At 43.0% G+C, this 61,337-nt stretch overlaps 1 protein-coding gene and 1 long non-coding RNA gene across 2 annotated transcripts; both read right to left on the bottom strand.

Moving 5' to 3' along the window:
• Positions 1 to 827: 827 nt before the first annotated feature.
• CDX1 (caudal type homeobox 1) lies at positions 828 to 41,958 on the bottom strand. The gene is made up of 3 exons (XM_084832427.1): positions 41,376 to 41,958; positions 4,069 to 4,214; positions 828 to 2,949 (listed from the first exon to the last, which is right to left on the bottom strand). Exons 1-3 carry the CDS (start codon positions 41,803 to 41,805, stop codon positions 2,746 to 2,748), a joined length of 780 nt encoding a protein of 259 aa, XP_084688553.1. The 5' UTR covers positions 41,806 to 41,958; the 3' UTR covers positions 828 to 2,745.
• A 16,622-nt stretch (positions 41,959 to 58,580) lies between these two features.
• On the bottom strand, positions 58,581 to 61,251 carry LOC146354520 (uncharacterized). The gene is made up of 3 exons (XR_014787426.1): positions 60,932 to 61,251; positions 59,577 to 59,690; positions 58,581 to 58,801 (listed from the first exon to the last, which is right to left on the bottom strand). It is a non-coding gene; the product is annotated as an uncharacterized LOC146354520 (long non-coding RNA).
• Between the last annotated feature and the right edge of the window lie 86 nt (positions 61,252 to 61,337).

Genomic DNA, 61,337 nt, shown 5'->3' with positions numbered 1-61,337 from the left:
TTGTGCAAAAGCTGGGAAACCACCAAATGACTGGTTGTCAGGCGAAAGGGGGTGGGGCCAGCAGGAGGGCGCATGGCATGGGGAACCCAAGAAGGCCAGATTTGGCCCCCAGGCCTGATATTCTTGACGCTTATCCTATGAGAACAGGGCATACTTGTTTTCTTGTGACTAGGGATGTATAGACTGTGTAAAATCTGCTCTGTCTCTGTTTTGCGGATTATCAGGTGCCTTTTGTTCCGTTGTCCCATCACAGACCGATGTGAAAAAATCTTTTTCATCATGTGGAAAAATACGCAAATAATTGCGTAAGAGGTTTCAAAACAATTTATATAATTTACCTTAGTACGTAACATTTAGCATATTGTCCCCCATTCCATTCAACGTTTCCTTGGCAGAAACTTGTGTATTTTCCTACGAATAAATATGCGTACCTTTGGAAAAGTAAAACTCCACAGATTCTGCACGGCCTGAGGGAGTCGCTCCGCAGTGGATTCCACAGGTCAGATTCTTAGAAATCCTAGCTCATTTTAGTCCATCTCGAATTTCTCCAGCATCCCTATTTGTGACTACTGAGATATGTGATGTTGGCATGCCCTCTGCCTGTTAAAAATGCAGGCATGGCCTATCCAAGGCAATTCAGTGGATCAGGCCTTTGTTTGCTATTGTACAACCAACCATCAGTTCTTCCCTGCCTTGCCACCAAGAGATCATATCTGTTATTCTGCATGCCAAACATTTCCCTATATCTCCTTGTCCCCCAACTTCAAACTGAGGAATTGACAAACGCACCACTTTGTAGGAAGTGAGGGAAGAACAATAACAACAAATACCTAAAACATAACTTTTATTTTTAAAGAGGCTTTACAAAAAATTACTTTATATACAAAACCCCCAAACCTAAGCCATTGTAATGAAGAAATATAAACATCAGTGGTTTTGCCACTAAGTATTGCAGCCACTGGCACCAGGATGGAGTAGTTGGAGTAGTTCAGTACCTTATTATAAAGAGGGAAGAATGACTAGTTCAAAGCCAAATATATGTCAGAGGCAGGGGCTGAAATAATGTAGGTCTGACCAAGTCAGCTGTTGAAGATCTTCATTGGGGAGCAATTGGTGTCATCTACACCAATTACTTTGGCTTTCTAGATGAGAACATCGCATTTACTCCAAGTGATATTATGTGAGTATACTATATTCAAATAGGAGAAGGTAAGGAAAAGTCTCATAAAGCTTTCTGTCAAGGGAGGAAAAGTAGTGGAAAAACTAAAACAGAGTCCCTTCAACTTCCCCAGAATGTTATATTTTTATTTGCTCCTATTGGTGCACCAAATAAACAGGACATACATGCTCCAAGGTCCTTTCCGGTTACTACTGGGTCCTTAAAATAAGTCAGGAGGCAATAACAAACAAACCCCATGGTGGGCTAGATGGCAATCCCAACCATGTTCCTCAGCATCCCAAACATCAAGGACCTAGTAGGAGGAAATAGGACAGACACGAGTCTGCAACTTGCTGGGGTGCTGTCTCAAATTCTGTTGCTTGAGTCCTACCAGGAACAGGAAGTGAACCAGGGTCTATCGCTGGTGCTCGCTAAAACATACAACTCTATGATCCTGATTTGGCATAGATGGACTACTAAAATCACAAGAAAAAAATCTTAGCATTTGATCCTTGATATACTAAGAGACCACACTGTGCATAAGCCAACTACTGGACCCCTTTCCTTTATACTTTGTTGCCTGACTCAAGGCTTCCTGCTTCTTTCTTTATACCATAGGGTGGTCAGATGTCCTCTTTTACAGAAGGCAGTCCTCTATTTGAAGGGCTGTCTGGTCCACATCTGGTTTAAAGATAAAGAACCATAAGAAACCTTAAGAAGGGAGAGGAGGGACCTTGAAGTTGGCCGTCCACAGTGAGCTCCTTGGCAGCAGACTGAGCAGGCAGGCACAGAGGTTATCTGGTCACAGTCTCCATCACTATGGTGCAATGTATTCTGTTTCTATTTAAATTAGAGTATTTCTGAATGTGTGTCCATACATATAAATTAGCATATGCAATTTTGTGCAAACCTGTGTGCTCTTTTGCCCTCTTTTTTTTTTTTTTGTAATGTGTAACCAGCCACCCTACTTGTACACGGTCAGCTTTTAGCCCTCTCTGTTTTATCTTGCTCTTACCTATGTGGCTTGTCTATATAGACTTTCTGAATGATTTTAGCTCCTAGTGCTACAAATATCAACTGGAACTCAGGCCTGGCCACTGATATCTGACCTGAACCACCTTCTGTCATGGCTTGGGCCTGGCTTTGGGTAGCTGACCTGACAAACCCAGCCCTGGCTCATCCTTCTGACCCTGGGCATCGAGGCCGTAATACCTGAGGCTGAGCACTGATTTGTCAGGCCTGGTGCTGACAAAATCATCCTCCCTGAGCACCCTTGTTCTCTGTTTCTTTTCCCCCAAGCACCCGTGCTTTTGTTTTTTCTCTTTAAATATTTTGAGATAAGAGCAAGTCCTTTCTCTGAGGAAAGTAATAACAACAAGGCCATTTCTTTTATTCCTAGGAATGAGTCCATGACATCAGTCCAGTGCTATCATTTGAATTACACAGTGGGTGTAGAGGACGTGGCACCATTGGTGACAGCATTGCCTATGTGTAAGTCACGAGAGTCTGCCAGCTAGTTTGAGTCTTGTGGTTACTCCAAATATTTCTGTATAAGTTTAAATGCAGTTCCAATGGAAGGTCTGGATCTAAGGCATAAATTCTTCCTTGATAGTCATTGGTGATGAAGAAACCAGGTTGGTGGTACTGCTGCAGATGCCTCCAATTGGGCCAGGGGTGCCAACTGCTGGCGGGGTGGGTGTGGTTGTGCTGGCAGGCTGTGTCTGCTGCTGCATCTTTTTCTTATTCACCTTCCTCTCCTTCGCTCTCCGATTCTGGAACCAGATTTTCACCTGCAGAGACAATTGCAGAAGGCATTAGAGACCAAGCAGGGAGAATGGGCAGCCAGGGTGGGGGGGGCAGAGAGTAAGGAAATAAAAGAAACAGAGATGGATGTACAGTGTGAGTTTGTTAAAGTGACAGGAAGCAGACGAATGTGGAGAGAGACAAAGCAAAATAAAATAGAGTGGCCAAGAAAAGGCAGAGATGAAAAGGGATTCAGGTGAGATAGAGCACAGCACGATTCATAACACGAGTGGGTGCGATTGAGGACAGGATAGGGACAGATGGCAAAACAGATACAGTAACTATCGAAGTTCATTAGGATGCTCCCCCCCCCCCCCGCCACCCTGTTTTCTCTAAGCTGCCTTTCCAGGCACAATGAGTTTTTATACTTCTTCTCTCCCATTACAAGTTTTCTATTCCACTAGCATTAAAATTTTGTTTCTGAGAACTAATAGATATGAACATAGGAAGCTGCCTTATACTGAGTCAGCCCCTTGGTTTATTTAGCCCAGTCAACACTTACTGGCAGCACTTCTCCAGGGTTTCAGGCAGGATTCTTTCCTAGCCCTACTGGAGAAGCCGGGGATTGATCCTGGGAGCTACAGTCCCGCCCTTTACAGTCAGATAATGCATGCAATGCTATAAATCACTCATCACCTGCCCATTTCTTTTCCCAGCCCTGTTACCCACTATTTGGTTAATTAGGTGACCCATCAGCACACCATAAAGTTATCTATCACACGGGTGGGCAGAAAATTTCCAGATGTTTTGGACTTCAAGTCCCAACATTCCTGACCATTGGCCATGATGGCAGGGGCTTCTGGGAGTTGAAGTCCAAAACATCTGGAGATCTACCTTCTGCCCAGACCTGATCTATCCTAGACAAGGATAACCAGCCTTGACACACATTGACAGCTTCATCCTATGCATATTTACAGCAGAGTAAGTCCACAATGTTCAGCGGGACTTATTCACAAATAAGTATGTGTAAGGCTGCACTCTTTAGCCTTAACATTTGCACTGGCATCCCTCCCTGAGATACCTGCATAAGAACCATTTTACATTGTGCGATGGTTTGCGATCCCGCAACACCAAGAGATTGTGCACGGCCACGCAGCAGCACCAACCTGCCGCTCGGTGAGTCCTAGCGTTGCCGCCAGCTCTGCTTTCCGCCGGATGGTGATGTAGCGGCTGTAGTGGAATTCCTTCTCTAGCTCCAAGCGCTGATGGTCTGTATACACAACACGATACTTGTCTTTTGTTCTGGTCTTGCCTAATAAACAGCAAGCAGTAAGATACTGAATTAAACACCTCGGTGAAAAATACCTGGCACTGGTAGTGCAATGGACCACCATAATAACGTGGAAGAACGAGTGATGGGAAAAGTAGGATGAAAATAGGGGGGACGTCTGCTGCTATCCATATTAGAACTAGGCCTTCTCTTTTTCAAGACCCTCCAGCCCAATTCAGAAGTTCACCCCACATGTGATTAGAAGTGTGGGAGAGGGACAGTGGGAGTGGGTCAGTGCCAACTCCAGGTTTTTGAAGGCCCTTGAGCAAGGCACCCTCCATGGGCCCCCTTCCACAGTAAATCTACCTTCTCACTGCCATTGTCACCAGCTTCCATTGCTCCTCATCCTCCTCTTTCTCATCATTGCTCTCATTTGCTTGCTCGATGGAGCGCTAGGAGCAGGTAGACAGCAGGATGCATTGCTCGCCCTTCTCACCACCATCACTGTCTGGGCCAGAGCAAGAGGTGGGTGAACAAGCTGGTTGCAAGGGTGAAGAGCAGGTGCAACTCCAAGATGCTCTTGTCAGTAGGCCCCTACTGGGCTGTGGGGCTTTGGCAGGTGCCTGGCAATACCCACCCTTGATTCTGGTCCTGGAGTGGGTGCAAGGCCACTGGCCCCACCCTCCTGCATTGCACCCTTCTTGCCCATCCCTGCAGCCCTCCACATGCAGGGGGTTAAATGTCTGCAGCAGGCAACCTTTATTCATATAGGCTCCCTGCACGATTTAAAACCCCAATCCCCTAAAATCCTCTAATCCTCTAAAACAAAACAAGAAACTGTGTTGAATACCAAATTATTTTTTTCTCCTGCTCCAATGGCTTTTCATTTCATAGACAATTTCCTTTTTCACTGAGGTGCAATTAAGCCAAAATTAAGCAATTCTAAGTACTATTGATTTTAATGTAAAATTCAATGGGACTTAAAATTGCTTAACTTTGGCAGATCTTTTTTAATTACTATTGTTAAGAATGGCCCTGTGAATTCAGAAATAATCCGGAATTAATGCAGGCTTATTATCTCACTCTCTTTGAGATAGGCTGCTGGTTCTCTGTGTGAAAGTTGTACTTCTATATTAGGAAAAAAAAAGAGAAACTGAACAGGATTCCATCTGCATTCCATTATTTACCAGTCCCATTTCTGTTTTTGTTTTTTTTTTTCTGCCCTGGATTCTGTTTAGAGACACATATTGCATGGGATGCAATACACAATTTCTGCAGTACCAACACAGCAACAGTTGTCATCAATTTTGTCACCAATGTGTACTGTAAATTTAACTTAATGCACAGGCTGCAGTGTCACATCCCACTTTTCTCAGAACTGTTGAGTAGCCTTCAGGCTCTTATTAGAACCCCAGTTTTTCATTTATATTTAAATTTGTTTATAGTTCTTATATTACAAAGATATACATGGTGATGATCTGCAGATCAGAAGACAAGCATTGTGTTTATTGAATTTAATGATTTCATCCCAGCACTAAGCCCATTACCTGGAGATTCAGCCAGGATAGTCAGGTGCCCAGGTGCCCACCTCTCTTTGTGCCCACAAGGCTAAGGTTTTTTTTTCAAACTGGGAGGCTGGCATATTGCAAAGGGCTGCTCTTCACTGTCATCCTTATTTGAGGTTATTTGTGTTTTGGTGCTCAGACCACACGTCTGTCTTGGACTTAGGTTCTTGTGCAAGTTCCTTTGCTATTAGTCTCACCAGTTGCCCTTATGGACAACAAGTGTTTTCTGACCAGCCGTGCCCACCATGGCAGCCATTTTATGAATGAACAAGCCCCCCACCCCCGGCAGTTATTGTGAGAGTGCCATGATGACACCCTGTCAAGATTCCAAATGTGCCCACCAATCCAAAAAGGTAGAGGACCCTTGGTCAGATGGTTATATACTCAGGGTGTATTTAGGTATTCATACATTTAACCCATTGTCTAGTTTAGCCCCATGTCCTATTGATATCAGTGGAACATTTTTTTTCAATGTTCAGTGCTTATCAGGTACTGATTTGTTAGCATGTAAGACAAAATTCAGTTTAAATGCCCCCAAAATAAATTGAACAGAGTTCTCTATGTGCAACCTGACATTCACATTAGCTATCCAACTTGGGTCCCTGAAGACTTAATTATAAGTCATGCTCAGTGGAAAACCTGTGAATGGCAGAGCAGGAGACAAAAATTAAAATGAAGCAGTACAAACATATGACAGAAGTCCTTGCATTTAAAAGTTTATACCCCTTCATTCTTATATTTGCATCTTCCTATTCAAGAACCTTTGAACCCACATGAAGGAACTAGGGGCTCATATTATTTATGGTGACCCACTGTGTGAATACCATAAGACCAGTTGACTCATCTCTATAAAATAAATATTTTCCAGAAAGCTGGGCAGGAGAGTTAAGATGTCAGACAGTCAATGTCCTTTTGATTAGAAATCAGTCCATTGAATAGGGACCAATCTGAAACAGAGTCAAGATCTGTGAGCTGTCTTTTCCTCAACTTTTGCCAATCAATGTAGAATTGAAACAGAAACCCAGTGGGGAGAAACCCAGAGTATTGACTCATTGATTTTTAGTGCTCTGGATCAACATCAGTTGTCAGTGAGAATTTGGTTTGGCCATGCAGTTGTTGAACTCCAGCTGCTCACCAGATGTTGAGACAACAGTAACATATATCTGGGTCCTAGTGCTGTTCAAAGTACACTATGGTGAAACCAGACCAAATTCTGATCTTAATACAAATATTTCTGAACTGGATATCTGAACATGTCTACTCCAAACCAAGTCCCATTGAGGTCAATGGAGTTTACTCCCAGGTAAGTGGGTATAGAATTGCAGCCCAAGAATGATAATGTAGTATGAATAACTATGTTATTATTACTACTTTGTGAATAAAATGTCTAGAGGAACAGAACGTTTCTTAGCAGGAGCCAAGAACCCAGACAATGGAGGAAAGGGGATCATGACACAGGGCTTCTCCACACAGAGGCTTTTTATCCTGTGATTTTACCGGAGCTTCTGCTTCTGGATTCTTTGCGGGATTGAGATTTGCTCTTTACATGCACTTCCCTTTCCCCTGCCTTTTCACCCTTCATCTGCAAGTTCTATATGTTTCATTATACAGCCACTAGATGGTGCTGTTGTTATAGCACCACTGCCTCTTCACATGGACAAATTCATATCGATTCAAACCACTCCTTTTTATTAGCTTATTATTTCCGTTTCAAATTAAGCCGCAGAAATGGTCAAAATTCAAACCACTCCTTTTATTAGCTCATTATTTCCGTTTCAAATTAAGCCGCAGAAATGGTCAAAATCTATGGGAGAGGTGCTGAAGGTTGACAACGTCATGTAAAGGAGCCACAATCTTCCATGAGTAACCAATCTCAATCGAAGGAGAAAAGTCCCATGTGGAGAAGCCCACAGTTCTACTGCTGAAGCTAACCAGGTCTAAGCTACCTGGATTGAAGACCACCTAGGAACTATATGCAAGGTGCTCTAAGTACTTGCTAAGAAGGGCAGATTATATGTGAAAAAGAAAGGAAAAGGATTACAAGTTTCTACTCAGAACTCTTGCTCTGTAATTCTATTTCTGTCCTATTACACAAGTTGGTCCTTACAGGCACTAGAGAACAGCCAATCCAAACAGCTTAGCAGGAAAATCATCCTGATAAACCTTATGTGTCAGGACATCCTGACACTTTCCAAGCAAATCCTTTGCGACCATTCCAAGATACAGGAGAAGTGTTGTGTGAAACAGAGCGCGGTGGATATACTCCTGCTGTGATGACTGAAATCATAGCAAGAGTTTTTCTAAGAAGTGCCTTTTCATACACAGACGATTTGTGATGCCTGTACCCTGATCACCTGCATGGAGGCCACTTGGCTGTGTGAACAGCCTGATATTGAGACTAGCACTGGTTACGCTGGTCTCCACAACTCCAAGGGAAGCAAGTGGTTCATAGAGTGGCCATGTATGGCCCTACCTTTACCCGCTGTGTTTCTCACAGGAAGGTAGAAGAATCTGACACAAGAACTGGGGAAATTTAAAGTGAGACAGAACAAGTAACTGAAACAATGTAGACCTTAAGCAAGGAGGAGGAATAGAAGGCACCAAAGAGGGGGGAAAGTGCAAAAGATATTCACAATAACATTGCAACTAAAATAATAATTAATACAATTAAGAACAACATGCATTTATTTGTTTACTAGATTTTTATACTGCTCTTCCACAGTGCATCTAGGGCAGTTTGCAGAAATACATATAAAATAATATCATCTTCACAAAATATAGTTCAAGCATAAAATCAAAGATAAAATAGCAATTAACACAACAATAAAACCAGCTTTAAAGGCCAGAGGAAATAAAAAGATTGTTACCTGCTTGGCTTTGAAAAGATAACAACCTTGGCAAACCTACCTGGGGAGAGACTTCCACAAACACAATGCCACAACCAAAAAGTATGTCTCCCAAGTTGCCACCCGCCTTATCTCAGATGGGAGGGGCACCCAGAGAAGAGATTGACGGTTGATATGGGAGAAGTAGCCAGGTCCCAAGCCATGGAGGGCTTGAAAAGTAAGCCTTTGAATTGTGCTTGGAAACAAACTAGGACCACTGGATCTCTTTAAGCACCAGCAAGGTATGTTGATCCCAACACTGGTCTCGGGTTCCTAGCAATTGTAGTTTTCCAACAGTCAATGCCATATACAATGCAATACAGTAGTAGTCTAACCAGATGTTACTACAGCATGCATAACTGTAGCCAGACCTCTCTATCCAGGAGAGGCCACTTTTTACATACCAATCTAAGCTGGTGGAAGGTGCTTCATGCCACTGAGGTAACTTGAACCTCTAGTGACAAGGTACTCTATGAGTAACCCCAAATGACAAACCTGATATCACAGGGGGAATTTGGCTCTGTCTACAATGGGTTGAACACCATTTCCTTGAACAGATGAACAACCTACTCACAAAACCTGCTTCTTCTCCAGACTGAGGGTCAGTTCTATCAGTTCTCATCCTGCGTGCAGAAGATCCCAGGTTCAATAACCAGCATTCCAAGATTAAAAGATCAGGTAACAGGTGACCTCTGTCCAAAACCCGGAGAGCTGCCACCAGTCATAACTGACAACAATGAACTATATGGACCTATGGTCTTACTCATATGCCGTTACTTGATTTGTATGACGTTACCTGCCTTCCTTTAAGCTGCTTACTTCTTCTTTCTATGCTAAGAATGCATAATCTACCATCAGATAGCCTAGTAATTCATGAGATGCAATGGAGACCTGTATAATTTGCTGCCCTACTGCTGGGCTTAACTGCAAGTCAGGAAGTGAAACTATATTATTATAAGTCAGGAAAGCTTAGAGAGAGTTAATAATAGGGCAATCGAGGCTCATAATATGCTCTTACACCCACACCTTTTTGTGAGCATACATAAAGGATAGCAGTGGTGGCAGCAGGGAAACAATCCACATTCTTGTTATTAGATTCAGCTAGACAGCTAGCAGGGCAATTGCAATGGAGCCTGAGCAACTTCACACACCCTGGAGGTCACTTGACCTACATAGAACATTGAGTTCCACTAACTGAAGCTGGTGATACTGTTACATTTTGGGCTCTGTATTTCACTGAACAGAGATGTCTCTTTTTTTCAGGGAGGCAGGATCTTCCAAGAACAGGTGGCCAACCATGCCTACCCTTGACACCAACCCTGCAGTGGGTGCATTTGCAATGCCCTCCTGCATCGCATCCTCGTTGCCCATCCCTGCAGCCCTATACCCACTTACCTGGGAGCAAGCCCGACTGAACTCAGTGGGACTTACTTCTTCATAGATATGAATAGCAGTCCTCCCCAACCTGGATCCACTAGATCCAAAGCCGCTCCGTTCCCCCAAGAAGGGCCCAATTCAGCCCTCTCACTTACGCTAGCCAGGAGCTGGTGTTCAACAGGAGGGAACATTTAAAAAGGCCGCTGGGGGTGGGGAGTTTTCCCCACACTATCTGCCCTTGCTATGCAAGCTGGCAGGGCAGTGGATGAGGAAGCAGATCTATCTCATTACTCCCTCCCTCCCTTCTTCTTAGGATTGCTCTGCCCAAATCTAGGAGATGGCTATTTGGACTCTTATCAGTGCAATCCTATACATCAGCCTTCCCTGACCTGCTGCCCTCCAGGTGTCTTGGATTGCAACTCCCACCAACCTCAACTAGCATGGCCTATGGTCAGGAATGCTGGGAGTTGTGATCCAAAATATCTCAAGGGCACCAGGTTGGGGGAAATTACTATACGTATCTATGCAGAAATAAGTCCCATTGAGTTCAGTGAGGCTTGCTCCCAGGTAAGAATAAATGTTGTGGTAAATGTCAGAAAATTAGTGAATTGTGACAGTAACTCTTTAGTTTTTAAGAGGATACCAAGTAATGTTAGAAAATTCTTAAATCTCAAGGCTAGGTGAGTGATTATGAAAAATGATTGAATTTCATCTTATTGTCTGTCATTTACGATTACCACAACACAACTGTAAAAGTTAAAAACAAACCTTGCTATGCAATTAATTCATTCTGATATTAACCAGCACATCTCAAGAAATATCTAGTAACTTCAAACAACTGATCAACTTCACTTTGATTATTTAATGGTGAATGTCAGCATTTAAGCTGGAACATGCCCAGAACTGGGGGGGGGGGGGAATTTGCTTTTTAGACATTTTATTGCATACATTCTGGTTTTATTTTACATCTTTAAAAGAATTTTCAGTTGGTTTGAAGGATATTGTACTCCAGATATGTGAGAGTTTAATGAAAAATGTCCTTTGACTATGGTTTTATGCCCTAAAAGCCTACCTTTGACCATACTTATTTGCCCTTAGCATATAATTGTGGACTTCTCCAGTCTCTTCCTCACAGTAGGGATTTACGAAAATCACTTACCTTTTTGATGAGGTGATTCATGGCAGTGGGGAGGCGCTCCGCACCTCCCCCCGAAATCCTTCTCCGGCCAGCTCCGCACTGCAGACATTCCGCAGAGCCGCCAGCCGGGGCCGCCCGCAGCTGGAAATCCGGCCACTGGGCAGCCTTCCTTCCGGAAGAAAAAAACAAAAAACCCCGCGTACGCAAATGGCGGCAGCTACGGCGGTGCTTAGGGTTAAACCACACATTATGTTATTTATTTATATATTCTATTTCTATACCACCCAACAGCCTAAGCTTGCTACATTACGTAGTGTGTAGTTGAGCCCTCTCGTGCTTTCTTACTCGAGAGTAAATGCGCACTGCCCTGATTCAGATTGGGACCAGCGCACTCCAGGGGCTTCTTCACAAGGAGCTTTTACCTTGCTATTGAGATTGGTTACTCATGGACAATTGCAGGCCCTTTAGATGACGTCATCGTCTGCCTCTACACTAAAGAAAAAGCCCTCCGTCCTCCCGTTGTGGAGCCTTTCTGCATTTACAGAGGGGTCCCAGATGGGGACCACAATTGCTGAGAGGGGAACTTTTTAATTTTCAAGGTTCCATAGAGATCAATGAAACAGCGCCATCTAGTGGCTGTTTTAATAGCGTAACAACCCAAATTAAGTAGTTCATTATTTCCAGATCTGTTTGAGATGGAATAACCAGGAAATAGGGGTGTACGGATTACCCACCCCATTCCGGTCTGGGGTGTCCACGGTGTGGGGGAGGCGATCCGTCCCTCCTGTCGAAATCCTCCCTGGCCGGCTCTGCTCCGCAGCGAGTCTGCGGAGCCATCCGCCAGGGCCACCTGCAGCCGGACCTCCATCCACTGCCGGGCTGCGGCTGCAAATGGCGGCCACCATAGCGGCTGCCATTTGCATCCCTGCATTAGCCATGATAGGCTAGATATATATTTATGTAGCCTATCACAGCAAAAGGCAGGGATGCAAATGGCAAAGCTGATGCTATTTGCATCCCTGCTCTTTGCTGTGATAGGCTACATAAATACTTAGGTAGCCTATCACAGCTAAAGTGGGGAGGGAAATGGCGGCCGCAGGCTGGGGCAGCCATTCGTGGCCGCAGACCAGGGCAGTGGATGGACCAGACAGCCGACAAAAAGTAGGGTCCATCCCGGGGAAATTTCATGGGGTGGCAGGGGGGATTGCTCCGTTCCGCCACAGACTCCGGGGGACTTCTTCTTCTTCTTTAGAATCCGGCCTCATTGGAGTCCATGGCGGAATTCTCTAACATCCCTACCAGGAAATACCTCTGGATGTACCCTGGAGGTTGACAACATCATGAAAAGGACCTGCAAAGTTCCGTGAGTGAGCAATCTCAATAGCAGGATAAAAGCTCCATGTGAAGAAGCCCGTTGTTAACCTCCAGGGTGTCTTCTGCACTAAATTACCTTTATTCTGTTTTTAAATAGATTGGAGATAATGTGGTATCAAATTACCCCGCTTGTGTTCCACTTGAGTTTCCTCCATGTAAAAGGAAAAGCCGCAAGAAGAGGAGCTAGATCAATGAAACATATGGAACACTCCAGTAAGGAGGGAAAGGAGGGGGAGGGGGAAAGGAAGCACACGTACAGGGAGTCCATTGTGATCCTGCATTTAAAATGGAAGCAGAAAGCCCGTTTCAAATGCGCAATTTTAGGCTGGTGTAGAGATGCTCCAGAAGGGAAGGACTAAACATCCCCTGCAGCCCTTTGCTTCCCCAAACCCCCCACACCTATGCAGAAGGGGTTAAACAAAGAAAGAAGTATCCATTGGCTTCATTAGAGTTGCAGATTAAAGCCACTAAAATGCAAGACCGGTCATGGAAAAGATGAGCTCTGCAATTTCTGTCTCACTTGCTGCACCAAATTGATATGGAGCAGCACACCTGGCATTCATCTTGATTCTGTTCACAGCACAATATACTTGGAAACTACATGGAGTTTCACTTCTATTCCTCCACCCTGCAGCTCTATAATACAAAGGTTTTTGTATTGTAAAGCATAAAGCTTTTTCCCTTTTGGGATTTCGCAAGGGGAAAACAAGAACAAACAAGGGAGGGGGGTGTCATTAAATTGAAGAATGTCAATGACCCAGCTCTTCATGCTATCATGTGCCCTGGTACAGAACTCCTGACTGGGAGACTGTGTGCCTACAGAGAGATGGTGCCATGTGGCCTACCGAGTGATTTATGAGGGATCAGCCCATTAATGATAAAACCGCGGCAACAGCAGGTGGTATGTGAACATCCCACGAAAAAAGTAAGTTTCTAATTAACAACCAAGCACAAACGCATACGTTCCTGTTTTCTATTATCATCAAGGAAAGTGTATGTATTTAACTATGCATAAATATGTACAGATTTATGGTTGCATGTGCGATTCGGGTATATGCGTTGTGCACGAGTATAAGGCAGTTTCCCTGCTCCCCTGCCCACGCTGCATTAAGACTTTTAAAAGCCTCCATTAGTACCAATAAAGGTTTTTAAAAAGCCTAATTCCAGCAAGGGGGGCATTTGGGAGGGGGGGTGGATGCTGGGAAGGGTGACTCTACTCCCAAAATTCACCCACCCCCAATGCATTTAAGCTTTTAAAAAAGCCTCCATTGGTACCAATGGACTGGAGGTTTTTTAAAAGCCTGATTGTATGAGTGTGTGTGTGTGTGTTTGTGTGCATGTATGTGTGTGGACAATCACATTGTGGGGCCCCAATTTGGGATGTGGCCCTGCCCACTATGGGCATGTGGCCCCCGACATGCTTTCCTGGAACCAATTTGGCCCCCAAGCCAAAAACTTCCCCACTCCTGCTCTAGCAAATAAAACTATTGATGAATATACGTTGCAAGCAAGCAAAGGAATGTGTGGATCAGCATGGAAAATATACATATATGCTTGAATAAATGTACACTTAGTTTTATATATGTTGTCTGTGTATATGCCTATGGGAATGCAGACTAATGTACTTAAGTGGGTAGACAAGGTAACAGAATCCATTAGTATCTTCATTCTGTAATGACACTTCCCTTGTATACAGACTTTTACATAAAACAATCTCATAGCCATTTGCAAGTATCTGTCATCCACCCACCCCCATACTGTGAAGGGTGGGGGTGGGGGAAGATTGCAGGGAGGGAAGATTTAAACCACCCCTGCTGTACTGCTCAGCTTAGTAGAATGGCCACTTCAAGGCACTCCACTGACCTAGAATCATAGAATAGTAGGGTTGGAAGGGGCCTAGTGCCAGACTCCAAGTCAGAGCATCCCTGACAGGTGCCTGTCCAACCTCATCTTGAATGCCTCCAGTGTGGGAGAGCCCACCACCTCCCTAGGTCATTGCCATTGGTTCCATTATCGTGTTGCTCTAACACTCAGGAAGTTTCTCCTGATGTTCAGCCGGAATCTGGCTTCCTGTACCTTGAGCCCATTATTCCGTGCCCTGCATTCTGGGATGATCAAGAAGAGATCCTGGCCTTCCTCTCTGTGACAACCTTTCAAGTACTTGAAGAGTGCTATCATATCTCCCTTCAGTCTTTTCTTCTCAAGGCTAAACATGCCCAGTTCTTTCAGTCTCTCCTCGATAGGGATGGCGGAGAATTTCTCCCCGAAACTTCGGGGGGCCGAGCGCCAACGTGTTCAGCCCCCCGAACAGGTTTCGGGGAGAAATCCTCCGAACCCCCCCCCCGAACCCCCCCCCGGGACGGGACTTACCTTCACCGAATGTCCCTCCTGGTGGCGGGTCCGGCCGGCGGTTCGGCGGGTGTTCGAGCGGGGCGGGAGCGGCAGCCGGTCTTTTGACCGGCTGCCGCCGCCGCCATTGCAATCAAAGAAAAAAAAAACGCCCCCTGATAGGCTACGTGACGATTCACGTAGCCTATCATGGCTAGATTTGCAAAGTCAGCCGTGATAGGCTACGTCAATCGTCACGTAGCCTATCACGGGTGACTTAAAAAAAAAAAAGCGCATACGGATAATGGCGGCCCCCATAGGGAGCCGCCATTCCCGTTCCTTATTTGGTCGCTGTAGTCTACGTAAATGTTTACGTAGACTACGGCGAAAATAAGGGCAACACTATTTGTGTTGCCCTTATTTTCGCCGTAGTCTACGTAAACATTTACGTAGACTACAGCGACTAAATAAGGAACGGGAATGGCGGCTCCCTATGGGGGCCGCCATTAGCGTACACGCTTTTTTTTTTTTAAGTCACCCGTGATAGGCTACGTGACGATTCACGTAGCCTATCACGGCTGACTTTGCAGATCTAGCCGTGACAGGCTACGTGAATCGTCACGTAGCCTATCAGGGGGCGTTGTTTTTTTTAAAAAAAAACTTTCGCATTCACGGCCGGGGCGAGGCGGGAAGCCTCCCCCCCGGCCTGAACTTCACGGGGGGAGCAGCGAAGCGCCTCCCCCCCACCGCGAACGTCCTTCGACAACAGGTAAGGGACTTTCGTCCACGCCTACTCCTCGACTTAGGGATGTCGGAGAATTTCTCCACGAATCTTCAGGAGGCCGAATGCCAATGTATTCGGCCCCCGAAATTGGTGGAGAAATGGTCTGCCCCCCCGCCTCCCCCCCAGGATGGGACTTACCTTCGGCGAATGTCCCTGGCGGCAGTGGCTCCCAGTGACGGTTCGGTGGCGGCGGCGGCCGGTCTTCCGACCAGCTGCCGCCGCCGCCATTTCCAAATTTAAAAACAAAACAAAACGTGATAGGCTACGTAAAGATTTACGTAGCCTATCATGGCTAGATTTTCAAAAAACACTGTGATAGGCTACATAAATGTTTACGTAGCCTATCTAGGGATGGTGGAGAATTTCTCCCCGAAACTTCGGGGGGCCGAGCGCCAACGTGTTCGGCCCCCCGAACAAGTTTCGGGGAGAAATTCTCCGCACCCCCCCGCACCCCGCACCCCCCCCCCCGGGACGGGACTTACCTTTGCCGAATGTCCCTCCCGGCGGCGGGTCCGGCCGGCGGTTCAGCGGGTGTTCGTGCGGGGCGGGAGCGGCAGCCGGTCTTTCGACCGGCTGCCGCCACCGCCATTCTAATAAAAGAAAAAAAAACGCCCCCGTGATAGGCTACGTGACGATTAACGTAGCCTATCATGGCTAGATTTGCAAAGTCAGCTGTGATAGGCTACGTAAATCGTCACGTAGCCTATCACGGGTGACTTAAAAAAAATAATAAAAAAGCACGTACGGATAATGGCGGCCCCCATAGGGAGCCGCCATTCCCGTTCCTTATTTGGTCGCTGTAGTCTACGTAAAGATTTATGTAGACTACAGCGAAAATAAGGGCAACGCTATTTGCGTTGCCCTTATTTTCGCCGTAGTCTACTCTACGTAAATCTTTACGTAGACTACAGCGACCAAATAAGGAACGCGAATGGCGGCTCCCTATGGGGGCCGCCATTAGCATACGCGCTTTTTTTTTTTAAGTCACCCGTGATAAGCTACATGACGATTAACGTAGCCTATCACGGCTGACTTTGCAGATCTAGCCGTGATAGGCTACATTAATCGTCATGTAGCCTATCACGGGGGCGTTTTTTTTAAAAAAAAAAACTTTGGAGTTCGCGGCCGGGCGAGGCGGGAAGCCTCCTCCCCGGCCTGAATTTTGGCCGGGCGAGGCGGGAAGCCTCCCCCCCCGGCCTGAACTTCGCGGGGGGAGCAGCGAAGCGCCTCCCCCCCACTGCGAACAAGCTTCGACGACAGGTAAGTGACTTTCGTCCACCCCTAAGCCTATCACGGCTGACTTTGAAAAAAAAAAAAAGTGCATACGCAAATGGCGGCGCCCATGGGCGCCGCCATTTGCATTCCTTATTTTGGCACGGGTAGTCTATGTAAAGATTTACGTAGACTACGGCGAAAATAAGGGCAACGCTATTTGCGTTGCCCTTATTTTCGCCGTAGTCTACATAAATATTTACATAGACTACCCGTGCCAAAATAAGGAACGCAAATGGCGGCGCCCATGGGCGCCGCCATTTCTATACACGTTTTTTTTTTTTCCAAAGTCAGCCGTGATAGGCTACGTAAAGATTTACGTAGCCTATCACGGCTGACTGAAGGCCGGGGACTCAAACGGCGGCGGCTATGGCCACCGCCATTTGCGTCCCAACAGGAGAAGAACTTTCGCGGCCGGAGAGGCGAGGCGCTCCCCCCCCGGCCAGAATTTCGGCGGGGAGGGATGGGGCACCTCCCCCCCGGCCAGAATTTTGGGGGGAGGGACAGAGTGCCTCCCTCCCACCACGAAGCAAGCTTCACGATAAGGTAAGTGACTTTCGTCCATCCCTACTCCTCGTAGGGCTTTGTTTCCAGTCCCCGATCATCTTCATTGTCTGGATTGCTTGTCCTTGTCTTTCCCAACATGAAAGGGCAGGGGCAACCAGAGCCTTGGAAACCGCTGTTTGTTCAGCAAGCACCTAAGACAGCAGCTCTTCTCTGGCTTCTCACAGAGGGCAGGACTTTGGGGAGGGGTCTCAATGGGCTGGATGGGGCCAAATTCAGCCTGAGGGGGGCAGAGGTTTCCCATCCCTGATCTTCAAAGCTCCTCAATATATCTATGGAGCAGTAAAGAACATGTATACATCAAGCTGAACTTGAAAGCCTGACTTATCTATGCTGAACTCACTAGGGCTATTTCTAAATCAGTTCTTTTTAGTCCAAGGAAGTCATGTGGATCCATCTACCACATGATCCACAGGTATTTTCTCCTTATTGCACCATCATAATGTGCACACATAAGATACAAGAGCACACTTTGAAAGAATCTAATGCATCCACTGTGCTCTTAGCCCTCAACCCTATTATGTTTGTATGTTAGGAAGCTGCTGATGTTGGATATACTGCTCCTGCATGATCATATAGAAAGGTGGAATTGCATCCACGCCCTATGATCCCATTATATGACAAGTAGAATGCGCCATTTGCTACCAAGGAGAGCCCAACAACTGGAACCACTTTCCCATAGACCCTTTCCAACCCTACTATTCTATGATTCTATGATTCCTCATGGGAAATATCTTTTTCCTTGGGGAAGGGTATGTGTGTGTGGGGGGGGGGATGAGAACTGGTGGGAGGGGAGGGGTATGAATGAATCTTGGAGAAGCAGCAGGGGAATTGGACTGCCTGACCATCCATGTTGAACAGTCATAAAAACCTATCAAGGTTTCAGCCTTCGAACCTGAATCTTTAAGCAGCCTTTTGGCTTTTGGGCTGAGTGAGCAGGTGTTCTCACATTCCTAGGGCCAGCGTCAAGGGTTGGCATGGTCGGGCACTTGCCAAGGGCCCACACTCCAGTACGGGGCCCACTGACAAGAGCCCCCTGGACCTGCTGCTCCTCTTCACCATTGTAACCTGCTTGTTCGCCCACCTCACACCTTGACCCAGACAACTATGGTGGCATGAAGGAGGACTGGTAGATGCCACCCCCTGCTTGCTCACTGGCACTCTGCCTGGCAAGCAAGCAGGTGATGGCAATAATGAGAAAGAGGATGAGGAGGAGCAGCTGGTGACAAAGGTAGACTCACTGAGGGAGGGGGGCGCTGAGGGTGTCTTGTTGAAGTCCCCCCCCAACCTGGAGCTGGCACTGCCTTGTATAGATCCATCCTCTTCCCCCTTCTCTGTAAGAGCAGCAGCTTTTCATAGAATAAGCGTGCAGAGATGGGAAGAGTGCTGGCTATGCAGTTTTTTAAAGCACAGAAACCCTGCCACACAAAAAGGTGACAACCCTGGAAGAAACGAAAGAAAAGAAATGTGCGGAAAGGCCAGCTGAGAACAGGAAAACTGAGTTGAGGCTGACACTCACACACACACCTACCTACTCACTACCATCCATCTGTATGGTCTCTTTTTGAAACATTTTCCTCGCAGCTCTTCCATTTGATGGGCAACTCACTAATACGTTTATAAGGACATCATGACCATGTCTTTACATTTCAAAAGTTTCATGAATATAAGAAGGATTCCCCCCTCCCCCACCAATTATCTGGAAATTCAGATTTTGTTTTTCTAACAACTTAGTTTGTCATCAATGACTCATAATTAGCAATGCTTTTCCTCTGTTTTTTCTGTTTTATCAGCCAGCCAGTCAAGAAGATTAAGACTAGAGCACCATCCCTTGCAGATTTATGCACAACTAACTGTATTGAATTCAATGGGATTAGACATGCCTAACTCAGCCAAAGATCAGGTTGTAAGAAGTATTAAGTAATTTGAATAACCAATCATTTGATTAAACCATAGAAGCAAATAGGAAAGCATCAAATTGTCCACAAACTAGCTTTAACATTGTTTAGCTGCATTACTCATCCAATACAGACCCTTAGCAAATATATGCATAGAAATCAGAAGTGTGTATGATTCATAATGCAGAAGAAAAAAACTAACATCTGAGTGGACAGTGTCCACAGTTACTTTACCAGTCTCATGTATCTTTTTATATATTTCACAGGAAGGTTATTGTGTTTTGTAGGGAGGCTACTTGAAAGAAAAGAAATGGGAAATGTAATACATGGAAGCTTAATCCCTGATATTTAAGTATTCTCACATACTGGCAGAACATGTATATTGATCAGAAAGAATGGCAGATAGGTAATGTTTGGATACAAAAGACAGCAGTGGGTGGTATCCAGTTTACCCTCCTGTGGATGGAACAGCTTCCATCAGCAAAATGGGGAGGAAGAAAATTCCCTCTCCCTCCTGCATGCCCTCAAAATCTGCTTGGGAGAGATGGAAGACCCCTTAGATTTTTGGAGGGGGGATCAAGCAGCTGCAGCAGGGAGGAGAAGAGGGGGAAGTGCTGTTGTGCAAGAAGTGCACTTTCGTGGCATTGGATTTCACTCTGTCACCACTGGCCACAGCATCTTACACAACAAGTATCTCTGTATTTGCTTCAAAGACAACATATTAAAAGAGAAAGAAAAAATAACCCTTTTCATTGATCCTCATCTGTCCTTCATGTTCATGTGAAGAAATTGTCAAAGAGAATGGTAGAGATTGGGGCATCTGAATATCTGATATGGGCATGATGTCTTCAGTTTGCAACATGGGCTGCAATGTTCTGAAGGCTTGCAATGCAAAATCACTCTTAAATGTGATTTTGCTGCATGGTGATATTTCATTCCATATTAGATTTGAGCACTTCGTCCATTTTTGTTTGAGCACCACGATGCTCTATTGTCCATTAACAGGAAGTTGTGCTGACACGACACAATAAACATAGGAATGAGCTACCAGTCAAGCTTAACAGGTTCATTATGGTCCCAGCAAACCTACTATATGTAAGCATTCACAAGATCCCCACTAAAGTTAACTGATGAGTATGAACCTGGAAGTCTTCTTTTCTCTTCTTTTAACTAAATAAATAAATCTGGAATTTTAAAAGTGCTCAACATTTTATATGCAAATATTGTAAATATATAGTTATTTGAACACAATATCTCATTTTGTCATTTACTTCTTCCTGTGATGCAGGGAAAAGAGAAGAAGGTTAACCACTCACAAAATTTTGCTGTCACAATTTCAGGGCCTTGAGTGTCATAGGGAGCAATCCTATGCATGTTTAGACAGGGAAAAGTCCTACAACTTCCAGCATATGCTGGCTGAGGAATGCTGGGAGTTGTAGGACTTTTTCCCATCTAAAGGTGCATAGGATTGTGCCTTTAAATATTAAAATTTTAAAGGAAGCAGATTTTAACTAGTAATTCCTATAGTTTTAGTATTTATTATTTATTTTTCAAATGTTTGTAAATGTTTAAAAATCACCCTGGAAATTGAATTACTTACTCAAGTTTTTTTTTTTAACAAACTGGTCCTTCATTTGAGACTACCTGTTCAAGCAGAAACCTAGATCTACATACCTAAGAACATAAATTACCTCATGATCCCTAACTTCAAAGCCAGCCCCCTGCTATCTTTGTTTTCCAATTAACTCCTATTCTTTATTCATTAAGCCACTCTTTCCTGATAGCAGGCCTTGAGCCTAATTGTTCATTTTTTTAATATTTGAAAACTTCATTGCCAGCAGCTGACTATCTTCAGATAAGTCAGGCTCACTTATTTTGACTTTTTCCCCCAGTCTTGTCACAATTATAGAAGATAAATGACCTCCTTGATCAGCCCAAATAAGCCTGTTAATGAGGCCAGAGGCAAGGAGTTCAAAATGGGGATCAAGGGGAGGCTAATGTCTGTAGGTAGAGAAGGTATCGTTACCTTTGTTAATGTGTAACCCCTAATAGTGCTCCACTTAGCTATCATTAGATAAGGGAGCTGCTTTAATATGCTGTACAAACCATAAAAGGAATCACCTCCGAGTGTATGCACAGTCATAAGCACATTGATACCTGTGTTCAGGTTCTTTTTCCTAGGGCAATTCATGCCAAGGTACTGATTATAGTCAAGATCAAGGGTGTATTCTGCATTTATCTTCTATTCTGAGACCAGGACTTATCCCACTTAACCAACGTAAAATAATCTAGCCCTTGCTGTCTAGCTACCCACAAAGAAAACGAAAGGACTGCATTCATGGCTCTGGGCAACATCAGGGCATAAGCTCAATACCAAAATAGATCGTGGGAGGTCCAAATAAATCAATCTGTAGCGCTAACTCTAGTTAAATGCTCCCTTTTGTTAATTTATTGCACTTATTTATTACAGGGTCAACACAGGATCCTCTTACCAGCAGTTATCTCTTACCAAACTCAAACCCAAGAGGGACTTTTAACTAGAATGAAAATATCTGGCTTAGCAGTGTTATAAATCCATGTATTGGGGCCACTGTGATCAGGTATCGAGATTACTGGTGTCAAGAAGATGATCACGGAACACATCCCTGTTGCTCTCTCACCCCAATCCAGTTGTACGTAGTTGACGAGTTGAGGCAGAATGTGGATGGATATGCACATCTGGATGCTTCAAATGTACATCCCACTGAGAGCAATGTCGTGCGGATGAATGATATCCACAGTTGGATGAACATTCTGCATAACTATTAAATGATGCATGCATTCGGATGACCATCTAGGTGCATATACCCATTCACATGTACATTCTGCCCTATCTAGTCATACACGATGCACTACTAGAACTACTAGATCAGGACAAATGTCATCCTGCATAGCACTGGTAGGCAATGAAAGTGACAGCAAAGCCTGTCAAGGCAGGGAGCAATACAGATATATTCCCTCCCATTCCTCCAAAGTAGCAGCAGATGATTTTTTTTATTATTAAATTTATTAATTGCCCATCTAGCTGGTCACCCAGCCACTCTGGGCAATGTACAGAGTGTATAATAGAACAGTTTAAAACAATAAAATTCTACATTAAAAAAATCATTTTCTAAAATTACCCTAAACCACCCCAAATGTCTGCCTGAACAACCATGTTTTTAATGCGCGGCGGAAGCTCATTAAAGAGGTGACTGAATGAGAAAATGCAGGAGAAAATGCATAAAGGAGTGGAACGGTTTTTTGTGAAGATTTTTGTTCCCTTTCTAATATTAACTTTCACACCAAAAACCAACCCTCATGAAATTTGACACAGTTTATATTATTCAAGTCAGGAATAAAACAGACCAGAAATGGGAAGGGTAATGAAGTTTGCTAAACTGCCTGAAGAGTCTGCGGTTCTTGGTAAATAGGAACCCATGGCAACAAAATGAAAATGAGTGCACATCAGACAGCTAAAGCACATCTCAAAAGCACAGCAGCAGATAGCAATGTGATATAAATATGCTGGCTAGGATCTCCAGAGCCACTTTAAGCATACTGAAGGGCTTGCATCGTATCCCATGTAGTGTGTTTTTCTTTTCTTTGAACAGCGCACACACACACGCACACGCACACACACAACGTCCATATCTAAAAAAGCACCTTGTAATTCCCATTTCAAGAGTCATTTGCCATGTGGCATGGGACTAGGCAGACAGATAAGGAATCACTTTTCTTCTAGATCTCTTACTTAGTTCTGGATAGTTGAGGAAACAATGTCATGCGCATGCAATTTCATCACCTCTGAAAATAAAAAAGAAGCTGTGTTTCCTTAAACACTGTCTCAAAGTAATCCTTAGGGGGAAAATAATCTCCATATTTGTTTCAGAAGTATTTTCTCAAGTGAGGGGATTATTTCAAACCTGTGTGTGCTTGACAGCACAGAAACCAACTATGAAATGATTAGGCAGGCAATGCCACGCTTTTAGTCAAGTGCTAAAGGGAAAGTCAAGTGAGAGCCAGTATGGTGTAGTGGTTAGAGTGTTGGGACTGGGACTCAGGAGTTCTGGGTTCCAGTCCCCACTTGGACTTGGCCATGGGACCAGTTGCTGACTCTCTGCTTAACCTCTTTCACAGAGTTGTTGTGAAGGCAAAAATGGAGAGGAGGACCGTGTAAGCTGCCCTAGGTTCCTTCCAAGCGGAAAAAAGGTGGGATATAAATGTAATAATAAGTAAAAATAAAATCCAACCACAAAATCCTAAATGCTAAAAAATACTAAAGAACAAACTGCAAACAAATCCAGTGTTTCTACTGAAATATATTTAGGCTTCCTACAGAAGGGCAACCAGAGTAGGGCAACATATGGCCAGCATGCAGCAAACATTGACCAGGGCTGGATTATCAAACAAACTAACAAGGCCCTGGGCTAGGTCTCGTGATTTTCACAATATGGCGCTGATGTAGTCTACTAATTTTTCCCTAAAAACGTACCAGTTTAAGAGGTCCTTCTCAGTGGGCTGGCCTACGGCCTGTGTTTTTCATAATACGATGCTGGTTTTGATGATGAACCTGGCGCTGAAGTTGTTGTTGTTGTTGTTGTTTTTTAAAGTATTAGAATACCAACTATGAAGTGTGAACCGCTCAGAGAGTTTTGGCTATTGGGTAGTATAGAAAAATAATAAATAAATGTTTTAATTTGCAGAACAAAAACAAGTTTAAGTGGTGCGCTGAGACCCCCCCCAAAATTTTCAGCTGGCCTGTGAAAAGAAGCATTTGAAAATGCATGGTGTAGATTGATTACACAGGTGGAGAGAGAGGTAGCATGTGTTTGAGCACAGAATGTTCTTTAATCCAGCATCTACTGTATAGGGCAAAACTACCAGGATTTATTTATTTATTTATTTATTTATTACATTTTTATCCTGTCCACCCCCAGTCAAAGCTCTCTGGGCGGTTCACAAAAATTAATGAATTTATGAAATGATTGATGTGGATTAGAAGAAAAGAGCCTTTTCACAAGATTAACAGCAGAAGCATTTGATAACACTAAGGCCAGATCTACACCTTATGTCATATCATTATGATCCCATCATGGTGACGCTATATCCCTTTTGCATATTTACACCTTGTAGGACACACAATGAGATTTGTTGCGGTATATTGGGTAACGTGGAATAAAAAGCAGGAAATAACACTACAAAACTGGTACATTGAATGTGTAATGTGCCCCAACAGTTAGAAATGCATTTCAATACCGCTAGAAAGCAGTAGTGTAGGTCTAGCCTAAGGGCATCTCTACACCAGCCTAAAATCCTACATTTAAAACGGGGCTTTCTGCTTCTGTTTTAAATGCAGGATCACAACGACGCCCTTTTTCACGTGCTTCCTTTCCCTTCCCCCTCCTTCTCCCCGTATTTGAGTCTTCCATTATCTTTCATTGATCTCGCTCCTCTTCTTGCCGCTTTTACTCTTTTCACAGAGGAAACTGAAGTGGAACACAATGGGGTGATTTGATAGCTCATTATCTGCGATCTATTTAAAAATGGAACAAAGGGCATTTATTGTAGGAGACACCCTGGAGGGTCACAGCATGATGTAAAGAGCCTGCAAACTTCTGTGAAGGAGCAATCTCAATCGCAGGATAAAAGCTCCGTGTGATGGAGCCCTAAGTAAACTCAGGGCCAAACTAGACATAAAATGAGAAATGTCTCCCAAATAGGTTTCATTTTTCTTTGATGGCGCTGGTGAGGATGGGGGAGAGTGCTTAACACTTTTTCTGTTTCCTGATCAAAATGTTCCTCTCTCAAGCACCTTTTCTCTACGCAGGGGGAAAGACTGTCTTTTGGCCCACAGGTGAGAAAGCAGTTGTGGGAATGGCAAAAAGGTTAAGCCCCTCTGCTCAAATCAAATTATAACCCCCCCAGCCCTTGCAGCTACATTAAAGTAAAAATGAAAAATATTGGGAGACACCCCACATATTACATCTAGATTAGTTATCATAGTCTTCTACACCACAGGTGGGAAGACTTCAGGCTGTGGGATCCACTATTTATTACAACCCCAAGATCCACCAACCAGAGCCAAATGCAAAAGAAGGCATACCTGCTGAACTGAAGAATTCTGAGCCCAGGAATTTATTTTGAATGCAATTAATGGACGCAATGAATGGAGGCCATAGTGCTTCAACACAAAATCCACTCCTGGCTACCACTGGGTCTCCAAGCTTTCTTCATTTCAGCAGTACAATTTGGGGAGGGAGTAATTTTGCTGTTGCTACTGTTAAACAACTGGGAATCAGAAATCCTTGCTGATGTACTGCAAATCACTCAGAGATCTACTAGTAGATCCCAATCTACCTTCTGCTGACCTGTGGTCTGGAAAACCAAGAGCTCACGATATGCAGTGGTACATCCATGTTATGTATCCCAAACTATAGGAAGTAATGACAAAATCTAACCTGGAATACATTAAAAATTAGGAGCTCTTGGTGTCTCTGGATTTAAAACGATGCTTTAATTTTATTGAACACCTGGCCTTTTAACCTAGCTCCATTATCAACAACTGCTCCAAAATTCTGAATGGCCAGTGAGCCTTAATATGAGATTAATTCAGTGTGCCAGGAGAGCTAACATTTCGAGCACAAATCCAGTGTGGTGCCTGCTGAATACATAAAATTGAGGATACACACATGGCATGAGCAAGGTAAACTGAACAAGTTCATTAACTAAGGATTTTTACACAGCTTCTTTGACAGGGCCACATTGCCTGAAAAAAAAGGACATATATGGCCAGCAAAATCCCAAAAACACAAGTTTAAGAAACACTGTGGCGGGGGGGGGGGGGGCGGTGTTCCCTCCACATTTTTTTCTACTTACAACATTATTTTGGTTAGCTGATTGCTTTATATAAATCGCTGAACCTCTCTTATTCAACCACATAAACAGAATTGCTGGGAATGATCTAGTCAGTAAAGTACTACATTTTGTTGGTTTTAATGGGAGAATGAAACACTTGTTCCTTGGTAACCTTGCCATTAATAGCAATGAAGCTCAAAATATTTAACGTTCACTGAAACATGTCCAGTGTCAGGTCCAGTTAAACTTGTGGTAATCTGTATCTAAATCCATGTTACTGTCTATATTTTTACCTAGGAAACACAGTCCGTATCGCTTAACTCACAGCACAGTCCTATACATGTCAGCTCAGAAGTAATTCCCATGGAACTCAGTCAGTCTTACTGCCAGGTAAGTGGGTACAAGATTGCAGCATTAGTAACTTTTCTTACATCTGGAACCCAAGTTTAGCACCAACCTTGCAATGGAACCAACTTTTTAAAAGATTAACCATATATCATGTCTTTCTGTATGTCTCATTCTCTTCCCTCTCCTCTTGTTTTCTTAGGATACTTCCAGACAGATGGCTCCTAGTGCTAACAGTCAAAAGACACTGTGCAGCTATTCCATTTTATCCTCCTTAAGGAAGTTTTTGTAGAAATAAAAACGACAGAAGCAGCAGTGGGAAAACACAGGAGATTTACAAGTGAAAGACAAAAGCTGTCTTTACACGAGGCATCTATTGTGCACTTGTGATTGGTCACTCATGGACATTTGTGGGTCATTTACATGATGCCATCAGCCTCCAGGGCACATCCAACTGTTTTTGATCTATATCCTGCCAAAAAAAAAAAACCTGGGCTGGGAGAAGAGTTTTCTTGGCTGCATTAGGAAAGGCTCAAAGTGAGCACGGAGCTGGCTGGGGAGGAAGAAGATGGCGACCCGCCGACGTAAACAGCTGACAGCAACAAAGCCACATGCACCCCACGCTGCTCTGCAGCAACAGAAAGTCTCCCTTGAATCCCTTCAGAGACCCACTGATTCATGGCTTGCTGTCCTCCCTGAGGCTGCAAAGAACTTGCCTGTGTAAAGCTGATCTTTATCTCACTTAGAATGCAGAAACAGAAGCCCCGGTAAACTGCGAAATAAAAAGCCTCATGTACATCACCACCACCATAACATTCTGTGAATGAGATATGGTAATTGCACGATAAAAGCCTCATCTGGAAGCACCTTTACTTCCTCCTTCTTGCTCGATTTCTCAGTCTCTTTTTCTTTACTTCTTATAAAACAATTGAATGAGATAGAAATTGTGGCATTGGTGCAACTCAGGTTGGGGAACAGCATGGTTGTGGATCCTGACCCATCAGTTGAAGACGTGTGCCCAGAATCTAGATTAGGCTGCTGCTATTTTGTTTTAGGAGTTGGAGCTCATTTGAATAACAGGCTTCTGTGGCATGAATAGTGGTAGAAACAGCTCAGGATAAGCTTACCTCAGAAGCCACCTGCTCCCATATGAACCTCCCCAACTTTTTCTCAGTCCCATCTTTACATGAGAACAACAGGTGGGTCGGTGTGAGAGACAGGATCTCTGCAGTGGCAATGCCAAGACTGTGGATGCTCCTCTGGGTGAAGATCCACTAGTTTCCCTCTCTGCCTGTCTTTAGACCATTAGTAAATACCTTATTATTCCAGTCAGCTTCTAATCTAAGATCTGCTGCTTAGTATTTTCTTTCGAAATCTGCCATCTGTATAGTTTTAGGTTTTGTATTGCTGTCTTTTAAATTGTTTTAAGTGCTGCCATTTTCATTCTGTGTAATGGCTTTATTGTTCTAACTTGGTTGTGTTAACTTTTTAACGTAAGCCAGTCTGATTGTCTTTGAACAAAGAGGCAGCATATAAACAATAATCTATACTAAAATCAAACTATCTCTGAAAAATATACAGATATATGTAGTTGTCCATTATATTACAATGCAGTGCATAACTTCATTTTTAAAAATCTAATTTTTAAAAGATTACATGGACATCATGGGCAGAGATTGCACTGCCAGTTTTAAGGGTAAAATCTGCAATCATCTTCACACTTACTTGAGAGCATGCCCTCTGGAACTCAGTGGAACTTGGTTCCAAGAAAACACACATGAGGAATGGACTAGAACAGTCTAGTTCTTGCTGATGCAATTATGCAAGTCATGAAATTAATATGTGCATATGTAAAAGAAAAATTAGACCTGCTCTGCCTATCATCCATAATGTTAATACTGTTACAATATGACTGCTTAAAGCAGCTTTCTCCCAGCATCCCCCAGCTATGCTGGCTGGGGGATGCTGGGACTTATGGTCCAACACATCTGAAGGGCACCAGTTTGGAAAAGGCTGTCTTAAAGGGCTTCTCTGGCTTTTATCTGTCACCACTGGAATCCCTTATTGTCCATTCAGATCTTTAATTTTGGTACATTTAATGTACAGTGAACATTAGATACATATGTTAAAAACAGAGGGATATTTAAAGTTAAAGGGAGGCTACTTTCTTCTAAAACCTGAAACAAAGTATACTTCAAAGAAAATTTAAAAGGCTATACCTTGCACAAAGTGCTGCTGGCTGCTCAACACATCTCATATGAGGTCATACTGTGGTTAATAATTTAAGGAAGAGTTGTGTGTGTACGTGCATAGTTGTGTGTACATATAGTATACCTCTATATGTATCTCTGTATGCAAAGGAGAAGCTATCAGTGTTCAGGGCTTTGGCAGCGATGTGTTCCACACTGAAAACAAACATCAAAGTTTATCATGCTAGAAAATCCACAATAAACTAACATAAGAATTACATACAAAAATTAAAAGTCAGTCTGTTAAAGAATCTATTAAGACATTGAAATGAACCTTGCAGCAGTATTTTGAGACTAAAATTGTCCATCTGACAGGATTTTAATTTGAATTCATAGTCTTACCATAACAGAAACTTGGCAAGAAAATATTTCTGACAATATTAATTTAGATTATAATCAATTGGTTTCTGCAACATGTGAACATCAGCTTATCACTGGCATTCAAATACGCCTTTGTCATCACCACTGTTTGCTTAGCCCAGAGTGATAATAGCCAAACTTGAATCTTCTCTAGCAACAAAATATTGGAAACTCATTGCTTTTGAAAAATTACCTAAACCAGAGGACAGAAATTATGCTACATTACTTATATAACTAAACAAAGAAGGGTGAGTTTCAAAGCTTAGATATAAAACTTGTGCAGCAAACTACAAATGGGCCATTTATAAAGGTGGGGAGACAATGAAATCACAAGGAAATCTGTGAAAAATTGCAATTAAGAAGTGCAAGACATTCACACATAGTTTGTGAACACTCTGCACAGGAAAAGAGGCAACAATTAACAATAACTGCAGAAACCTATTTTGCTTTACTTCTGCTTAGCACTTGTTTTGTAGCCCAAATATATTCCAACAATATTAATATGGCTAGAAATCAACAAATCGCAACAAAGTCCCATTAATTTTTATGAACATTAGTTATTACTAAGTTTTTCTGGAATGTGCTTCATATCTCTGCAGTGAAATTCTAAGCATGTTTACTCAGAAAGAAGTAAGTCTCTCTGGGTTCAGTGGGACTTATATGGTAGTAAATATGTTTAGAATTGCAGTCCTTGTTTCTCACCTTACATATAAATTTGAAGCCTTATATGTTCTGTTACTTAGAGTCTTACGTGCAGCAAATTTCTCAGCATTCAGAAATAACTGTAAAGAACATCGGCCCTGCCATTGCCAGTGGAGTCTGGTGGCTCCTGTTTTGGAGGGGTGGTGATTCCATTCTGGGTTTTAGCTAGAACCAGCCAGAGCTCTAAAGTTGCTTTCCCAGCTGCTGAACACATTTTGAGGATAGGGTGCAGCACCCTGGATAGCACCTTTAGAGTTCCGGCTGGTTCTAACTAAAACCCAGAATGGAACCACCGCCCCTCTGAAACTGAAGCCATCAGCCTCCACTGGCCGTTTCCCCACATAAAATTCTCCCCTGAAGTTGATAATTGTCCTGTGTATGACAAGCAGCTTGGGGATGGAAGAGGTGATTTCAACTGGGAAAACAGAAGGGTTATAATACAGAGAAGGGTTATAATCTCTAAATCTCCCTTCTGTAGTACCACAGTCCCAATCTGAATCATTATTAACATTTTTTAAACAGTGAGAGATTATTTTCATGGATCTTCCACACTGTGTCTATTTTAGCCCTGAGGTGTAATACTATTTTTTAGGTGTGAAAAATAACATAGGCATTTTCAAAAGAGGATTCTTACTTACTTCATTTACTTCTAAAGTAAATTAATTGGCAAGTACTTAATGCCCTCTAAAAAGGGGTTCTCCTTGAAGGAATATGTGTAGTCTCAGACTGGTGGATCCAGCATTGCTCTTAAAGTCAATGGCATGAGTGGCTTGTAGCAACTTTTACCACCTTTGTCAACAAGTTGGCTGCAGTCCTTTCTCTCTGGCCAGGATCTTACTTCAGCCACCCAAGCTTTGGTAAACTCTCATCTAGATTATTGAAAACTGTCATACATGGGACCACTGGTAATGTTGGTCTTACAAGGCCTTCTCTTTAGATTAGGGGTACTGAACCTCTTTTACAAGGCCTTCTCTTTAGATTAGGGGTACTGAACCTCTCTTACAAGGCCTTCTCTTTAGATTAGGGGTACTGAACCTCTCTTACAAGGCCTTCTCTTTAGATTAGGGGTACTGAACCTCTCTTACAAGGCCTTCTCTTTAGATTAGGGGTACTGAACCTCTCTTACAAGGCCTTCTCTTTAGATTAGGGGTACTGAACCTCTCTTACAAGGCCTTCTCTTTAGATTAGGGGTACTGAACCTCTCTTACAAGGCCTTCTCTTTAGATTAGGGGTACTGAACCTCTCTTACGAGGCCTTCTCTTTAGATTAGGGGTACTGAACCTCTCTTACGAGGCCTTCTCTTTAGATTAGGGGTACTGAACCTCTCTTACGAGGCCTTCTCTTTAGATTAGGGGTACTGAACCTCTCTTACGAGGCCTTCTCTTTAGATTAGGGGTACTGAACCTCTCTTACGAGGCCTTCTCTTTAGATTAGGGGTACTGAACCTCAGGCCTAGAGGCCAAATCCGGCCAACCTAGGGGCCAAGTCTGGGTCTCTGGGGTTCCCCCTATAGTCACACACCCTTCCCCTTTCCCCCCAGCCGCTTGGTGTTTTCCTGGCTTTTGTTCAGTCCCCCCCCCACACACACACTTCTAAATGGTTGAAATGCCACTCCTAAGACTCAGTTACTGGCAGAAAGAGCTTTAAGCTGCAATACGCTGGCATTTTGGGCCCACAATTTTGCCTCTGCTGCATTTTGCCTTCAGCCCTGTATACCACAGGAACGTAGCCCCTGAGAGCTTCTCTGAAATGGAATCCAGCCCTCAGGCTGAAAGAGGTTCAGCACCCGAACTTTAGATGGTAATGTGTATTACTTCTTATACTTCAAAATATGGTAAGCCAGTCCTGCTGAGTTTGCCCTGCCCCCCCCCCCAATTACTCTGCTGAATAGAACTCTGTTTTTTTGCCCCCAAATCCTGCCATCGCAGCACCACTTCATAGGTTTTTCCTTGAAGGAGCTGTTACTTGTGTAGAACGTGGTAGCTTGCTTACTAAAGAGAACAAGCCCTTGAGCACATTACACCGATTTTGGCTCAAATATGCTGGCTGCTAATAAACTCTGGGACCTAGTTCAAAGTGCTACTATTGGCTTTTAAAACCCCCAAACATTCTGGGTTTATCTTTACGAGGGAATGCCTTGACCTGTATGTTCTTCCCCATTCTTTAAGATCTGAGGTTACAGCCCTTCTCTTTGTCCCTACACAGTATTTGCTCTGTAAGAGCATGAGGCAGGGAGTTTTCGGTAGTTGTACCCATACACTAGAACTCTCTTCTTAGTGAAACCCTTAAGGCTTCCTCTCTCAGGTTTCTTTGTTGTTGTTGTTTGCAACAAGGGAACTTGTTATTGAAGAAAGCATCTCCTGACTGCTGAGTCTTTTTAGAATTCCTGCTGCTGCAATGCTGATTGACAATGCATTTTGTTTATGCTGAATTTCAATGTATTTTCATATTGTTATTATTCTGGTTTTAAGTTTAGTATAATTTGATAAGAAGTTTTAGATTGCATTTTATATTGCATGTTATTCATCACCTCAGATGCTCTTCCTTTTGGCAGAGAGTGTGGTCTATAAATGCCAGAAACAATAAAATTTAAAATTATTCCATTTCCTATATATAGCAGTGATGCATAAACTACACAAGCCAGTATATCTGTTTAGTTTAGAAATCAAGGTGTTCAAACTGGTTCAGATCAGCTGCTCCTGTTTTAGGAGTTAGTAGACAAAATTTTGCAAGTTAAGCAATTGTGTTTATCCTTGTTTTTAAGAAATTTAAATGACTGACCCTGTCCTAAGCATGTGGAAATAAGTTCCATTACTATCAGTGCAACTAAATATCATATAGGATCATGGTGCTTTATGCTTTTAATAATGCCATCCTGGGTATCTTGAAAATTAAATAATCTCTAGAGTTCCCCCTTTCTCCCTAGTTAAGATTTGATAATACCAACACATTATTTTCCAGCAGTCCTCAGAATATATCCTAGTAGCTGTTTATTCAAGAAGGGACTGAGCAGGAGCCTTCAATTTACAGCCTTCTGGTGTTAGAATTTATAACTTGCATAATTAAACTGTTGATATTTGTTGGGGAAATGCTAATTTTCTACTCCAGTTGCACCAAGATACCAACCATTAATCTATCCAGGCTGATTAATTATGTGCTTATATAGTTTCATTTAAAAATGTTATCTGTTATCTATGCTATCCATACCCCTAAGCAGATTACTTTTTTATTTTTGTTATGGAAAGCATTTTTAAAGGTTTAAGGCTTTGAAATAATAGCATATACCTAGGGCCAACCATTCACAGAACAGCTCCTGTTTACGAAGTGCTTTACCAGCATTGACCCAACTGAAATGAAAGTGGCTTGCGTTAGCAGAAGAGTTCAATTATGCCAACCTATAAGCATTAAAAGTTTCATATCTGCACAGATGTTCTTCTGACTATGGATCAGTTATACAACTTACACATCCAAACTCTCTCAGTAGTTAAAGATCTCCTCCTCAGACTGTTTTACTCTAATTGTACCACACACACTCCTACACATTGTATACTAAGGACTGCAGTCAGTGAGTTTCATTTTTTCATCATTTCCTTTTTTCTTAATTAGCAATCGTGTTGTAATTGTATATGGTGTTTTTTCTCATTGTTGCCTTATTTTCTATTTTTATTTCAAAGTAAACTTTTATGTTAAAAAAACCCTTCGCATTTTCTGAATGTGCATCTGGTGCCATTGGTTTGTAACAAATTCCTCCTAGTTCCCTGGTTCTGTGATATTCCCCTTGAAACCATGCATTCTGCAGTTGTTTACACAACCACAAAAGGCTTCCTATTAATGTCAATAAGAGAATCAAATTGGAAAGGTTTTTGCCTGGGCAAAGGGTATAAAGTTGGATCCATGAATAAAGTAGCTTATTTTAAAAGTCTAGTCATGTAAGCATTGAGTAGACTAATAAATATTTGTTCTGTTAAACAAAATCTATGACTTACTTAATATTAAACTGAGAGAATCCATCTAGCACTTTTAAAAAATAAATGGGACAAAGTGAATGTAACTCACCTCATATAAATGTATGCATGTTTTTTTTAGAAATGTCTATTTATTCAGAAATGTAGAGAAAGAATTTTGGAAAAGAAAGATCTATGAAATCACAGGATACCACATCTCTCCTGATTCTAGGAAAATATTACTAGGTTATCTGAAGGATAAGATCATGTTGAAATAGTTCATTTATTTATTTTATTTGTGACACTTATATACCGCTAAATATAATAATATCCCTCACTGTTTCACAATAAATATTGAAATCACATTTAAAATACAATATTAAAATACAACATTAAAACATTTTCAATTACAATAATCTTAGATTAGATTTGATTGTAAGATTAAGATTACAATTAGATTTGATACTGAATTTATCTATAGAAGCCAGAATCTGTATAGCAACTAACTGGGGAAAAACACAAGTGCTGTGAATCTTGAAATGGCTCAAGAATATTTTTAAAGCATTACTTTATTAACTAAATTTATTCTTCACGAAGTTATTTTAGGAATAAAACCACCTTGTTTCTTGAAAAAGTATACTTCTTATGTCTTAGAACAATAATTTTCAAAATATGTGCAACTGTTTGCTTTATTTTCAGTGTTATAAGTTAAATATCCTTATTTATTTTTATATTATTATAATAATATATTTTAAATTATTATGTGTATAGTGCCATCTATGTACATGGCACTTTACAAGGAACAGGTCAATTGCATTCAAGGAGACAATAACTTCCTTGTCCTTAATCTAACAGTTATGAGCCAAGCAAATCATGTTATTTTTATTTATTTATTTATTATCTAATCAAATTAGATTATCATTTAACTTAATTAGAGTTGTTTTGAGAGTGCATTTTATCTTAATGCACTTAAGTAAAATGTGGTGACAATGGTTTTTCTTCTTTTGTTTTCCACCACCACAAAATAAAGGACCTCCTTTTCGCTGCGCAAAGACCTCAAAATATCACCTGGCTTAAGGTGATATCATGTCTTTGATGAATTCTAATGAGAACTGGATTTTAATCCTTTCCTGATTAAAATGGCTCTTAAGTTAAACACATAGATAACAAAAGTGTGAGTCTTTCTTTATGTGTTCCCCAGATACTATCCATCCTGCAGTCTCTTAAGTGAAGTAAATGAAATCAATGAAATGAAAAGATCAAGGTCCAAAACATAATAGATCAGCATAACCAATGTGAAAACCAGCAAAAAGTCTGCATAGCTGTGGTTAATGAAATCTATGGCTTTATACCATAAAAACCATGAAAGATTTTATCTAACAACTTCATACTTTATTACTATACTTTAAACTGCTATTGTTGTTATAAACATTTAATCATAGTATGTTAGCGCCGCCAAGGCAGTAGGGGCTTCCACCCAATTTGGGGGGATCCCCCTCTTCCTCCTTATCTCCCAATACCACTGCCCACCCTCTTCAGGAGGATCCCCCGACCCTCTGTATAGTATTCTCAGGGGGCTATGAGGGCTGCCAGGGGAACCAGAGGGCAGGGAAGTCAGCTTCTGCAAATTCCCTTCTGCCTGTACAACACTGGATGTCACCTTCTATCAGGGATGAGCAATTTCTGGCCCTCCAGATTTTTTTTTGTCCTACAACTCACATCATCCCTTACTACTGGCTATGCTGGCTAGGGGTGATGGGAATTGTAGGCCAAAAAAATCTAAAAGGCCACAAGTTGCCCACCCTGCCCAATATCATAACCTGCCCAACTCCCAGTGACTCAATATCTACTTTGGTATGGGTATATGTGCTATATTATCACTTACCACAAATAAGGCTGAAGCCACATAAGTGAAACATTCTGGGGACATCCTATTACAAAGCCTAGGCTTCAGGGGGTATATGACAGGACGGTGATTACATTTCTTATTAATGAATTTGCTAAATACAGTACAAGACACAGAAGGTAGTGGAGTAGTTATGATTGGTCAAGATGTTGCTCCAGGCTCTCCCCCACTGTTTTACAGGTCAATCCACATTATGCCAAACTGGAGATAATTTTGTGATGGGTTTAAACATTTACTTGGAAAAAAGACAGCGAGTAAAAACAGGGCTTGAATTTTAAAAGGACACACAATCCAGCCCAAGTTGAGCATTTTAGAGTCAATCCTATGCGTGTTCAGACAGAAAAAACTCCTACAACTCCCAGCATCCCCAGGCAGCCATGCTGGCTGGGACATGCTGGGAGTTGTAGGACTTTTTTTTCGGTCTAAACATGCATAGGATTGCACCCTTAAAGTCCTATTGATTTCAATGGGAAAGTTAAGCACACGCCTAAATCTCTCTCATTGAAACCAATGGAACTTTTAAATGCTTAACTTTGGCTAGACGAGGCCCACAGTATTTTGAATGTATAGTTCGAGACGAATTAATTGACTTACTTCTAACTAGACATGCATGCTGTAAAAGGAGTGTTTTCGATGACATTTATGTATCCACGTTCCAAACGATATGGATTTTCAAAAGCCATTTTCCCAGTTGAAGCTGGATTTCCGGAAAACCTTTCGTCTAGATAGCCAGCACCTATGTATATGAGTAAATGCTGAATCTTATATCACACACACTCCGGACACCAAACTCGCGCGGACATATCCGAGGAAAGGGCGGGCGGGCAAAAGCTTCCACCTTGCGTGAGCGCCAGAACTGAAGCCAGAAAAAGAAAGGGCTAGCCCAAGCCAAGGCCTGTTGCGCGCGGCTAGGCGCCATCGGTGGCCTTGTTTGGTCGGCCCAAACTCGAGTTATGCAGGAAACTGAAAACGCCTCGAGGTGCCCCAACTTCAAAGGGCGCCAAGAGTCCCGTTTCCCAGCCCCTGAAGGTGAGGACAATGAGGCCGCTGGGCGTCCCGCCGCACGCAGGACCGCGGCCTCTCCGCATGACAAAGGGGCACGCTTGTAAATTTGCACTCGACTTGAGGGAGGCGCTTGCAGCCCCTTTCATTAGCCAGCTCTCCGCCCTGCCGCCTTTGAACTGGGCAGCCCTGCGGGGTCTTTCCAGCTGCATGTTCATTTGCGTTTCCCTACGGAGAAACTTCCACTTTCCCACCGAGCAGCCCGCTTCAAAACTCCCTTCCCGCGCAGAGTTGAAGAGTTCAGCGCCACCACGTAGCGAAAGGCTGAGTGCGGCGCTGGAGAACTCCGAGGAGGAAAAGCAGGACCCGAGGAAGACCATATGAGTGAGGCCCGGCTGCCTGCGGCGAATTAGGCAGCAAGGCGAATTTGGCTGGGCGGGAAAGTTCGCCGGCGGCGCTCGCGCCCTTTCCCTCCTCGCGCGTTTGACTACGCAGTTGTGTCGCTTCAACACATACAGCTTCCCGCCCACAGAAAGTGCCATTGAATTGATTTACAGTTTGTAAAATGCCACTTTTCCCACGGTGGATTTTGGGCATTTTCAAATACAGAATCCCGTTTTTTAAAAATACCTAACTAGAGTCAGTGTGGCGGCACAGCGAACAGAACGTCGGGCTTGGACTGATCTCAGTCACGAAGTTCACTCTCGGTCCGCCACCTACCAGGCAGGGCTGTTGCGAGAATAAAATGGGACCTTCTCCATGTAGACTGCCCTGTGATACATGGAAGACAGATAAATAAAGTAGGAAAAAACCCTAAAACATGAATTAAATATGTGGAAATCTAGTTTTTTATATGCCAACAAAACAGTACAGGATACCCCTGTCCTCATGTGGACATACATACTACAAAGATACCCCTATCTCACACTCATAGGCTGCCTCCATAAAAAATAACATAGAAAGTCAGCTCATGTGAGGACAAACAACTCCCTATGAGTACATAAATGTCATGTAAACACTCTTTTTACAGCACACATGTCTAGTTAGAACTTATAAGTAAGTCAATTGAGTTCAACGGGGCTTACTTCTATTATGTCTACTATCCTATTCTCACTTACCTGGGAAGGATAGCAGCCATATTCCCATACATACATACAACTTATACCTGATGAAGTGGCCTGTGAAAGGTCATATCATAATAAATATGTTAATCAAACCAACCGTGATATAAGCTTTTCACATCTTAAAAAACAGCCACAAGAGTCTATTGTTTTTACATCTTACAGTGATAAGCAACTCATCCTTCTTGTACAATACCTAACTTCTCAGAAAATTATGCAACGCTGCCCTACACCACAGACACATCACTGTCTCAAACTCACTCTTGCCTCAATTAACACAGAATAACTAACACTCCATGGTTTTGTACTTACACTCACTAATGTAGATTTGAGAATTTCCATTTTATCTATAAGCATGAATTGAAAGGTGGGAAATTCACCTATTTATTGCTATGATCATGAATACAACAGCATGATTAAAGAGTGTTGGGCAGTACCCATTAAGTGATCTTGACTACGTGTGAATGATTGTACATGCACACATACACAGTAGATACATATACTCCACAAAAACAAAGCATACAACAGATGATGAAGACTGTGGCATGTAACCTTATATTCTTCACAAAGTACCACAGTTATCACCTGTAGGCACATGATACAACAACCATGCTGAAGCCAAGCCACTCTGGTCAGCACCTGGATTAGAGATTGCTTGTGAATCCTATGCATACTGACTTGAGTTCTATCAAAGAGAAGTACAATATACATGTAATAAATACATATATACTAAAACCCATCCTCACATCTCATGTTGCCTCATTACACTTGCTAATACTTAACATCTTCATTAATTGATATGGTATTGCCAATTTGAGATTATTTAGCAAGGGGAGCCAGTGTAGTGAGCTTTCAGCTTGCTTAAACTAGGTTCCAAGTTTCACTTGGCACATTTACACACACACACAAATAGAAAATGTCAGCTGTTTCTACCCATCTGCCTCAGTTTACTAGAAAGCTGGTTTGTTGTTCCCAGTAAGCTCCTCTAGTAAGGACCTGAAAGGGACTCATAACCTGAGTTCAGAAGTGTAACTAAAATAGTGGAACATGGTTATACATGAAGTACAATAGTACGAAGTATAGATAAGAAAAAATACATAACTGTTCTAGAAGAAGCGTCTCAGTTCAAAATAATAGAAGCCTGTGCATCTTTTTGGCTGTGTGCACTGTATGCAAAATCAACTTCACATCTTATGAGAAAGAAACATATATATTTTAAGGTGTGAACATGTAGGGGGAAACTGGAGTATGGACACTTTTATGTCAGTGTACAAATCTTTCAAAACACATGTTTGTCTTATTCATGCATTATACTTGCAGGCTACAATCCAAAACAAATTTAGTAGGGGGTAAGCCTCATTGAACATAGTGACACTTTCTTATATAACTGCATTGTTAGCAAGTACATACTAAAAACATAAAGTGTGACATGCCCCACATATTGTGGAAGCTGATAAACAATTTAAACACAGCAGCTTCTTGATTAGTGAACACAAAGGCCAAAAACCACACACACATACTTTCTCCAAGGTACCACCTTGATTTTCTTATTTTCAATAGTAACATGGATAGTGGCACTTCAGATGTAGCAGTGTATTGACAAGGCAAGAACAGACTCTTCATAACTATCTTACTTTTCCGATTTCAGCAGAAACTGCTAAACCACTCACCCAGATACAGATACTAGACTTCCAAAAACTGGGCCTGTTCTGGAGAGCTTCCAAAAAAGGGTTCATGATTTCTTTCCTGTTGCAAAAGCCTTTGCAATCAACATGATTTGATTTTCCCTTCTCTGTCACTGAATGGTGATATTTACCTGAAGAGAAGGCTAGGCAAGAAAAATGCTGTTTACTGCAGCTTTACTAGATGAGACAAAAATTAACTTGTGACTCAGTGCCAGAATCTGAGTGAAGTGTTTGACAATGATACTGGACACTAGAGGTGGTTCTTTGAAAGCTAAAATCATCCCCTTCAATGTAGATGAGCAAAAACATATTAATTTTATGTGTCATTGTCACCCCAACTTAGAACTCCCTCTTGAACTTAGTTTCATACTTATTCCAACTAAAGCTGTCTTGGGAACCTGTGGCCCTGTAAATATTGTTGTCGTACAGCTCCCATCATTCATGACCATTGGCCATGCTAGCTGGGACTTATGGGAGTTGGAATCTAACAACATCCAGAGTTCCCCACCCTGAACTAAGGTTTACAAATTGTTTGTGTGCTACTGAGACTGTGGGTGCTTCCAGATTAGGCTTTTATAGTGCCATCACCCTTCCTCATTCATGGAACTTTACCAGGTGGGTGGGGGGAGGGTCCAGACCATCTTCAGCTCATTACCCTCCCATGTTTTCCCATTACTTCTTAGGCTTTTCCTTACAGTGGAAAATCCGTTAAGGAGGAAAAGATGGAATTGCTGCACTAAGTAATACAAATGTGACTATAACATTCTAGAAAAGGGACATACTTCCATGTAAATGTGTTTAGCCATTGTCAAGGTGATTAACACATTGACTGTTAATACATGACACTGGCCACGATCCAGTAACAGGTATGCACAGTTAAGTCACATTGGGCTCAATGGGGCTTAAGTTTAACTAAAGCTTACTCTGTGTTGAGTTGCGAACCTGGATGTAACTACGCTGATATACTGAAAATGGTCAAAGCCAGGTATATTTCCAGTCAGCTTAAATGGAGCTGCTTCACCAGGTATAATGTTTGATTTTATTTAACATATAACATTTATTCTATTTATCTACGCTTACTTTGGGAGCTGTTGCCATAATGTGCAATTCCTCCACATGGGGCCATCACTTACACACATACAGGCTTTGGGATGCTGTGGCCAGTCCTATATGAACAATCATGAGCATATGAATCAACCTTAGACGGAGTCAGATTGTTGGTCCGTCTAGTCCAGCATCCGATCGTTGACTCAGGCTGGCAGCCTATTTGTCTGCTCTGACTGAAGAGCAGTGGTTCTTCAGGCAGGGGTCTTTCCCACCAGCTGCCGCCTGCATGTCTGGGACATGTCTGGGACCGAGGGTGAGACCTTCAGCATGCAAAGCTGCATACACTGCCTCACTGAGTTATGGCTCCTCCCCAGTCACAGGTTCACGGACCGAAAAATCTACATGTATGAACTTTATACAAGACAATCTGTACACAATTTGCAAGTTAACTGCTTAGTAGAATTTCCTTCTATGTAAGCACTGTCGTGTCTGAAATGGCCTTGGTTTTTTGGCAGCCAATCTCTCCAGCACTGCTTCATGTTAAAATGCAGTTCGACCACAAACTCTTGTGTCTACGAGTTGATATGCGAAAGATAATGAAGAGTAAACCTTATAAAGTTGCCGGCTCAGTCCTGCACTCGGCTGACTGGAACTAGTGGGGCCATCGTGCTGAGTGAAAAGTAAAGGCAGAACAACAGAAGCCTGTCCCCTAAACCAGCCCACTCCCCTTCCCTCCCCGAAGCAAGAGAGAGGACAGTCAGGAACAGAGACAATTCCTTACCACTGTTGCTGCTGGTGGGAACGTTGCGCCTCATCCACTCATAAGGTGTGCGCCTTTGCGCGTTTGGGGAGAGCTGGGGTACTGAGGCGTTCATGGGCGGAGGCAGCAGTCCAGAGCCTGGTGGCTGTATGGGATTGAAATCGGAGGGGCTGTATGCTAGCTGCCCCGGGTTAGCGACAGACGAAGGGGCTCCTGCGCCATAAGAATGCCAGTCTTCTTTGGTGGGAGTGTACGGGGAGCCCCAAGCTCCCGCCGGTTGCCCGTGATGAGGATCGCTGCTAATCCCTGGCACATGGTGGTAGCTGGCAAAATCCGAGTATTGTGGGGGCACAGGAACATAATTCTGGGGGCTGAGGTTCAGGCTAGGGTGCCTGACAGGGTTGGGGTACATGTTGGTGTCCTTATCCAACAGATATCCCACGTACATCATCCCCAAGTGGCGCTGCGTTCATAGTGTGCCCTGTGTGCCGCAGCAATAGCTTCTTCCCTGGCCTGCCCTGGCCGATAACTCACAGCCTCTTCCTGATTAGCTGTTCACCTGAACGTCTTGGTCAGTTGTTTTTTTTTTTTTCCCCCACTTTGCAAAGGCACCTCCCTGAGGAAAGGCTTTTTATTGGGCCAACCTCTTGGAGCATTTGCATTGAAGGGCAGGTTTGCATTTCAAAGTACAGGAATCAAAGTGGGTGCCACTGGGGTGAATTCAAACGGTACAAATTACTCAGCAGATAGAAGTGACGGGGGGGCGGGGGGAGGAAAGGCCCTTATAAAGGGTATAGTGATGGTAAGGAAGGCCTGAGAAATTCCCAGAGAATACAAAGCATTCCAAGCACAAAGGGGCTATCAGGTAAATGTCCCAGGAAGAAAGAAAAAAGTGCGGCTGTTTCAATAAGTTTTCCCAGACTGTGTACAGGTATCCGTGCCATGCAGTTGCAATCTGGAATCTTTTTGTTAACACTAGGTTGGAGAACCTGATCAAAAAGATACTACCACTGACTTCAAAAGTGGAAAGGGTTATAAGATTTTTAAAATTATTTTTTATTGTTATAAGATTTTAAACATTATTTTTATTGTTTTATTTTTATTTGCCCTTTAGCTTGTCATCGGCAGCTCTGTGGAAGTATTAACGTTTGTTATGTGAGAAACCCGCCCAGGTGGCTGTCTCATTCGTCGCGCAAAAAAAAAAAAGGGGGGGGACACCTAAGATACCATTGAAATCCCTCTTCTGGACACCCCCAAGCCACCGGGAAAACACCTAGTCTGGCTGGAGTTGGCTGTCTAATAATTCCTAACCATCTTAGATGGTACAGATGCTAGGCATCCGAGAACGCCATGACCGAACATACCAGAATGTGGCCTAATAGATCGGGCGGAGGGCGGGACCTTTATAAATCTAAAAATTATCCCAAATCCGAAATAATACTAAAAAGCCTCCATTTTCATTCATTCCTAATTTAAGAGTATAACACAAGCCTCCCCAGTCCCCATTTTCTTCACTTTGATCAAAACCACTTCTGAATGCCTTAACTGAAAAGTGATTGTAGCAAAAGTCTTCCACTATTTACTAGGAGGATATTAATTAAAGAAAGTCGCCTTCAACTAAAAAACAAACGAACATTCTTGTCGATTTTTTACTGGCCATCGGAAGTGTCCAAAGAATGAAGGGAGCACCAGCAGGCAGTTTGTAAAAGAGGTAGTGTCCTTCCAGTTTCTCTTTCCAACAAACACCTCAAAGTATATTAAGAAAGAGCGCTCCTAATCCCAAACCCTAATCGGGATTGTACAATACTTTGGAAGTGACTGAGTCGTGCATGGCAGAACTGTTTTCATTGCAGTTTTAGAAAGCAATTAGAAAAACCAGCTCGGGAAGAAGAGAAAGGAAAATAGTAGACAGGAGTTTCCTTTCTAACTAGCCCTCGAGCGAATTGATCTTCTCTGCTGCCAGGTAGGTAAAACTAATTGAAACAGTATGATGAGGTTTGTTGTCGCTTTCGAAATCTAAGGTTTTATGTTTCCCGAAAAGGAAGCTTCTACCTGGCGATCTTTAGTATCTCCTAACGCCAGGCATCTGGGCATATGTTCATATGCTCCTTTCTAATATAACAAATCCATATACAGGGATGGATATAGCATTCCTTCACGTTTTAATTTTAGTTAAAAAAAATACAGGATATACTCCCGCATAGATCAGTCTTCCTGACATGATACATGGCTGCGCGTGGGAAATTATGCATCATCACTTGTGTGGCACACACCAACATTTCGGAGAGCCTTCTTGAGCAGAAAATGTGAGCTGAGTCTTGCTGTAACAAAGTCAGTTCAGGCTGAACTCCTAACGCTGCTATCCTATGTACGTCCGGTGCAGAGTTAAGTCCTATGGAGTTCAGTGGGATTTACTCCCAGAGAAGTGTGCATAGGGTTGCAGCCTAAAGCCGCAATCCTATGCATGCTTAGAACAATTCTTGTAGGAACCCCCCCCCCATCTAAACATGCGTAGGATCGCGCCCTAAATGTACTTAAGGTCAACTGAAGCCACGAAGACTATGAACTCCATGGGACGGATATGTAAGACTGGGTGTTAGATAAAGTATTGCCCCGAGATATTTAGAATCACTCTTCCTGCCGATCCAGAACCGAGGAAGGCTGGAACTTGTTGCTGGGAGCCACTCTGGGATCCCCACTGCCAGAAGACTCGTGCGCGTCAGCGCTTCATCCCCTCTTTCCAGTCGCCTCCTAGCCAGCCATGCCTTTTATCCTTTTGATGCCAGCCCGGCTCACACCTACACGTTGTTAGAAGGCCGGCCGCTGTGCCTGTACGAGAAGAAGAGGAGCGCCAACAAAAGGGCGCCGCGTGGGGTGGGGCACACGACCTGGGCCTCCCCTCCTTTCGCTTTCCTTTCTTTCCTGGAGAAAGGGACAAGCTCAGCAGCAGTCGAGCGAAGGAAAGAGGCAGAGGCTGCAGTCCTATACTTAGTAGAGAGCAAGAGTCCCGTTGAATGTAATGCGGCTTACTTCTGAGCAGACAGGGAGAGAAGTATACCGCTAAGCTGAAAACTATCTGCCTGTTAGAAATTGACCTCGGCAGGACTTCCGCAAAATTTCCAGTGAGTCTCCAATCCTCGTAGGAATAGTTCAGCCCGAGATTCCGGACTCCCACTAGTTTAAAGATCAAGAGCAACCCAGCTATAAGGGCCGGCATCTCCCCTCTCGAGAATTATGTAGCATCATCTGTGCTATTCCAAATTCTTCTTTCCCAGAACTCATACGCACTGCCGCGTACAAATCCACCTGATTTGAGGAGGAAACGGACTACCTACATTTGTGTTTTTTGAGAGGGAAAGGAAGGCTGATGGTGAAATCCAAGTGATTTTAGCAACCCTGTGGCATTTTCTTTTTCCTGTAGTGATCCGTGGTGAAATATTCTCAGCTGTATACACAGCAGTGCAAAATATTTAGCTTATTAGGAGACTCCTGTCTATTATAATAGTCCTCCGGATATCTTCTGGGAGCACTATTTTCAGGTTTGGCTTCTACAACATTTCCCTACAGCTTAACAGAGATAGAAAACTCTAAAAACCAAATCTGGGTCAGAAATGTTAATGTGTTGTCTATATGATAGTAAAGAAGTACTCTAATCAGAAAAAAGGGAAACTGTCAATGCATTTATATAATTCATATTGTAAAGTGTAACAAGGTAATTTCATGGTATTTTCTAACCAAGGATCCTCACCTTTCAAGGAGAGAGGGAAAGTTAAGCATGTGCTTAACTCTCTCTTTTATAACAATGTGACATTACATGTACTTAACTTTGATTTGTGTGTAATTTTTATAATGGCCAAGCACCAGAAAATTATGCAGTGTTTCCTAACCTTTATGATTTTATTATGGTCTCTGCACGAAAAACAAACAAAAACAATCCTTTTAGAAGTGTGTGCGCGTGTGTGTCTCTGTGTGTGTGTGTGTGTGTGTGTGTATGTATATATATATACACACACACACATACATCAGGTGAGCTTTTCTTGCAGGTCAAAAGAAAAATAACAGTAGTGAAAGTGCTTCAAATGTAGGCATTAAATACGTTAAGATAAGTTAAAAGAAAAGGGTGTTTTAAATATATTAACTATAATAGAATAATATTTAGCATCAAAACATACACAAAAAATCCAATTTATATAGGAATAAAGACATTAATTTCAGCAGATCTTTACTGCAGCATATTGTATTAAATGATTTTTCATATTATGAATCTTAGTTTCATAATATTGTGCTCACCTGTAAGTTCATAACATTTCCCCAGTATGCTTGCCCCTGCCATTTTGGTGAAATGTTGATAACAGAATATGTAATGATTCCCCAGTCCTTTCTATAAAGAGTGCTATCCTGTAAAACTACTTCAAGACCAAAGCAAAAGTCAGATTTCCCATGAGCAACAATTTGCTACAAAATATTTCACAACTGATTGACAGGTAGGCAGAGAGAATTGTGAGAAAGTAGAACAAAGGCAATCACAAAAGAGCATATCAGCAACAGAGAAACAGCAAAGCAACTTGAAGGTTGTATTTTTTCTTTTTCTTTACTGAAGAGAGAATATGTTGTATTTGTAATAAAAAAGATTACAATAAAAGCCCCTCAAACAAATAGATAACAACAGAAGCTGGATAAACTGCAGGAAATGAAGATAATTAATATATTATCTGTAATTACATATTATTATGAACAAAGCAGTTTTGGTATATGTGGGTCTGGATTAACTGAGACAAAAGCCTAAGTCTTGGATCCTAAAACAAGGTAACTTAAGGAAGTTCACAGAAGAAAGTTTTCCATCCCCTTATGAATAATGTGGGATGGGGGGGGGGGAATCACCCAAATTCTGGCTCAGATAATAAGATAAATAAGTTTATGGAAGGAAAGTTACTGTTCCCTCTTCTCCCCTGCAATCCACCACACCTCATCCCATATTGTTCAAGAGGGCCCACTGAAGTTTTTGGTGGAGGAAATGATGAGAAACTTCCATTCTATGAACTTCCATAAGTTAACATACCTTAGGATCCAAGCCATTAGGAATGTGGTGGAAAGCTCACTGAAAATATCAGCTGTGTGCTTCAGCAAAGAGAAAGAAAGAAAAGAAAGCGGGGGGAAAGCTAGCTCAATGTTGGGAATCATTAGGAAAGAGACTGGGGGTGGGGGGGAAGGCACATTTATAAAAATCTATGATATTGCCACATTAAAAATATTGTGTCCATCTCAAAAAGGTGATATCAAAATACAGACAGGGGCATCACAATAATGTGATTGTGAACCACGCACAAGTGGTTCCAGCTAGGGCCAGGCCTTGGAGCTGAAGTCCAGGACTCCAGGCTCCCAAGGCGTGAGGAGCCCCAGATGAGCACCCTGTCCCTGAAAGCAACAGGTGATGGGGACAGTGGCAAACAGTCCTGGTGTCAGCACCTGGTTTCCCTGATAAGAAAGGTGCTCAGTGGTACAGCTAGGTAATTATAGCTGGCATGACTGGAGCTGTTGCTGCCTGCCGCAACATCTTTTTTTTCTTATTTTACAAAATATTTTATAGTCAGGGGGCAGCCAGCCAAGCATGCACATGGTTTAACTTTTTAAATATATCATCCTTTTCTACAATGAAATGACCTTTATTCCCAATTAATGTTTAGCATCTGGGCAGCAAAAGCAAACTTCACTTTATTCCTATAGTCATGATGGAGCCATTATTTACATGAAATATGAAATGCCACATGCTCAGGGTAGAATCCAACTAAAGTCCTACTTAGAGAAGACCCATTAAAATGAACGGGACTTAAGTTAGTCATGAATAAAGTCCCATTCATTTCAATGTGTCTGCTCTAAGTAGGACTTTAGTTGGATTCTACCCTCAGCTCAGAGTATTTTTTTAAAAAATCAGGGCTCACAAGCAGTTTTGAGAGGGCATTGTTCTAACATCAGAAATGAAGAAGCAGTTGTAAAGCATGGAAGGGTGTTGTGTGTGTGGTGGATGGGGGGAGAAATCTATACTTCACAGCTGAAGTAATACACATAGCCATCTACCCCCCCACACACACACACATACAACATAAAGTCAACCGTCTAAAATTACCTAGCTGTACCACTGAGCACCTTTCTTATCAGAGAAACCTAAAGTGCCTTGAAGCTTTTTAGTTTAGCACAAAGATTGATAAAATACAGATCTGTAAAAATTATTGACGTGAAGAGAGTCATCCCTTCCAATGCCTATGTCATAACAATAGCACTTGGGGTTGGGATCACCTTAATTCATGAAGCTGCTGACTGGTATTAGATTCAGGAATAACAAAAGGAAGTATTTGTTCACATGATACATAACTTATGAAATTCACTCCAAGATGTAACATTGGCTACTAGCTTCAATAGCTTTAAAAGAGATTTTATAATTCTAGTGGTAAATGTCTACCAACAACTTTATGCCATGAATATGGTACTTCCATATACAGAGTCAATGCACCTCTGAATTAGCACCTAAGCATTACATTAACCTCAAATATGTTCAGTCTTAACTCATCTAGAACCATATTTCCATGCAACAAGTTTAGGATCAGCCCAGATGCAATAAGCATTTTTAAGTGTAGCTTAAAAATGGGGGTTTACTAAGTAGATACACTGGTAAATGATTGGGACTAGCAAGTACTTTATTTGCTTTTGTTTACACTAGGAAAGGCTTCCAGGTCAGAGGGAAATCTTCAGCATTAGAGCCAATATTTCTTTGACTGGATGTGAGAGCTTCTCCCCCTAAGAGCCCTTCAACGTGAGACATTTATTGTACACTCATGATTCATCACTCATGGTAGTTTGCAAGTGCTTTATATGATGTTATCCTCCTCCAGGGCCTCTCCCATCATTTGCAACCATTATAGAGTTTTGTTTTTCCTAACAAGGAAAGTCTGTTATTTCTGTGAATGGTGGCATGAAACCCTGGTGTATTTGCACAATTCTGCTATACCACAGTGCCACCTAGTGGTTGTGTAATAGAACATATGGAAAGGCAAAGAAAAAGCCCAGAAAAAAAAACTTGTGTAAAGGAGCTGAGCTTAATCCCACAAAGAATCCAGAAGCAGAAGCCTCGGTAAAGTGGCAGGTTAAAAGCCTCGGTAAAGTGGCAGGTTAAAAGCCTCAAAGAAACCCCTAAGGCTTCCCATACTTTGTGCTGAACTTTAATAGTTATCTTGAGGCTACAGACCAAACCTATGCAACCTGTGACCCACCAAGCCAAATGGAGCCAACCAGCCATAGGTGGAGTTATCCCACCAAGGGCTCAAATCTCTTTTATTGTTGAAAACAGTCAAAAACAGGATTTGTTGCCTGCCTGGGACTCTCCTGGCATCTTACCACCTGTCACCCAACACTGCACTGCTGCTTCCCCAAAATTTACCACCTGAAGCAGATGCCTTACTTTGTCTGGTGTGATAGTCAAGCACCAGGCAGGCCACAATCTGGCCCAACACATTTTGCTGTCTGAGGCAAAGGATAAAATGGCACCCACCCATTCCTATTCTGCATATAGAAGTCAACCAGAGTGATAGTTGTGTCCTTACTGTGTGATTCACACTGTCCTCCACCACACCTGACAACAGGGTAGCTTAGGGGATAAAGGGCAGCCTACAACACCTCCCCCAGATTCTACTACTTGAGGCAATCACCTAGTGTGATAAGGGCCAGTGCTGGCCACAGTGAATGGCTGATGGGTTGCATTCAGCTTGCTGGGTCACAGGTCACACAGGCCTGCTCTAGAAGGAAGCAACTGAGAAGGATCTAGGGGTATGCTTGATATAGAAATATAATAATTTATTTAGTTAAGCACTGAACTTCATATACCAACACTGCACTCTACAGCCGCCTTTTGTTTGTTAACCAGGCAAGCATAGAAACAGCATCAAGGCCATGTATGAGTCCTCTCTGAGCAGCTGACAATTCACCCTACACCTCCACCAGGCTTCTCCACATGGGGCTTTTTATCCTGCTATTGAGAGTGGTTATTCACGGAAGACTGTGGGTTATTTATTTATTTATTTATTTATTACATTTCTATACTGCCCAGTAGCTGAAGCTCTCTTTACATGACGTCATCAACCGCCAGCACCTCTCCCGTGCTTTCTGACCATTTCCATGGCTTTATTTAAAACAGAGATAATGAGGTAATTTTTAAAAAAGTGAATTGACTTTGTTTGTGTAAAGAGGGAGTTGTACTATAGCAGCAGCACAATCTAAGAACATAAGGAGAGCCCTGCTGGATCAGACCAAGGGTCCATCTAGTCTAGCATTCTGTTCACACAGTGGCCAACCAGCTGTTGACCAGGAAACCACAAGCAGAACATGAGTGCAACAGCACCCTCCTGCCCATGTTCCCCAGCAACTGGTGTAAATAGACATACTGCCTTTGATGCTAGAGGCACATAGGCACATAGCCCTCAAGCCTTATAGCCATTGATAGACTTCTCCTCCACTCTAGTGGCTGTATAATGAAACATACAGAACATGCAGCCCCCAATAAAAAAGAGCAAGTGTGTGTGAAGGAACCGAACCTAATCCCGCAAAGAATCTGGAAGCAGACACCCCGGTTAAGTTGCAGGATAAAAAGTGTGGTGTAGAGAACCTCATACTCTCTCTACTAATTCTATTTATTCCTTGTTTCCTCTCTTCTTCACTCCCTCAGACCCAACTGTACCACACAACCCTGCTTCCATCTCACTTCCTCATCCTAACTTTTCCCTGATCTTGGCCTTCCTTCCACTTAACTGCTGCTTCACTCACCAAACTCATGTCCCCTTCATTTCTTGATCCCTTCCTTTTCCTATCCAGAGTAGATGCAATTACACTACCTTGCCTTATGATGCATTTGGCCCTCCCCCAAACCAGCTTCTTCCTTAAGTGGAGATAACAAAATGGCACCTGGGAATGTAAACAGCACCCTGACTGGGGAATCCACAAAAATGCAGAATAAAACAGAATAATTATACTATAGTATATTATATTATTAATTGTACATAGTATATGTACAATTATAGAATATGTATATTCTCAAGAACTGGGCATATTTAGCCTTGAGAAGAGAAGACTGAGGGGATATATGATAGCGCTCTTCAAGTACTTGAAAGGTTGTCACAGAGAGGAAGGCCAGGATCTCTTCTTGGTCATCCCAGCGTGCAGGACACGGAATAATGGGCTCAAGTTACAGGAAGCCAGATTCCGGCTGAACATGAGACTGTTAGAGCAATACAACAATGGAACCTGACTGTGACAGCAATACAACAATGTTAGAGCAATACAACAATGGAACCAATTACCTAGGGAGGTAGTGGGCTCTCTTACACTGGAGGCATTCAAGATGAGGCTGGACAGCCATCTGTCAGGGATGCTTTGACTTGGATTCCTGCATTGAGCAGGGGGTTGGACTCTTATGGCCTTATAAGATGGTCTTATAGGCCCCTTCCAACCCTACTATTCTATGATTCTAGTATTCTAGTATTTTAGGCCACTTTTCTACCCAAATGTCTTTAAAACGTTATTTATAGGTTAAAAACATAACATCCAAGATAAAAACAGTCAAACAAGACAAAACAAATGAAGACTCAAGCATAGCAATTTCACAATTCATTCTTTTGGAGCAACTTAGGCTGCAATCCTAAATGCACTTACCCAAGAGTAAGCCCCATTGCACACAATAGGGCTTACATCTGAGTAGATATGTATAAGATTGCACTGCTCTTCTCCACATTTCTGAAATCTCTCACATTCTTAGCTTGCAGCCAGCTTGACACTGAGTGGAAATATTTCATGTGCTTGGAAACCCATTTTTGCTTCTTCTTTTTTAATCTCTTCCCCTCCTTTTTTGAGACTTCATAAGCTGCTTGTATTTCCCTTGCAGTGAGGTGAAAGGTCCAGTCTGAGATTGTGGGGCAATAGGAGTGCAAGATAAAGGAATGGCTGTGCAAGAGGAATCTTTCAGCACAACAACTGGGATTGACAGTGAACAAAATAAAGACAGGGAAAACAGAGACGTCTTTGGATGAGAGCCCTGTTTGGTCACATAAAAGTTCAACTCAACCCTGACTAAACACAGGACAGCAAACTCTGAATTCTCAGGGGCAAAAGCCTGACTAGCCAGACCACAAGCACTGAAAATGGCAAAGGATACATCTTAGTTGTTCCCACTTTAGATTTCATGTTCCAAGTACCCAGAGACACAACAGCATTCTTCTTACCCCAAAGAGCTGGACATCCAGCCCTAATGATGTTGCTTAATCAGCCAGGATGGGTAAAATAAGTGATACCTGAACTGTAACCAGACTACCCAGTAGTAAGCTGGGAAAAATCATGGGAGCTGGTGGAGTATAGAGGCTGAAGACCAGAACTACATGATACCTGCAAAGCAGCCACAAGTGGCTTCCAATGGAGTGTCAGATGTGTGACTAGTAGTGACCCATTTCAAGATGATAGCATATTTATAGACCTCTAGCTGTACACCCTCTGGCGGTCCCACCCCTCCCCAGAATTTCCACTTCTGGAGGTCCCATCCTAGATGATGGATCACCTGATGGGGGGGTGTCATGTGACCCCTCTACAAACTCAACATGCTGCCATAGACGTATAGAAAGAGGTTTTAAACCCCTGCCATGGATGTGGGTGGAAATTACTGGGCCAATCCTGGATCCAGTGGGTCATGTCACCCCCCCCCCTCTACAAACATGCCCCAGCACAACAATTTTTGACCCCTGCCATGCCTGTGGGGTCATTTCCAACCCCTTCCCAGATTGGCCCAGTAGTGCCACATGACCCTATCCCACAGACCAATAGTAAGAGTTTTATGCCTAGATACACCCACCCCAACAGCCAATCACGAAAGGGGCAGCCAGATTTGAGAGAGGCAGCCATTTTCCTTGTCCAGACATGTTCTGAGGGAAAAAACATGGAGTTGTGGAGCAGACCTACAGACCTAACTACACTTCCACTGGTTGCGAGACCTACCACTGAAAATGCCATATGAATACAAGCTGTGATGAGAATTTTCCACCATCTAAGCTTCTACATGCAGGGGCCGCGGTGGCTTAGTGGTTAAGACGCTGAACTGCAGACCGGAAGGTCGGCAGGACAGCAGTTCGAGACCCGAGTGCTGCGTGACGGAGTGAGCTCCTGTCTTCAGGCCCAGCTCCTGCCAACCTAGCAGCTCGAAAGCAAGAAATTGCAAGTAGATAAATAGGTACCGCCTCGGCGGGAAAGGTAACAGCGTTCCGTGCACCTCGGTGTTCAGTCATGCCGGCCACATGACCACGGAAGCGTCTTCGGACAGCGCTGGCTCTTCGGCTTAGAAACGGGGATGAGCACCGCACCCTAGAGTCGGACACGAGTGTTTGGGGACACCTTTACCTTTTTAAGCTTCTACATAAGGAACTGGATGAGATCTCCCAAATATGGCACAACACATTGGAAGCCATTTCAGCAGAGAACCCTGTAGTGCAGTAAAAGTTCAAGTTTTCCCTCTCCCTGGGGAGGATTTTGGGCTGTCTGAAGCTTGCAAAATGGCCACTGAAGGCTTAAAGATTTAAAGTACTAACATAACATTTTCTTACATTTCTAGGAGCCTGCTGTGAATAATGCAGCTGCACAGCATCCTGGAAAGTCTAGTGAAACTAATGCAAAAACATTATTCCTGATAGCATTGTGGAAGATGGCTTCAATAGGAAATGTTCAAATACACGTGTATGTATTTATTTCAGACACTTAGTATTAAAGACATAGTTTGTACTTTTAAGAACAACATTTTTAAAATATTTTCTTACATTCTTTTAGGAGTCTGCAGTGCTGCCAACTGACCAGTCAAGTCCTGCCACCCTGAAAAACAGTCTAGGGTTGCAAGATGATGAAACAAACTACTCTTTGACTTTGCCAAGAAAATGCTGTAGAGCAATGCGCTCTGTTATGAGTCCTGCAGTGTTTGGCATTCTGAAGCACTACTTAATCCAATATCTACATGATACATGTACTGGATGTATATTCTAAGCTGCTGGAGAGGCTTTGTGGGGTTAACCCATTTTCTTCCCAGCCATTTGTCTGCTCAACACCTCCTGTCCAGCAGCTGCTTTTCTTCCTGAGAGATAAAACATACAGATCCCCCATATCTTTTAGCTCTTAGGAAGAAAAGCAGAAAGCAGCTGGGCTTGAGGGTGTGCAGCAGATAAATGGCTAGAGCAGAAAGGCTTAAACAGCCCTCTTCCTCTCTCACCCCCCCCCACTCCCTCTAAAGCAGCCTGTGGCTGCTTCGCCTGCTTTAGAAAAAGCTCTTGCTGAGTGAGGCAGGGAGGGAGGAAGGGGATCATAGAGTGTGCTGCAAGAGAGTGGACTGTGAGCAGGGAAATCATGGTTCCAAATCTTACCTCAGCCATGAACACGCTGCCTTAGGGAGCCCATCACTACGCCTCAGCCCCTGCACCTGCAGCATGCAGATAATACTACTGACTAACTTTACAGGGTTATTTTAAGGCAGGGATGCACACCTTCGGAGAGGTGGGGGGCTGTATTGTTCCCCCTGGAACCCTTTGGGGGCCGCCCCCCATTGCTGCTAGAAGTGGCCCTGCCACCTGAGGGTGTGGCTGTGAGCCAGGATCCCAGCGATTCTCCTCGGAAATAAGGTGCTGAGTGGGCTGTGAGGAGCCCGATTCTGCTGGGGAATGAGGCACCACCCCCAATGCCTGGCTTCCCAGCAGAATCACTGCAGCATAATGGTGGTGATTTACAGCGATGACAACCAGGGGCAGCATGCAAATGGCCTTGGCAGGCCGTGTGTTCCTCACTCCTATTTTAAGGATTATTTATTTATTAATTCATTCATTAAATGCCTCATCTATTTAGGCACTGTACCAATTAAACCACAATAACATACAATAAAATCTACAGTTAAAAACCAGTACAGACTAGAAGTCTAATGGACACATATCAGCAAAATACCATAAAATGCACCACGGATTATAAAAGCTAAACAGCTGACAGAAACAGCAATTAAAACCAAACCGAAGGGACTAAAATCCCTTTTATATGCAGTTCTTTAAAAGCCTGAGACAAGAGAAAGGTCTTTGCTCAAAAAAAGGTGCCAGGTGGGCTTCCCTAGGGAGAGGATCCCAAAGCTGCAGGGCCACCACTTAGACAGCGCTCTCTCTGTCTGTCTGTCTCTCATGGCCACCCTCTGAATTTCTGATAGAGGGCGCACATGGAAAAGTGCTTCCTAAGTTTAAGGCCACAACTGCCCTTGAAATCCTAGCAGAATTGGGATCCTGACAGATGGTTTCCTAGCAGAATTGCTGCAATGGGAAAAAGAAAAATAAGATGGAGAAAAATGTCTACTTCTCCACCATCAATGCCACAAAGCAGGCTCCATAATGAGTTCTTACTAGTGTTCGGTAGTATTCACTCTGAGTTTTACTCTACTTGCATTTTAGACACCTCCCAACTTGCTCCATTGACCTGAGCTCAGGAGTGTACCAAGGAGCTAAATGGGGCTCTGCAGGAACGTTCACTCAGGAGCAATCATGTCTGCTGTCCCAGGTCATCTCTGCATTCCACAGACTGAACAGAACTTTGACAAGAGTGCCAGCCATACTAGCTGGAAAACCATCAACAGCCTTCTGTAATCCGTTAACTTATCAGTGTGGACCCATTAATAGAGGTCTCCCGCCTTGCAGAGGGGAAGAGTTCTGTCAGTCTAAGTCACATCAGGAAGTTATTTGATCATGACCAGGAAAAAAGCTGCAACCCCCCCCCCCTTCAGACCACTATTCTGCTCAGTAGAGAAAACCAAATCTAAAATGTGCGCTGCTTCATGCGTTGGGCTGATGACATATTGGAACAGCTCCGTTGTTATCATGGCTGTCCCCAAGTCCAGAATTCCCATGGATCTGGCAGCCTCAGCATGAATGTTGAGATCCCCCAAGAAAATCAACCTGTGGGTCCTCAGCACCAGTTCCGAGACTAACTCCATCAGCTCAAGCAGGGAGACTGCTGGATAGCAGGGGGTGGGGGCTGGTACAGGTACAGCAGCAGAATCTCCAGTCTCACCCAGGACAAGATAATGCACAAAAAGCACTTTGAACCATCCAGACGCGCTACATAAATGCCTTATTCTACTACTGCTCCAATTAATAGTAGTAGCAGCGGTATTCTGAGAGATACTATTACTGCTACTAAAAATGCCTAGGAAAGAGGAGAGGAAAGGCAGGGTATGTTCAAGCTTTTGCCATCTATACCCCACTGCTTCAGTAAGAAAAAAACTGGTATGCAACCTTGCTGAGGCTGATTCAGACCAATTTGCTATGCGGAGAATATTCTTTCTGTGCAAAGGTGACAAATTCATCAAAGTGGGTATCCAGTTTTTGCAGTCATTTTACAGTAGAGATCTATGTGGATTCCGGTCTTGCAATTTGTTCAGCATGTGGTCTACTTGCAGTTTTTTTTACTGGATACTGAACCCCCAATGGAATAGGATCCACATGGGTCTCCACAACATGATGGCTGCAAATGTCATGCTGCAGTGGAAAGAGCAATTGTGTGAATCCAGTCTGGGCCCACAGTCCAAACTCAGGTCAGTGGTCGGGTTTCATTATTAGCCCACAAGCTCTACTTTATATGAGATGTGCTGTATTTGCTATGTTTTGTTTAGATTATCAACTGTGCTTGTTGCAGTGAAGTAGCCAAGTGAACTTGTTCTGGCAAAAAAACAAAGATTCAGATGGCAACTCAGTGATAGTGGCATAAGTGTTCATGATCCAGAGAGCCCATTCTATCAGATGCGTGACTTGGGAACCTCAGTGGGTAGGTACATATACAAAGAAACGAAAGGGGGAGGGGATGTTTTTACAAATTGAGGCCAAAAGGCCAAGCAGTGCAAAAGATGGATATAACATACCACGCCATTACTATGCAGACCGCAAATAAAAATTAGATCCACTCTAAAGAGGAAATTATTCAGGTAGAGGTGTGAGCCATGCCCAACGGGTAATGAATTAGCAAAACACCCAGTAAGAGACTATGGCTTTCTGTGAAGACAACAAAAAGTCTTGTGTTGCACCTTAAAGTCTAGCCTACATTTATTATGGCATAAACTTTTGCTGACTACAGTCCAATTCATGAAATCTTTTTTATATAAAAGGGGGGGGACACACCTGTGAGCTCAAATGGCAATGAAATACAAAAAGTACAGTCTGTACCAATTCAGTTAAAGCTTAAATGTATGCAAAATAAGAACACCAACCACTCACAAAAGCAGTATTGGTGATAACAAAATCACTGTAGCATTGCTAAGATAACATGTGTAGTGGGACGGGAAATCATTGTCTCTAATCATGCCCAAACAGATAGAATCTCACTTTTTGATAAGTTCTAATTCAGCAGTTTCATTCTGGAATCTCCCTTTGACTTTCCTTTTTCTTTTTCTTTTTTTGTAGTTAGCAAGTCAGTGTCTTCAGCCACATCCTTGCTTAGCAATTGGGGACTTTTAAACCCCCACAAAGTAGTCTAAGCAGTGTTCTCCCTACCCCCCTTTGAAAGGTGCTCTTCTGGATAAAAAACATGGAGTGCAAATTCTGTTCTTTGGTACCACAATTGCCAAACAGGCACCCTTAGCACCTCAAGCAGTAGTCATCTAAGAACGCTAAAAAATGTCCACATAGTCAGAGACAACAGTCAATAGATACTGTTACACCCCCAGCCACACCTATTGCTGGAACATCCCAGAGGGAAGGCTGCAAGAAGATGTAAGCATACCATGTGCAAGTGATCACAGGAATGTGCCTGTGTGTCAGTTGGGAACGGTGTACATTCCATGTTTATCTCAAACTAGCAATCCCTTTGTTCTAACCAGAATCTCTCTCTTTCGCAGAGCACAGACCAATGGAAAAACCTAGGGAGGGCACGGTATCAGCAAAAGCACAGGTCATTCATGGAGGATAATAAGGCTATCAATGGCTGCTAGTCAGGATGGCTATATATTAGCTCCAGGATCAGAGGCAGTATGCCTCTCAGTATCAGTTGCTGGGGAACATGGGTGGGAGGGTGTTGTGGCACTCATGTCCTGCTTGTGGGCTTCCCACAGGCATCTGCTGTGATAACTGAATGCTGAACTAGATAGACCTTTTGTCTGGCCCAGCACAGCCCTTGTGTTTGTTCCTTCCTCTCCCTGCATAATACTGGGAGAAGCAGAAGAAATGGGACAGCGTGACAGTTTTTTGTTTCGTTTTTTACCACTTCTGTAGTCAAGAGAATGGGCTACATAAGCCATTGGGTTGGTCTGTTTTCTCTTCTTAACTATACAAGACTGGTTGTCCTAATGTTATATGTGAGACATAGTCCTACTTAAAGTAAAGGTAAAGGTGTCCCCGGCCGGTCATGTCCGACTCTAGGGGGTGGTGCTCATCTCCATTTCTAAGCCGAAGAGCCAGCGCTGTCCGAAGACGCTTCCATGGCCATGTGGCTGGCATGACTGAACACTGAGGGGCACGGAACGCTGTTGCCTTTCCCGCCGAGGCAGTACCTATTTATCTACTTGCAATTTCTTGCTTTCGAACTGCTAGGTTGGCAGGAGCTGGGACTGAAGACGGGAGCTCACTCCGTCACGCGGCACTCAGGTCTCGAACTGCTGTCCTGCCGACCTTCCGGTCTGCAGTTCAGCGTCTTAACCACTAAGCCACCACGGCCCCTAGTCCTACTTAAGTAACATAAAACCAAACAAAACTGCAAAATAGCTGTTCTTGTACAGGGATGCCCCCCCCTCGCCTGTTTTCTTTACATGTATAGTATAAACTCCTAATTCCAGACTACAACTTAATAGCTCTGAGGTAGTCTTGTGGTCTTATTACAAGTGCACTGACACTGACTGCTGAATGTAACGCTATAAGCAGTGTGTTATAACTGCAGATATCCTATGTAGAACATTGCATAGCAAGGTCCAGAATGTTATGTTTTTCTGGTTCTTATGCTCCAGTGAAGCAGATAAGATCTAAAATGCAGAACGCAGTTGCCAGATGTTTGCTTACAGACCCTTCTGCTATGCCTATGTGAGTTCTTTCTGTGGTGAAAGTTTACGGGGGGGGGGGGTGTTAGAAGGGACAAGAGAGATGAGTTGGAAAGACAATAGAGCCATAAAGATCCACTGATAATTTTTCCTTTTTTCTCTCTTTTATTACAGAAGAGAGAATTATGTTTGGAAAGTTTGTTCATGAAAAACGCATACGCCCTTTGTGGTCCTATGGCAGATCATCTTGCACTATACAAAGACTTATAGAAAGAAGTCTCCATACACTTAAGCTTGGCCATTTTGTATCTTTCCCTTCCTGGCTGGATGATGAACTCCAATACAAACAATGTTCTTTCAAATGTAGTCCCCATCCAACTCTGCTTTCTTGCTGTAAGAAAGAGAATTATGATCACAATGAGGTTGAAGGTTAAAAGGATGTATTACATTTGGGAGAAGCTGTCATTTGAAATAAGCATGTTTCATGCCATTTGTGTGTGCACATGTTTAAGGTGAGATAAAAATAGAAGAGTGTGATCTAATGGTTAGAGTATCAGATTAGAACCAGGAAGACTGAAATCCCTACTCATTCATGAGGCTCATTGGCCAATCGCTCCTTCTCACAACATAACCTACCTTACAGGTTGTGAGAACCAAATGGGGGATTGAAGAAAAATCCTATGCTATCCAGAGCTCCTTGGGACAGGATGGGATAAAATGTAATGAATATCTTTAAAGAATCTAATCAGATGTAGATTCTAACCAATATAGAATGGCTCTGTTAAGTTACAGCAGCCCAGCCTTCCCCAACTTGGTCCTCTCCAGATGTTTTGGACTACAAACCCCACTATTCCTTGCTGGTGGCCATGCTGGCTGGGGCTGATGGGAGCTGAAGTCCTAAACATCTGTAGAGCACCAGATTGAAGTTACAGATTCAGAAAATGCTGTTAGGATGCCATGTGTGAAAACACCCTTAGGGTGCAATCCTATGCATGTTAGGACAGGAAAAAAGTCCTACAGCTCCCAGTATGCTGGGAGTTGTAGGACTCCCCCCCCATCTAAACATGCATAGGATTGCACCCTTAGAGACAAAGGGTATATGTGTGAGCTTTTCTTGTTATATTCAAGGCTACGGCACTTAGCACTGCTGAGAATACCAAACTCACCTATTGGATTAACTGCTGTATTTCCCGCAGTTTTTATTTTGGTCCCAGAGTCAATCTGTCTGTCTCCTCGCCCTCACTATCAAAGACCCCTTTCTAAAGTCAAATGATTTATCTCTGCAACAAGAACAAAGCATGAAACCAAGCATATTGGCCGCATTAACAATAATGCTAATTATGCTGTGCTGCCCTTGGCAAATCAAGGCCTCTGATGCAATGAGCAGAAATCATCAAATGAAGTTTCAGGAGGTTATCACTCTGCTCTCTGTCCTGGGATCTTTTAAAATTCCCCCTTGAATAAGAAGGGGCTTCCCTCATCTTCAGTCCTCAGTGAAGTGGTCATGTTATCGGAAATAGGAAAATTTTCAATACTTATGGCCTTGCTTCCAGAACAAGTTTTTCTGGTGTGAGATTAGTAAAATAATCTGCAAATGTAAAGCATGCTCAGCTGCCTCTATGCCATGTGCAATTTCCAAGGCTTTCTCAAGATGCAATCCTATGCATGTTTAGTCAGAAAAGGTCCTACACCTCCCAGCATGCCTCAGCCAGCATGGCTAGCTGGGAAACGCTGGAAGTTGTAGGCCTTTTTTCTGGTTTAGCACAATCCTAAGCATGTTAAAGTCTAAATTGGATTCTACTGCTAAGTACCTCTGAATCCTCTCGTCATGGATGCCACAGACCAGCATGGTATTCAAGGTGTCTCCAGACTCACAGGCAACACAGTTCTGCCACATACATCCCAGGAGAGCATGAGAAAATGTTAAACCTAAAGTGCTGTACAATTTCCACTGGCATGGGGTTGTGGTAATTTTTATTTTATTTATTTATTTATTTATTGCATTTATATCCCGCCTTTTTTTCCTCTTGCAAGGAACCCAAGGCAGCTTACATTATCCTCCTCCTCTCCATTTTATCCTCACAACAACAACCCTGTGAGGTAGGTTGGGCTGAGAGTCTGTGACTGGCCCAAAGTCACCCAGTAAGCTTCCATGGCCGAGTGGGGACTAGAACCCAGATCTCCCAGCTCCCAGTCCAACACTCTAGCCACTACACCACACAAACTCAATAAATTCTTCAAATGATTTGGCACTGGGCTTTTCAAGAAGCTATCAAACTTCTAATCAGTCCCTATGCCTCTGCCCCACAAGTACTTGATAATATGACACACTTCTTGCTATCATCAGCAGTATCATTAACAATGAAGTACTGGGAGTGTCTCTCTGCATATTGCACTGAGGCCTTCTGATCAGCATCAAATCCTTCATAATCCTATTAACATCCAGTTTGCTGTTTTCCAGTTACACTATTATTTACAATGTGTGAAGAAACAAGGAATAACGATGTATAATCCAGTTTACCTTTGTTGCCAGTGTAACATTTGTGGGTCACACCAGTAAAGTGAAATAATAGCTTTCTCGGTCTTTCTTCGTACACTTCTCACTCCGGCATCCGAGTCCTAGAACCACACGCAAGGTACAGAGGGGTCCTAGCACTAACCATTAAGAAACATTGGGCAACTCTTCTGTCTTTTCTTTCTTAATGGATCTTCTGTGATAAAATGGGAGATTGGAGAAATTATGGAAAAACCAAAGGTGATATCTAGACTCCCATAAAATTCCATGAATTCAGCAGAGTGATGATGCCATAAAAGCCCCATTTAGAAGCACCCACAAAGTTGGAGCATGCTCAGTTCCAACTTTTCTAAAGAAACACTAGGGGCATCTCTCCACCAGCCTAAAATCCTGCATTTAAAATGGGGCTTTC

The sequence above is a fragment of the Heloderma suspectum genome, chromosome 2 (genome assembly GCF_057233095.1).
Source record: "Heloderma suspectum isolate Gila_16-S chromosome 2, 16-S_ref, whole genome shotgun sequence".
NCBI lineage: Eukaryota > Metazoa > Chordata > Lepidosauria > Squamata > Helodermatidae > Heloderma > Heloderma suspectum.
Note: the sequence above shows the minus strand (reverse complement) of the source record. Positions and strands in the feature narration are given on the sequence as shown.

What these genes read in the sequence shown, in the direction of transcription:
- CDX1 (XM_084832427.1), bottom strand. Translation starts at nt 41,805, where the DNA reads ATGATGTACGTGGGATATCTGTTGGATAAGGACACCAACATGTACCCC. An exon ending in TCCCACCAGCAGCAACAGTG is followed by an intron (nt 4,215 to 41,375) that starts GTAAGGAATTGT and finishes GCTGTTTATTAG; the next exon opens with GCAAGACCAGAACAAAAGAC. An exon ending in TAGGACTCACCGAGCGGCAG is followed by an intron (nt 2,950 to 4,068) that starts GTTGGTGCTGCT and finishes TTGTCTCTGCAG; the next exon opens with GTGAAAATCTGGTTCCAGAA.